This window comes from Alosa alosa, chromosome 3, assembly GCF_017589495.1.
Source record: "Alosa alosa isolate M-15738 ecotype Scorff River chromosome 3, AALO_Geno_1.1, whole genome shotgun sequence".
Taxonomy (NCBI): Eukaryota; Metazoa; Chordata; class Actinopteri; order Clupeiformes; family Clupeidae; genus Alosa; species Alosa alosa.
The window spans coordinates 4548877-4620965 of NC_063191.1; the positions used below are offsets into that span (position 1 = coordinate 4548877).

The 72089-nt window shown below is 42.6% G+C and overlaps 2 protein-coding genes across 2 annotated transcripts in view; one reads left to right on the top strand and one right to left on the bottom strand.

The window, feature by feature from the left end:
- The window catches only part of LOC125291695 (GTPase IMAP family member 8-like), an 88599-nt gene extending 83886 nt beyond the window's left edge, over positions 1 to 4713 (top strand). The window contains 2 exon segments of the mRNA XM_048238531.1: positions 763 to 861; positions 4152 to 4713. Coding sequence (XP_048094488.1) covers positions 763 to 861; positions 4152 to 4297 — 245 coding nt within the window. The 3' untranslated portion in view covers positions 4298 to 4713.
- Positions 4714 to 18795: 14082 nt separating this feature from the next.
- LOC125292260 lies at positions 18796 to 55969 on the bottom strand. The gene is made up of 10 exons (XM_048239475.1): positions 55945 to 55969; positions 55578 to 55683; positions 55381 to 55524; positions 54927 to 55063; positions 53883 to 53897; positions 53594 to 53602; positions 52889 to 52900; positions 43780 to 43839; positions 42265 to 42372; positions 18796 to 18992 (listed from the first exon to the last, which is right to left on the bottom strand). The coding sequence occupies exons 1-10, from the start codon at positions 55967 to 55969 to the stop codon at positions 18796 to 18798; spliced, it is 813 nt and encodes a 270-aa protein (XP_048095432.1).
- Between the last annotated feature and the right edge of the window lie 16120 nt (positions 55970 to 72089).

Sequence of the window (72089 nt, forward strand, 5' to 3'; positions counted from 1 at the left end):
GCAAGAGAACTACAATGTTTTGCTGATTGGGTGAGAGGTTTTGCCATTTGTGTGTAGAGTTTTGCAAAAAAAAGCCATAGTTACAAAAAATGTGCTTAAGCAATCAGAAAAAAAAAACTGTAACTGTAACCCACCCTCTGAAGCCTTTCATGACACATAGAAAGTACTTTTTAATGAACTTGACGTGTTCTTAATTCTCTGATTCTAAAAATGTCATTTTTGAGTCATTAAAACTTAATACAAAGTGGTTTTGAGCCATTTTAAATCGCTGAGCTGCAGCATCGGGTGTTCGTAGACTGTGCGCTCCTCCCCCGTCTAGGCTACTGACAGCCAGGGCATATACATTTCTTCTACGGCTGCAAACGGGATTCACTCGCAGTTAACCAAATATTTCTTTATTAGGGAAGGGCAGGCATATTTCTGGCTATTAAATTATTTCTAAACCAGTCTGTTAAAGTCTGTGTAGGGTTTTCCAGACTCCATTTCTTTTTACGAGACACCCTGCTCACAAGAGCCATCTGCCGGTTGTTTGGGTTGTTGCAGCGTCGTTGCAGCGTCACTGGAGAAATACAAATTAAAGTCACGTGATCCCGTGTGATGTCACGTGTGAACCTCGAGGGAAGCTGGCCAATTTGAAGTAATGCCCACTGTAGCTCTCTGTTTTGTTTGAAAGTAAACATAAGTGACATTACCCAGCATCGCTTAGAGCACCTTTAAGAAAGTGAAACCTTCTCTGATGATTTCTGTTTTTTTTCCCGGGAGACTCAGACACCTGGTCTCTCAGCAGATCGATCACAGGATTACAGGAACTACAGGCAGCCCCTGTGAGGAAAGCTAAAAGCTCTGAGCTTCCGCTAAATAGTAAGTTCACAAGAATCTTTTAAATGGTCCTTGCAAGAAGGTTTAATGGAACCGTATGTAAGAAATGTATTTCAATTAATCATAAAATGGCCCTAATATGTCACTAGAAATAAGAAATCATGTTCATTTCAAATACTTATATCACTGACAACAGTAGTCCGGCCAGGATATTGTCATTTAAAAAGTGAAGTTGCAGCCCTCAACTGATGTTGTGTTTTGTCATGTCATTCTGTGTTTTGGCATGATCGCCACCCTCCACCTATCTACTAATCACGAAGTCAGTAGTGTTTTACGCATCCGGGTTGGCAACCTCGAGTCAGGGGGGAGGGGGAGGGGATACACCGCTCTACAGTAATTTGAAAGTGATTGCAGTACCAGTTTTGGCCACAATCTTACATATGGTTCCTTTAAAGGTCCCATGGCATGAAAATTTCACTTTATGAGGTTTTTTAACATTAATACGAGTTCACCTAGCCTGAGTATGGTCCCCCAGTGGCTAGAAATGGCAATAGGTGTGAACCAAGCCCTGGGTATCTTTCTCCGCTTTTCAGAAAATGACAGCTCAAATGGCCCAATCTGGAATTTTCCTCTTATGTTGTCATAAGGGGAAAGGTTGCATCCTCTTTCTCTGTTTTGCCCGCCCAGAGAATTTGCCCGGCCCGTGAGAAAAATTAGCTACGACCCACCTTGCAAGCCTCATACTGTTTTTTCGTCGAGACATCATGGCTTGCAAACGAATGAAGCAGTTGCTCAGTGTTTGGATGTAGAAATGAACACAAAGTCTTTTTTTTAGTTCCTTCATCTGAGCCTCTGAAGAACCAGTGGATTCCTTTTATTTTCTCTGGAAATGCGCTGACACAACTTCCAAAGTCTTATGTCTGCGCCAAACATTTCACCGATGGATCAGCACCAACTCTGTCTCTGTCCCCACCCCCACCTGTTTCTGTTTATTAGCCTTGTCACTGCCTCACCTGTTTCTTATGTTCATTACAAGACACTTTCTGACATGTTGTGACCCATTTTCTCCATCCAGATTTAGATAAGGCAAGGCACACCATAATATGTTTGCTTTTTCAACACATTTAAGAAATATTAGTTAGTGTCAAGAGCTATCTTTTTGCCATCAAGAGCTTATAATTTTGAAAATCCTTCAAATGTGGATTTACTATACATTGCAAACTCATTCAAAGTGCATTGAAACATCTTAGCTTTGCATGATAGTCTTGTCCATCAGGGTGACCAGCCTCATAGCCACACCCACACTCACAGTTATCATAGCCCCAACCAAACAATCATTACCCATAACCACCAGAACCAGTCAAGCTACATTTTAAGATTCAAATTGTTGTGTTATACTGATCTTTTAGATATTCTTAATCTAAATTATGTAATAAGATGTGAAGAGTTTGTGCATTGGCGCATGCTCTCATCACCCCTATGTAGAAGTTTAGAATACAATGGTAAGCTCTCTGAATATCAGTTGAAAGCTGCACAACGCTATGCTTATTAGTGTTTGCTGTCTTTGAATAATTTTGTGACGATCAGTCCTTCAATGTGGTGGACACTTGAGTGTATTGGAATTCTTTGTCTTACCACTGTTGTATTGTGTGAAATTCATATATTATCTGCAACATTTTCTGTATCATTATATAATAAGAAAGATCTCGCATTTGACTGATCTAGTGGCACTAAATGTCAATTCAAGGAACAAAATCTACTTTGTAAATCTCCTTTTGTGGCTTTGCAATTCATCTGCATGCATGTGTTTCACAACTCAGAAAAAAGTCACACTTTTGGTGAGGCTTCATAAATGGCACCTGGAGATTTTGTTTGATACCAACATTTTCCATTTTCTTGGCATTTGAACTTTCAGCTTCCAAACACTTTAAAATCATGAAAAATATGTTTTTTTTACAAAGTTCCAGTGATGAAGGAAATGCTTTTGCCTTGCCCTGTCTAATCTTAAAACAATATTTAATTGTAATCTGTACACATTGGCTTTGAATTTGCAAGGTACAAGTGAAAAAATAGCCAAGGCAGAAAGTGGCTCAATAAACATGACAGGGAACAGGTGAGACAATGATTACTCTAATAAGCAGATTCAGGTGAGGGGCGGAAACAAGGAGCCAAAACGCCAAATGTTGATTTGGCACGGAATGACCCCAATGTGATATCACTGACTGTAAACATTAGCAGTACTGTGGCCGCTAGCTGCTCAAGGCCACACCCCACCCTCCACCTTGCCCCTCCTCTCTCCTCCTCATTGGCATTTAAAGCTACAGACACAGAAATGGCACGTTCTAAGGAAAGCCCATTGTGGGAGTGGCTCATAGTGGCTCGGGAAAGAGCATGTCATGGGACCTTTAATAAGAATGTATATTTCCTGTATGTAAGTCATGATTGTAATCATACAACATATTAATTTCTACAGAATTATGTTGTAGAGATTGTATAAACTGCTGTTCCTAACACTGTGTTATTGCATGTAACAAATCCATAGTATAAGTGGGACAAATGAAGTGAACAAATGGTTATGGTTATGAGACTTTGCAGACGCCTTTGTCCAAAGCAACACACAAATACAAAAAAAACAACATAATATTTAAAATATAACAGGGAACAGATTAGAATGTTGGTCAAACTATAATAAGGAGAATAGCAATAATAAACAATGTCAATTCAATGAATAGCTTAATAAAAAGCAATGAAAATGAGGGGAAAAGCAATAATAAACAATAGTGTCCATTCAATCAAATATAAAAAACAATGACATGGTAAGACTATATTAAGGAGAATATAAATAATAAACAATAATGTCAAATTAATCAACAGCCTAATGGAAATAAAACAAAATTATACAGACCATAACACATAAGAAGCACTTAAAGAACTAAGTGCCTGTTGAACAGGAATGTCTTTAGACCCCTCTTAAACGACCCAAAACTACCACAGGAACGGAGAACACTGGGCATCTCATTCCACCAGCATGGAACCACTAAGGAAAAGAGTCTTGAATTAGACCTAGTGTTTATGACTGGTCGACATAACAGACGCTCATCAGAGGACCGCAGTGGGAGGTTGAGGATGTATGCCTTGATTATTGAATTAAAATAACTAGGAGCAGATCCAGTCAGTGTCCTATGGGCCAAAGTAAGTGAACAGGGGGTTCCTGTTCGCACAGCATTTCCAAGATTGTATTATGTGCCTGTTATATTTCTTATTTATCCTTAGATATTTCACTATGTCATTATTTGCATTATTCATTCACATAATTTTGTCTTGATTTTTAGTGAGTGGCGGCCACTGGTCAGTTTCAAGTTCTGCATATGGCTCCTCTGGATCTATAACAGGACCCATGACCACTACCCAAGGATCAATGAGCTCCATAGCTTCTTCTGGAATTGGGTCTCTGAGTTCTAGAGCAGGTTCTGTTTAAAGCTTAGACTCCAGAGGATTCAAGTTCCCAAACCTTTCTAAAGTGAATACCCTTGGAGACCTTCCTGAGGCCCAGGAGGAATCAAACTCCAGACTTACAAAGGAGAAGAAGCCATAATTTTCAAATCAAAATAGTTGTACATTGCACTGTTGCTGCTGTTATTTGTTTTCTGGACAACGATTTTCTGGTCTACCCACGACTACTAGCTACTTTGTGGTAAACTTATGGCCAGTCCCTCCAGGAATTCGCAATATTGCGATCGCAACAATTAACGAAAATTCAGCAAATGCCTGTGGATTCTGGGCGACCTTGCAATTTTGTCCAAACGCCGCAACTGTTTAATACTGCATATTGTTATGTATATTGAAATATGTCCCACATTATATGAAATTAAATATTCAGGCCTGATAACGGTTCTCGTGATCTCACGTGCAAATTTCTTTTGTGTTTCCCATACACTACAAATGTGTTTCCCACACTGGCAACGCAAAACATAGCCAGTCATAGAGTGCAACTTTATGAAGCCAGTGACCACCAAACTTGTCGATAAAGGTACAAAGAAGAAATGGCACTGGGCTTGGTTAGAGGAGGTGGGAAGAGAAAAAAACTCCGGCAACCAGAAGCATGTTTTTGCGCAAGGAAAATATGTGGAACTAGAGGGGAAAAAAGTGCTGCCATGGCACGATTTAGACCCTAGTCATCAAGCAGTGTGCTTATTATTGTGATGGCTTGTGTTTACTGTTTGATACGAAAACACCATTTTTACGAAGGTGTGAAGAGTTAAGCAAGGTGTGTTTTCCTATTTGTGTGTAGAATTTTGCAAAAATAGCCATAGTTACAAAAAATGCGCTGAAGCAATCTGAAAAAACTGTAATATACAAGTGTGATACGGACAAAAAAATAGATCTACTTCATAGGTGTGCAAATAACATACAGACAATTGGAAATTCAACCAAGCAGTGGAATAATTCAGTATAATAAAGAATATAATGTCGATACAAGCTTAAACCTGTGCACAGTAGTTGTTGGGTAATATTTAGCATTATTGAGATTAAGTATGAAGCAAATCCAAGATAGTCAGGCGGGAGGCATCTGTTGATTGGGCACAGAATGACCCTGGTAACAGTTAATGAGTGGGACGTGGGTGATTGAGCAGCAGCTCATAAATATGTAGCACACTCTGAAAGGGACTGAAACAGAGGGTAATAGAGGTAGGTAAGAATCTTTTCCTACAAGCTATTTCCAGCAAAAAACTTTAGAAACATGTTTTCTGGAACTCATAGACCTATTTTAACTTGTTGGAAATTAGTCATAATATGGGCACTTTAAGGAGGGGGGACACATGGCATAGTGGGTCGCCCGGGTGAGGGTGTTTGATGTAAGACCCGAAACACCCTATGACTATCTGTGACAATGTGTCCAGGTTGCACCACAAGATGTAATTCAAGTACATTTGGCTGACACATTTTTTAACCAAAGCGACTAACAACATGGAAAATAGTTTAACCCTCTAGGCGCCACTGTCGAGTTTACTCGACAAGATGCGGTACTGAATAAAACGGCCGATTTAGTCAAATAGGGTGTCATATTTAGCTTCGACATCCACTCCACTAGGTGGCAGACATGTCATCGTCATCCCCGAGTCGAAAAAGGTCATGGTTTAAACAAAACTTTTTTGAGCTACAGCGCGTGAATCAGTCGTGCAATACGGAGCTAGTGTAACGTGTGAGCTACTTAGTCAGAGCGATATTGTCAATGTTAGCAGTATTTGCATTAGATTATCGTCTAATGGCATCAAAAAAGTTTACCTGAAATGAAGTGTTGGGTCTTCTATTCAGCGGACCCTGATTCTGAAGGGGAATATCTGCCTTCAGGAAATGACGGTGATTCGTTTAGTGAGGGCTTCAGATCGTCCCTGCCTTCAATGATGCAGCTGGACAAAGTGAGAGTTTACTCCATAGTTTAGCTTACACCAAGCACAAGCGTTGAATCGTTTGCCCAATGTCACTGGTGGGAATAATGTTTCCACGGTTCGAGTGTTCATCGGAAGTTAGCAGGGGGTGTTAGTGGTGTGGCGAACAAGGCTGGAGGTAGCCTAATAGCGCTTAGCTTCTGTCTTTTGCCTCTCCCAATCACATGGCGACAGTAACGTGGTGGAGCCTTTGTCTAATCCGACTGGGTATGTTGAGGCAGGTGAAGTGCTCATAGGAGAGTTAGGGGAAACGTGAGTGGCAGTGTGGGGAGTCGCAATGAAATGACAGTAGGCCTAGTCCCAGCTGCGCAATTCTCTCCCACTGCGGCGCCTTGTAGGCAGATCTGGCCATGCTGCTCGCATGGTAGAGGTGGTGACACGCTCTCTCTCTCTCCCTCTCCCACACACACACACACACACACATTAGGTCATGCATAGTCTATCACAAGATGATGGGAATGCCGGCCCTGTATGGATAGGTATGGATGGATTGTGTGTCATCTGAATAATCTATATGTGCCCCATACATGGAATCAGAGTGCCTACTGTATGTAGTGAATGGAAAATCTCTACAGCAAAGGCCAGTCTACCGCTACATGCATTTGGTTTGTTTGGCCATTTATTAGTAATGATTTACACAGTTTGTTCACTACTTACTATTTACCTGAGCATTCAGTATTGTGCAATATAGCATACAGAAGGTGAGGGACATTTTGGGGGAAAAGTGGTGCATTTTATCATTCAAACATGGCGACTTTTTTTTTCACTAGTAAATTCTATAATCCAAGATGGCCGCCACCATATGACGTCATAATATGCAAATTAGATATAAACATTTAATCTCTACATAAACTTTGGGTCATCCTTAATATTTCTCTAATTTACAGAAAGTCTCTATCTCTTATCACTTTTAAGATATAGCCTTTTGAAATGAAGATGTCAAAATTGATCGTTTCGGAAAAAAACCTCTGGCGCCTAAAGGGTTAAGCTTTTTAAACTAATTCTCTCAACAATTCTAGGACAATTTACAATGGTAGAGTACAATAATAATATCGGCAGAGTCTATATCTAGATAATAATATCTAGAGTCAGGCTGCCATTGACAGTACCTTTGGCCTAGCTATGAAAGGACACATTTTTGCCAATGCCTATCTCACAACATTTTTCAAAGTGAAACAAATTTTTGCCCGTTGGAGAGAGGGGGGTCGCAAGACTTGGCCAATTTTTGGGGGGATGCCAGACAAAACGTCCGCTGGGGTAAAGTATCTATTTACAATTTGATAACTGCAGCAACAGCAACATCTAGTGGTCAGGTAGAGTATGTTACAGAGAACTGTGTTGAATTATACACACACACACACACACACACACACACACACACACAGCACTTCAACCATGTAGGGCCCTATCATGACATTCTAAAGTGCATCATCACTCGTCAAAAGTCTATTCAAATTTAGTAGGATGTCCAGTTCACATTGGGAGGGTTTTAGTTTCAAGCAAACGGGAGCGCATGGCGCCAACAAGGTGTTCCTAGGTTTTTAATCAGTCATATGGGTGTGTTTTTGGGCGTAACATCATTTTAAACCAATGAGAATGACATCTGTCATTCACTTTAAGGGCATCTGTCATTCACTTTAAGGGCAACGCGCGATATGTCAAATAAATGCATCGGTATTTTGGCATTCAACGGAGCATTTGAAGGAGGCTGCTTCTTGAGACCGTATGGAATAGTCATTCTTAAACCATGCTTTACTAAAACCTAGCATAGCCTTCACACATTTGCACTTTCGTCTATTATTTGAACTCATTGGCAAAGTGAAACGAACTTCACCAAGGAGTCAGTCAACGACAAGACAGTTACATGCAGTTACTTTCACTATTGACTGACAATGGGTTACCACCGAAAACATAGGCTGGAAAAAACAACACTTACCCTAATCTTGCTCAAATGACAGAATAAAACAACATTTATCCTGCAGAGGAGTTGCTTATATCTCATGACATTCGCGTCTTCAGCTGTACTCCACATAATGCACTCTCGCCTCTCCTAATCACTTTTAACCGCCATTACCAATTTGCAAATGATGGTGAATAACTACCCATCATGAGATGTACAGTATTTCGTAATATCTTTATTCTAATTATGTTTCCCATTGTAATCGTGCAATTTGTAATGCTTTGCATGGACGGCGCTGGTGTGCGCTCATGAATGAGAAAAGGATGGTCGTTACCTGCCAATATGACTGTTGACATGCGCTCTTAAAATAGCATATGAACAACTCGCCATTGACTTCTGACCAGGTTTAGGTGGTCAGAAGGTTGTTAATTGCCACACCCCTGGACGCAATGCTTAAAAAATAAATGTGTAAAATACCAAATTAAACTTTCCGTGGGTGAAAAACGAACTTTACGCCATGCGCAAAATACAGCCCGTAGCCTTTAAGCCCATAAAGATGGACTCAACATGAATGCAGTGTGACAAAGTACATTGCTCTTTTTCATACATCACCACCTAACGCCCCCGCCTGACGCCTCCTTGCCTGTGCCTGCTGAGGCGTCCACGACTCTGGCAGCCTTGACAGGGACATCAAGGAGGTGGTCATCCCCAAGCCCACACCCCCTCAACACCAGTGCAACACTCACCTCCATCATCACAGGCTATCGTACCCCCACCATCACTGGATATTGCACCCCTCCCCCACACGGCGATCACGAACAATGAGGCGACAACGACCTCAGTCAACAGCCATCAGACACACAGATCCCAGATGGGTGTGGACGCTCACCTGGTAACCTGGATCACAGATTACCTGACGGAGCGACCACAGTTCGTCAGACTGAAGAACTGTCTCTCTGACACTGTGATCAGCAGCACCGAGGCCACAGGGAACTGTGCTCTCCAGTCCTGTTCACCTTGTACACATCTGACTTCTGCTACAACACTGAGTCATGCCACATGCAGAAGTTTTCTGACGATACTGCAATTGTGGGGTGTATCGGGAACGGGCAGGAGGAGGAGTACAGGAGCCTGGTGGAGGACTTTGTGCAATGGTGCAAACTCAATCATCTCCAACTCAACACTTCAAAGACCAAGGAGATGGTGGTGGATTTCCGCAGGTCTAAGCCCAATCTGCTACCAGTCTCCATTGATGGGGTCAATGTGGAGGTGGTAAGCACCTACAAGTACATGGGTCTCCACCTGGACAATAAACTGGACTGTAGAGTGCGTCAGCCAAAACTGACGCACTCTACATGAAAGGGCAGAGCAGGCTGTACTTCCTGAGGAGGCTGTGCTCCTTCAATGTGTGCAGCAAGCTCCTTAGGATGTTCTACCAGTCTGTTGTTGCCAGCGTCCTCTTTTATGCAGTGGTATGTTTGGTATGTTGGGGAGGAAGCACAAAGAAGAAGGATGCGGGGCGACTTGACAGGCTGGTAAGGAAAGCTGGCTCTGTAGTGGGAGCTGAACTGGAATGCATCACTTCACTATCTGACAAAAGGACCCTGAACAAACTGATCAACATCTTGGACAATGAGTGTCATCCACTCCACAGCACAATTGTTAAGCAGAAGAGCCTGATCAGCTGGAGACTTCGCTCACTGCCTTGCACAACAGACAGACTGAGGAAGTCATTCATCCCCAGGGCCATTGAACTGTTCAATGCATCACTTAAGACAGCGTTTCTCAAACTGTGGGTCGTGACCCACTACTGGGTCGCGGAGACATGCCAGGTGGGGCACGAACTGACATGAAAAACAGGAGTTTTTTTTATTTATTTTTTATCTGTAGCCTGGGCCCAGGTAGCACCCGATGCGCAATGGACGAACTGTGTTATTCACAGGGAAGCGCTCGTGTCAAGGCAGCTTAGTTAGTCCCGACCTACATGAGATTTTGAACGTTGTTATGAGAGTGGTGAATTTCATCAAAACCCGCCCTTAATAGCTGCCGTCTATTCTCCTCGCTTTTTGCGAAGAGATGGTAGCTGACCAAAAGGCTGTACTGTTTCACAGCGAGGCAAGGTGGCTTTCCCCGAGGTAAAGTGCTGTCGCTGCGGTTTGAGCTCGAAGTCGCCTCTTCTTGGAGGAAGAGCGATGTTTGAATCTGCAAGCACGCTCACTAATGAACATTTCTTGACGAAGCTGGCCTATCTTAGCTTATATATTTGATATATCTTAGCGATACATTTGAGTTAAATGTCCAGTTACAAGGCAAAGACAAGCACCTACCTCACCTAGCAAATAAGATTACTGCATTCACCAAAAAAAACTTGAGTATGGGACAGGCCTCGATGCGACAGTATTATGCCTTTGAGATTTCTGCTTGAAATCGCTGAAACGCCTGATTGGGAGGCACTCTTGTGATCCCATGTATTAAACAGTAGGCCTACATCACATCCCTGCAAAGTTTATTTCAAAAATATTTCCCAACCAGCAGTGCTCAGTATGACTGGATTATGGATCCATTTAATGCAGCATGTTGGCATTTCATTGACTATATTGTACAATGCTGTATAATGGCCTATGCTTCCTAATATGTTGCTGGAAAATAGAAATATGTGTGTTATGTATTTATTTATTATTATATCTGCAGCACCAGCTGATTTTAACTCTGTTGTCATTATTTCAATACATTTGACAATTTTAAGCTTGACCTACCACTTTCTTAGAGCGATGAGGGACAGGTGGGGCTCGAGAATGCCCCCTCAAAGTGGGGAATGAAAGAAAAAGTTTGAGAACCACTGATCGAAGTTTGTTAACTACCACAGTCACGAAGTTGGGTCAGCGATAGTCTGTCATTTTTAAAAAGTGGGTCCCCAGAAAAAAAGTTTGAGAAACACTGACTTAAGGGAAGAGGAGAAATAGACTTCTCCGCATAGTCTGTCTGCCTCTTCACCACGTCCATGTCTTGAACTGTCTGTCCACTAGCCACTTTACCATTGTCTTCTGCCTCACTGTTTGCATGCTATATTAGTACATATGCACAACCCCTCCCTCCATGCCACAGACAAACTGTGACCACACTTATACCTTTTCTTAATATAGTTATTTATATATAGATATATAGACTTTATTCTTGCACTGTTGCACTGTTTGACTTACTCATTTGCACCATCACCATGACACTCATTCACAAAAGAGCACCTTTACCTTACCTTATGCACAGAGGACCACAGGCTCAGTCCCTGCTTCAGTCATTGCAAGCGCACCTGATTGATTAATCACCCACTATGTGGATAATGTTTTTTAGAATTGATTTAGATTATTTAGTATAGTTTTATATGTGTATAGGTGGTTAGCACCTACAAGTATCTGGGTCTCCACCTTGACAATAAACTATTTAGTTTTATTTAGTATAATTTGTATTTTAGTATATTTAGTATATTCTTATATATCTTCTACAGTCCTTATTGGTTAGTTGTGTTTTTTATATTATATACTTTTAATTACTTTTTCTGCTGTTAGTGAATGTGTGTGTGTATGTTGTCTGTATGCTACTGTGACCTTGAATTTCCCCTAGGGATCAATAAAGTATCTATCTATCTACAAAACTTTGATAAGCGTGAACCAGAAATACATCATGAGCTAAATGTATGATCTGCTTGGTGAAGTTCCACAGAGGTTCCCTCTTGGCACTGCTGGGCATGACTCCGTGAGATTGAAATGATGAGCTTTACAATGCCATGGTGTGAGGCCTGATGCTGCTGAACAGAGGCAGTTTATTCACACGTGTGCAGCACTCATCAAAGGAAAAGGGTCCACAGCATTCTGTATAGTATTACAGTTTTTTCTGATTGCTTAAGCACATTTTTTGTAACTATGGCTTTTTTTGCAAAACTCTACACACAAATGGCAAAACCTCTCACCCAATCAGCAAAACATTGTAGTTCTCTTGCAAAAGCTAACACACCTTGCTTAACTCTTCACACCTTTGTAGAAATGGTGTTTTCGTATCTAACAGTAAACACAAGCCATCACAATAGTAAGCACACAATGTGCCAACACACTGATTAGAGGGAGAGCAGATAGCTAAGAAACGTTCAGAAAAAGTCCTGTTGGCAAATTTGAGGAAAAGTCGGTAATGGGGCTATTTCACACAATTTGAGGGTGTTGAATTCAAATATTTTGTTTACCAAGCTCAATTTTGAGTTTTAAGCTTGCTAATTAGCATAATTTGCACAATTCACATACTTTTTGGTTTTGCCATCAGATATCATAGGAATTGCAAAAAATAAGGCATTATATACTCAATATACTCTTTATGTAATAGATATGTTGTAGGACAGGACAAGAATTACCCAAATGACCCTCAAGTAGCAAGTGAAAATAAGCTAAAATTAAAATATAAATAATAATAATAAATAATAGCTAAAATTCAGTATGATGTTTAGAAGCAAAATAGATTCCTTGATAATAAATTGATAGAATAGTAGGTGACTGCTCATTTTTCTGTAGAAAGTGTCACTAACTATTATGAACAGTTGTCAGTCTTAACAGAGGATTTACACTGTATTTTTCTTTTACTGTAAAGGCGACTGTGCTTGCCTAGTTAAAACATCTCACTCACTCTTTCCTTTCATTAAAATTCCAGCCATGCAAAGAAATGGAAGAGTGTGCCGGTTTGAGGGTTGCTGAAGAGTGCTATGGAGATTGCATTATTTGCAAAAAAATTAGACAAGATATCCTTTATAGTGCAACAAAATCGGTCAATGTGGTCAATGTGGAGGTGGTTAGCACCTACAAGTATCTGGGTCTCCACCTTGACAATAAACTGGACTGGTCAGCCAACACTGATGCACTCTACAAGAAAGGGCAGAGCAGGCTGTACTTCCTGAGGAGGCTGCGGTCCTTCAATGTGTGCAGTAAGCTCCTCAGGATGTTCTACCAGTCTGTTGTTGCCAGCGTCCTCTTCTATGCAGTAGTATGCTGGGGTGGAAGCTTGGCCTGGAAGAAGGATGTGGGGCGAATTGACAGGCTGGTAAGGAAAGCTGGCTCTGTAGTGGGAGCTGAACTGGAGTGTATCACTTCACTATCTGACAAAAGGACCCTGAACAAACTGATCAACATCTTGGACAATGAGTGTCACCCACTCCACAGCACTATTGTTAAACAGAAGAGCCTGATCAGCTGGAGACTTCGCTCACTGCCTTGCACAACTGACAGACTGAGAAAGTCGTTTGTCCCCAGGGCCATTGAACTGTTCAATGCCTCACTTAAGGGAAGAGGAGAGATAGACTTCTCTGAATAGTCTGTCTGCCTCTTCATCCCTCCATGTTTGGTACTGTCTGTCCACTAGCCACTTGTACCACTGTCTTTATGCCTCACTGTTTGCGCAGTTATATTAGCACATTAGCACACATATGCATAACCCCCCTCCATGCCACAGCTTGAACTGTGGCCACACTTATACATTTTCTTAAATAGTTAAATATATAGATATATAGACTTTACTTTTACTTTATTTTCTGCATTGTTGCACTGTTGACTTTACTCGTTTGCACTATCACCATTGCACTACCACCATGACACTTATTCACACAGAGCACCTTAGAGCACCTTACCATACCTTACTATGCACAGAGAATCACAGGCTCAGTCCCTGCCTCAGTCATTGCAAAGCCTCTGATTTATTAATCACCACTATGTGGATACTGTTTTAGAATTGATTTAGATTAAGTGTTAGTATAATTTGTAATTTTGTTATTTGTATTTTAGTATATTTTTACATATTGTATTAAGTGTTTGTATAATTTGTATTTTAGTATATTTAGCATATTCTTTATCTTCTACTGTCCTTACTGCTTAGTTGTGTTTTTATATCATATACTTTAATTACTCTTCTGCTGTTAAAGAATGTGTTTGTGTTGTATGTATGCTGCTGAGACCTTGAATTTCCCCTGGGGATCAATAAAGTATCTATCTATCTATCTATCTATCTAAAAAGAAACATTCTCCAGTGCATCATTACTGCATATGATGCTGAAAGGGAAGTGGACCTAGGACAAACCCTCAGCTATGAACTGATTAATGTCCCTGTACTGTAGCTATTGCAGATAGCGATGGTTATTTGTGAAGTGGAAATAAGTCCTTACTCACAGGGCCGGCCCGAGGCATAAGCGAACTAAGCGGCTGCTTGGGGCCCCTAATCGAAGTTTCTTTTTTTTTTTTTTTACATAATAAATAACGAAACAATTGTGACATCAATGAATTAATAAATGAAACAATTAATAATTCAAAACAAGAAAATTCTGATTTCATGATCAATATGCCTGCCTAGCTCTACTGTGTCTGCCAGCCTTTGAGTCACGCAGCGATAAACTAGACACCTCGGTGCATAGACAATCGTAGCAGACACTGCATCAAGTTCAAAAAATCGAAGAGACGGTAATGTTAAGAAAAGTCACAAAAAGGACGATCCCTCTGGTGCTGAAAACAGAAAGAAGAAAATGACAGAGGAGGAGAAAAACGAGCAAGATACAGGTATGTTTGCATGATTATTTACAGCATGTTTTGTGCTTGAGGTAGCTAGCTAGCTGTCATGATCTAATATAAGCCATCACCAGAGCTAAATCCCCGCCATCAACAGAGAAATGTCTCCCATTAATATACATTTATCTAGGTGTATTTTAGATGTCAAGGATATTGGGATTGTTTTGGATGTTCAATCAAGCATGTACCCTAGCCATAGGTGGGCTTATGTTGTAAATTAAAGTTAGCTAGCTGACTGAAGTGGACATTAGCACTACAGTAGCTACATGAAAACGTAGCTGAAGGCAAATTTACCACAGAGGGATTGTTTCTGATTTCGCACCTGAAAGTGTTGATAGTTTATTACTGTTCTATAATATGTGACATAGTGGTAAGTCTGATAGCAACAGGCTAAGCCCAGGCTCCCAGTCCCAACCCACTGACTAGCCGACTCTGGGCATCGGGTAACGCTCCATCTTCATAGGCAAAGATGGAACAGTATGTGCGCTCTGCTCTAAGATCTTTGGAGAGAGATGGTAGTGTTTGAGAAAATATACCATGTTGGGTGGGGAGACTTCTGTGATGGAAATAAAATTACATTTGATTAAGATAGTGGCAAGTGATGTAGCGGTGCTACCCTAATATTTAGGCTGCAGTAGATCACCATGTTAAACGTTCACCACTGCAATTAAGTATACTTTTGATTATGCCTCATTTGCCATCAGAATATGAATTGTTACATGTGGAATTGCTTGTTGATGAGTGTAAGTAATGATAGCAAAATAAACTCATTCTGCTCGATCAACTATGCACTTATGCAATATATTTTTTTTTTCAGAGACACTGTTGAAGTACTTTGGAGCACATCTCTACAACTACCTAACTCTACCTCATCAAGTGTCTGCCTCCATGGCTGATATGACACAGAAGGTGAGGTTTTCTTGATGGCAAATGGTTACATAGCCTGTTAATATGACATGACACATTTAACATAGTTTTTGTTTTATTTATTTATGTATTTATTTAATCATTGCAGGGACATTTTATTTTTGATTATTAATGTTTGTCTATTTTGTTTTTTTTTAGTTGAAGATTGCTCATTTAATGCACATTTGCGGATTTGTTCTGCAAATCTGTTGAAAAAACAGGTCATTAAACGGATGTACTTGTTTACAACAAATACAAATGCTGTTGTATTTTTATTATTTGTCAATTCAACTTCAGTAAACCACCCTTAGTGCTTCACTTTGAATATGAATGTTTCAAATAAATCTGTGATTTTAGTACCCTCTAAGATTAAAAGGTGACAGGGTTGGTGTAAATAACAACTAATACATTGGTTTACCAAGCACATGAGGCCAGAAGTCTACAGCGGAGCCCCAAAACATTTTTGGCATGTGAGCATGGATGGATTACTGAATGAGCCTACCGAGTCCTTATGCATGCATCTGTGTCCAGGGGGACAGTAGTTCATAATCAGTCACTGTATTAATACATAACCTCACTGTATTAATTTATAATATGACATTATAGTGTGAAGTTGTCAATTATCGCCAAGCACAGGTGACTCCGCGTTGTGGGAGGGGGCCCCCAAATCTAGTTATGTCTTTAGGACACCCATCTGACTGCAGCACATTTAAGAAGTATGCAGGAAAGTTTGTAAGAAACCTTTGTATTGTTATTTGGTATTTGTTATGTGGTAGCATGATGTTGACTATCAAAGAAATAGACCTAATGTAGGAATGCACACAGATATTGCAACAGATACCCTCAGGCCAATCCAAACTTTTCTCATCTGTTGTTCCTCGTTGGTGGAACGCACTGCCAGTTCCTACAAGGGCAGGATCATCCCTCCATTTTCAAAAAACTCCTGAAGACCCAGCTCTTTAGAGAACATCTCCTCTCATAGCACCACTTACAACAAGTTTTGCTGATGCTAGCACTTACCACCCATCTTGAACTGACACTCAACTGTTTAAAAACAGCACTCACTGATGCACTTATTCTTACTGTACTCTACCATTTTTAAATTGTCCTAAAATTGTTGAGAGAATTGCTTTAAAACTTAATGTTGTTAGTCACTTTGGTTAAAAATGCGTCAGCCAAATGTAATGTAATGTAATGTAATCTAATAATGGTGTAGGCCTATCTGATTAAGACCCACAGAGTGGTTGAAACGTACTTATTAAATTACACTGGGAGCAAAGAAGCCTATCTTCACTTTTTTCCCTTTGCAACTGTCAAAGAAATCCAATAAACACAGGAAGGCCTAGGGTATCCTACATCAGATGGCCTAAAGACTAGGCTCTTCTGCATAGCATTAAGTGATTTGCATGCAGTAATTTGAACACTGACCTTGATCTAGCCTACTTTGGCTATTTAAAGGTAATTTATTGCCAAAACATCACACAATATAAATGAGCTATAACAAACAATAAAGGACTTAATCACACACAATTATGTAGGAAGTTTAGAAGTTTAAAACCCAGAATTGACCAAAGGGGCACCAAATTCAACACAAATGACTCAATACACTTGGAGGAGGCCTGCGTCCTTTCTTTTCCAGATATTTTAGGATTTGGAGATCGTTTCAGTATCGAGTATCAATATATTTATGGCAGGTATTGTATCAAAGTCATAATTTTGGTATCGTGATAACACTATGCCAGAGCTACTCTGTTTTCTAGATGTCGAGGATCGCAGGCCATCTACCACCAACAAGTGATGCTGCTCAATGGCATATTAGAAAAGCACATTATCAAGCTCTAGTATGGAGGCAAGTACACATACCAAATCCAGTGTTACTAGAAGTAAAATGTTTTTTACTTGACGGTTGTTGCTGACGGTAGATGCAGTTCTGCATTATTATTCCTATCTACATTCATATGTACTGTAGGAGATATTCTGAGTTGAAGGTTATCTGTGCAATTTGTTATTGTGATGAAATGCATTAAACACCACGAGTGACTCACCATGTTAGCAATAAAAATATGGTTGAGTTTTGATTAGAATTTCCGAATTTATTACATGTTAACTGTAATCATGTTCCCATTAAATATGTTAACAAACTATAGTATGGCTTCTTTAATGCTCAAACATGTATTTAGAGAACACTTTTATTTGGTTTTAGTGATTACTTTTGAAATCAACCCAATTTAGGGAAAAATAAGCAAAAATAATCGCTATTTTATGTTAAAATGCTGATTATGCGGCTTAGAACTCAGAATTAAGCTTGGTAAACAAAATATTCAGAATCAGCACCCTCAAATTAGGAAGGGTGAGTAAGAAGGGTGGTTTACCAACTTTTCCTCGAATTTGCCGTCAGAAGTTCTCTTCTGTGAAGCTGCTCTTCCTCTAGATGGTATGAATAAAAAACACATCTGGCTTTTGCTTTCTCTGTGCACAAGGTAGATTATGTCAGTTTGAGGTCATACTTTTGTCATAGTTTTGTAAACATACAGGGATCCCAACTTCAAGTATTACTGTTTATTTACACACATCAAAACAAACACAAGTGTGTTTTTTCAAGTCAAAACACAAAATAGCATTTCTGTCAGGTCCATTAAGTCAAGAACAACACAGGCAATACAATTCTTTAGGAAATTTTATTGAATATATTACAAATTAAATTTGGCGGTATGGCTCTGTTCAGAGGGGTCCCCAGACCTTTCATGAACACCATGAAAGAGCAGTGAGCCTGGGGACAGCAGCAGCATTAGGGGCGCTCACACAGTTTAACACTGAGCGAGCTAACTATTCCCCCCAAACAGACCATACCTGGCAATCCTCTTGTGACCTATCAACACAAGATGATGGAATTAAGTAGCCTTTAAGCACAGGGGAGCAGGTCAGGAAACAGAGCAGGGAGCAGAGCATATAGGTCAGGAAACAGAGCAGGGAGCAGAGCACATAGGTCAGGAAACAGAGCAGGGAGCAGAGCACATAGGGCAAGAAGCAGATCAGGGAGCAGAGCTCATAGCTTTCTGAGCGTTGAGAATGGCGCGAACGTCAGGACAAAGGTAACGTTCATATGCAGTAGACGTCCATCGGCCCATGGCTTTTAGGGTTGAAACAGGAGCAGATGCAGCCGTGAGTTCATGCCCCTATCTTGCCAGAGAATGGGCTGTATAGCGGTCTGGAGGCAGTCCACAGAATTGGCAGAGGAGGTGTAGATGAGATGCAAACCAGGCTCTGGGCATTGGTTTCCCCTCCTGAGCGACAAACAGCGGCTCCTGCGGACCAGCACGAGGACGGCTCCTCAAGTAGGTCAGCATGGATGATAGAGGACAAAAGACAGTATTAGACTCTGATATATAAACAACTACACCTTCACTATTTCTATCTGATTTGGAGTGTTTGAGAAACAAGGTGAAATGGTGATCATTAATCGAAACATCAGAAATGGTGAGATCGTGATTTGGGTCAAAGAAACCTGCGTGAAGAAGAGATTTCGCCACCCCTTAGGAACCCAAAGAAAGCTGTGAGAATGACTGTCTCTAACATTTGATCTGTGTAAGGCCCAAAACACCCTTCCCTCAAGCGTGATATAATTGTATTAACTAAAGGTAATGTGAAAAGGAAGGCGTTTATCATTGCCTCCTCGAGGTGACTCCTTTTGAGGCGTTCAGCAGGAGGCGTATGGATGGGTTTTCCAGAATGCTGGTAACGGATGGATCCAGGCAGCGTAGATGGAATTGGATGCCAGCGACAGTACTTTTGATGGAAGAAGGCTGCATTTTTCGAGACTCAAAGCAATGGACTATAAATGCACTAACACAGGATATATTCACAGGCAGGCGGCTACAGATAAAGTAGCACAAAATGTGGTGAAATAAGACCAAGCTGAGAAGCTGAGTCGCGGCTTTTAATGTAGATTTAGACAGACCTCCACGCATGTACTGCGAAAGCAGCAACATTAAAGATTGCAGCGGATCATTTAATCTAAAATGGTTTGGCTGAGCAGGGGGCATTCCAGGCTTGACTAGGCTGCTTCTGGACACAGGCGATGGAATTTCTGTAATTTAAATCGAGAGAGGGTATCGGCCCACTTGATTATTTAAACCAGTGATATGAGCTGCGCGAAAGGTATAATTGCCCAAAATTGACAGCCATGTAAGACGTCTCATGAATCTATTAATGATTGGAATAGATGGCGCATCTTGTTAATGATGTTAACAGTTGCCTCGTTATCAGAAAACAGAATTTGTTTCCCTAGCCCAATGTTTACCCCAGAGAATGCAAGCTACAACAATAGGATACAACTCTAGTAGGGCTGTTGAGGATTCATTGGCAGGCAAGTTGACTGCGGCCAAGCGCTTGCAAACCATTCGTTATTGAAGAATGGTTTGCAAACCCTACGGAGGGCGCAGCATCCGTTACACAGATTGAGCACTGGAGACGATTCCAGAAAATCATTATGAAAAAATGAAATGCCATTCCAATTATCCAAGAGCAAAGACCAACATTTTAGCTCTGATCTACATCCTGTGTCTAAAGAAACAACGTCATTGAGATCTTTAACTGATTTGGATAAGTCAAGAAGCCTGGGTATGAATGACCTGCCTTGAGGAATAACTCTCATCGCGAAATTAAGATGGCCTAGAAGAGAGAGCAGTTCCCTTTTGGAGAATGACTTTGAATCTTGAGCTGCATGCATAACCTGTCTTATGCGGGATAATTTCTCGAGGGGAAGCGAGGCTTGCATTAGGTCGGAATTCAGGGTGATGCCCAGAAACTCTAGAACCTTAATTGGGACCTAGGGTCTTTTCCTCTGAGAGAGGAACACCCAAATCCGAAAAAGTTAAGCTTGAGTGCGAGATGGAAAAATCTGACTTGGCTGATGGGAAGTCTACCAGAAGAAAATCATCTGAAAAGATGAAGTCTCGAACGGTAATTTGTCGTTGAGGAGAATCCAGCACAAGGCTTCGGATAAGGTATCGAAAATTTTTGGACTACTACAACAGCCAAAAGTGAGTCTAACCGAGAAATAGGTTTTGCCTCTCCATTTAACGCCAAACAGATGCCACTGAGAAGGATGCAATGGCATCACTTTATATCCATTAGCAAGCCAAGCTCCTCGTCCTGCCTTTTTGATGAACTTGATAGCATGGCATAAACGGTTGCTACAGAATAGGAGAAAGGGGCTAAAGGAATGAGGCTATTGATGCTATCAGCTGAATTGTTATGGGGGAGCCGAAAGGTCAATGATCAATCGTTTTTTACCTGAACATTTCCGAGTGGCGATCCCTATGGGGTTTATCCTACAAACTGGGAAAGGAGATTCCTACGGTCCGATCATAAAACCTTTTTTGACTTCCTTCTCCAACAGGGCATCCACTATCTCAGGCTCCTTTGACGCAGACAACAGGTTTTACAGCTGAATGACACGGCAGGAAATGCAACAGACCAGCAAAGAAACCTTGAACAAGACCAGTCAATAAATAATGCCACGAAACAGCGGTTAGGATGCTTTTCAATGCCCGACCCAGCTTAGGGACGTTGACAGGCGTTGATGGTTTTATTTCTTTCGCTCTTTCATGAAGCGAGTTCTCCTCGGACACACCGACTTGGGGTGGGCATCCCTGCAGTAGCTACAGGCGTGAAGATATTTACAGTTATACAGTGGGTCCCAGTTAGAAATTGACACTTCATTCACGATCATGGTGAATGGTGAAATGTAAAGTACAACTGCAGCGGCAGGGGCAGCATAGTCCGCTAATGGAGTTCCACGGTCGAACCAGGCGGCGATTAACAGCAAGGGCTGTGATTGGCCGAGTTTTCAGTCGCGTTTCTCTGTGTTTTAGCAGCCCCTGCAACATGCTAGTCCACTGTAGCCTAAGCCTTGTACATAATGTTAAACATAGTTTTGGATTCAGTGGCAAGATTTCTTGATTGTACAGTGTCTGTCTCTCAGTAATGTTTTAAAATGAAGCTTCGTCAGCTGGCAGTAGGCTACTTTGTCGGTAGTCATGAGAAGTTAAACTTGCTAACAGAACATAAATATGCTGCCCAGAAACCTTGTGAATAGTTCTGATTTTTTTTACTACACTAACGAGGTTGAAATATAGACTTTGCCTACAGCATCTCCTTAACAGTAATGTTAACAAAATGACAGCATTCATATGACAAAAGAAAAAGCGAATTCGGTCACTCAAGACTGTGCCACAGCAACCAGTGTAGGCTACAGTCCTACCCAATAGGCCTACTTCGAAGCAGATAGCGTTGTCTGACCGGTCGAGTGGGTTAATGCAGTGTTTCTCAAACTTTTTTTCAGATGGAGGACCACTTAACCAATAAAAATGCATGGACCACCTAGCTAAAAAAATAGATTAGACCTACTTCAACAGTATATCAGCACAATAGGCCTACTCACTGAACCACCTTGCTTATTGTATTTTCACTTTGCTTATTGTGTCAGAGGATTCATATGATTTAAACTGGCATATCTTACATAGACAGTGTTGCAGAACTGTTTGGATTTACATACAAGTTGGTTCAATATTGCAAACAACTCATCTATATCATATTTTACCTGCTTTCATGGAACACTTGGGATAACTACGGACCACCAGTGGTCCCGGACCACACTTTGAGAAACACTGGGTTAATGCACGTATTTCCAGAACAGGTCTGCAACTTTCAGGCAGTTCTGAGTTCGAATCTAGGCAGGAGCAGAGCCATATAAAGGCCTAGGGCGTATTGTTATCATTTTTGCAAGGTGTTGCTCCTGGCAATACTTGTTTATAAGGCGTTTGGTGATTAATTGATAGCTGTTTTGGGACACGTTAAGCGTTCTTTATAATGGCGCGTTCGGGAGTAAAAGCGACTGTTCACAGCTGTTACAACTGTAGGCTACAATGATTGCAATACAAAAATATCGCGGCGTGTTAGTTTAGTTAGTTTTGTGATGTTTTGCACTTTTGCCTCATGTGTTTTCAGGTTTGAGGGCTTTTTGGCAAGATTGACCTTGGTTAGACTCTGCATATGTTATTTCTCCGTATGGAAAATAAAGTAAATTTTCGACACACGTCTGTTATTAGTTCAATTGCTTTGACTAACGTTTCGATGTTAGTTAGTCAAAAACATCGACACATCGAAATGTTAGTCAAAGTTTAATAATGTTCTGCACCTTTACTAAAGAATAAAGAAAATTAAGAAGACATCTGAGCTGCACCGCGTCTCTCCTCTCTAAAATATCTGTCCTGGCCTGGTTGCAACGGATTGTGGGCCAAACGACAGAAGCGCGGAGAACCCTCCTTTGTCTACCAAAAAGTGTTACTTTGTGCCCAGCTCCCCACTGCTTGTGAAAGAAGGGGATGGGGAGGGGGCTTAACGTGAAAAAGCTTAATGTCACAAAAACGGCAAACGAGTCGTTTTAGGGTACAGGCCTTCATAATGGTAGGCTACAGGAAGTGGGGGGAGGGTATGGGATGACCAGAGCCGTCATCTATCGTCTTTCCAGGCACACAGCTCATTATATAGCCTATCGACTGCCTTAACAGATAGGCTTTGCTCTTGGTTTGGCCTTACAGCGAACTCAATGCTATTGTTGCTTGCAGTTTGTTAAATAAAGCGATGCAGATTACATTATTTATTTCTGATTAATTCGTCTTTTGATGTATTTTGCAACATTTGCTTGTTAGGCTGGGTTACTGTCAATGTCCTGTACAGGTCAATGTTCAACAATTGCTGGTGTAGGCCTAGGCTATTAATCAATTAGGGACTGTTTGTTATTTATTTATTTAAGGGGCTACCGGAGGAGTTTTGGGAGCGTTAGTCAAAAAGACGCGTGACCCTCCCTCGCCAGCAAGAATTTTTCTATGACCCTCCAAAGTGATTGAGAAAAAGCGCGACCCTCCCCAGTCCCAACAATTTATTGATGCCTTAGGCTACTGGGTCAATTTGGGAGCTTGCATGCTCGACTCCTTCCTTTTGAAATGCCTTGAAAGGCTGTCGTTTGCACAATTTCACAAATAATCACGGGACCGAAACAAACCTGTCAACTTTTCCCGGTTTATCAAGCATATTTTAACTTTTTCCTCGCTGTCTTAGGAGGAGCTGCAGGGCCGTCGCAAGGGATGCGAGGCCCCAGTCATGAACTTGACAGATGCAAGGCCCTTTTCACTTACGTGCATGAAATCATGCGATAGCTTACTTTACACATAGCCAAGGCTACCGTCGGTGTATTTTAATAGTAGCCTAGTCTAATAAGCTACACCAGCTTGCCTTTAAGAGGGGAAATTCAATTGTATAGCCTATAACATTAGCTGAGTCACATATTTTGCCATATGGTGTTTATCATAGGCTACATCACAAAACCAAATAGTGTAACAAAGGCGAACACTTTAACAGGGGGAATTAATTGGGCATGAATCATTGTGCTGAACGGTATTTGTCAATGAGCAGAAACACACACGACATTCAAACTATTGATAAGATGTACTGGTCTGTATATATAGGCTAACATTGGACAAATAAATGACACTGACTCGCCATATCCTGACTCAGGAAAAAAAAAACATTTTCTTGCTTTGCCGCAAACTCAGCAATGAAATCATAGGCCAGTTTGCAGGTAGCCTAACGTCTTTTTCATAGAAGGGAGAGCCCAGTCTCTCCTGTGACATGGAGGTGCGCCAAATAGTTTTAATAGCCTGTTCAACTTCGAAAAGCTTCGTTCACCCGATGCCAGTCACTGATCGCAATTTCAAAGTTCGGGAAGCTTCATCTTTTTAAGTTTTAAGTGCAGTGGCCCCTATCTGCCCCCTTTGGAATTATATCTCGAGCCTATTATAAGGTCCAGTGCGTTATGTCCTGGGATTCGGATGTGCTCAAAAAGAAAAGAAAAACACTTTTTATAGATGGTTATGAGGAGCAATGTGAGAGAGAAATTTGATGATCATTGATCGTTGTTTTGGGGCGTTAAGCCTTTTTTCATAGGCCAGTGAAGGAGATTGAAGAATGACCTTTTTTTTTATATACGAAAATATTTCTTAACTACAAAACTCAGTGTCATTCAGACTCAACCCTCTTGTTGTTTTATTATCTTTTCGTTGTCGTTTGAACGTTGGCAAGCAGGCATGTTCATGCGGTTGCAATTTAAGTGAAATTTCTACAGTAGGCCTACAACATGCTGTTAGGGCTGGGCTACTGTCAATGTACTTGTACAGGTAAATGTTCAACAATTGCTGGTGTACAGGTTATATAATCAATTAGCTAAATCATTTGTCCAGCTGTTTAAACATTTTTTCGCCTATAAGTTTTAATAGTTTTAGGAATTGTGCTATAAGAATCACAGTTGTGTTTAAGCATTCAGAAAAAACTGTAACAGGAAGGTGTTTATTCCAAAAAGTATTTTTCACAAGGCAAGGCAATTTGATTTATATAGCATATTTCATGCACAGGGGTCATGTGATTTACATAAACAAGAGCAAAGAGTACATAAAAGCATAAAAGTTTTGTCATATCTCCGGTTAGCATGTTATTTAGGTATAGAACAGCTAAACCAAAACGTGTCAGACAGTTTCTCAGCATGTTATTAATACTGTGACAAAACCTCTGTCCACCTTTGATTTTCTATGGACAAAAAACATCATTCCATTTCAATGAAGCTCACACAGATTTTCACGTTTTGATTTAGTTTTACGTCTGATTTAGTTATTTCTTTCATGTGACTGATGTGGCAATAGTGGATAGTGGCAACCTTAATTCTTTCTTCCCTTTTACCAAATATGATTACTCATACTTTTTTCTTTGTTCAGCTCAAGACAATTTTGAGACATCCAGTTTTTGATGTTGTCAATACACTGACAAAGAGATTCAAGGGGACCATAGTCATTAGGTAACAGAGCTAAGAAAAGTTGGGTGTTGTTGGCATTGGTATTAAATGATACAGTCACCCAATGATGATTGATCGCAGTGAAAACATTTGTTGAATATTGTGGTTATCCCCCCTCCTATTTTATTTGTTCTGCAAGCACCTAGAAAACTGAAATTTAGGGGAGCTGATTTGATGAGGGTAGTAGCACTGTTTGTTTGATCTGAACATGTCTCACTTAAAAGTAGAAATTTGAGGTAGTGTGTGCAGATAAGATCATTGATTAAAATTATTTTTTTGAAAAGAGATCTTAAATCCAGAAGAGCTAGTTTTACTCTAACTGCAGCGGAGGAGAACATTAAACTTATTCCTAAAACATTGGCTACCCGACGGTAAGAAAATCGTAAAGCCCTCAACTGAATTAAGAAAACATTAAGAAAACAATAACAAAGATGCATTCTAAGAACATGGATGTGTGAGGTTGGATTGCTTGTTTAAATAATAATAATATGATTACAGATTCAACAAACAACACAACAATAGAACAACACAGATTGGTTTAGTTAATTATGCACATATTAAAATATTCACCATAACTTGTAGCCTATATTCAATATATATTCATTGTCGTATAAAATATATTTACTAACTTCTCTGTTAAGTTTATACAAGATTAGCAGACACACAATAAGCAGACACACAATAATTATAGACTCATCCACCATTGTTTTGGTGTTCCAACATGTCCTCAAATATGTCACATAATCTTTCCCCATTTCTTACTCAGTAAGACAAAACCTCAGACTCAGATTTCTGTTAGACAGCACACAGAGTACATTATAATGAGATCATACCAGCCCCATCACATGGGCAGAGGCTAAAGGGAGCTTCCCCACTATACATTAGGATGGACATGCAGATCATGTCTTTATTGCGTCCGTCGGTCCAAGACCAATTATGGACGACTGCATGACGTGCAAACTAGGTCCGCTATTTGGACGTCTAACCATGACCCATTCGGATGTCAATAGGACTAGGTAACCTTTTTTGGACATTACACAGAGGTCCTGTGAATGTCAATACAATACAGTCTGCACCTGCAATTGTGAATGTCCAAAATACTGTACATATCTTTGCACAGTGAGTCATTAGATAGATAGATAGATAGATAGATAGATACTTTATTGATCCCCAGGGGAAATTCATTATGTAGACTCCAATTGAATTACAGAACAGAACATAATCCCAAGGACTTTGCCTTTAACAATAGTCCAGAATAAATCTGGGTAATAATGATTTTACAGACAGGAATATTTTAAAGGTGTCATAGAATAGATGAACTGTATGTTATCTTGTCCTGTGAGGATAACTAGTATGCAAATTTGGTCCATCAAAAACACTCAGATGTTATTTTACAAGCCCAATTGCAACCCTATAATTAGGCTGGAGAATTAAACGTTCCGTTTTAGCAGAATTATTGCCCCCATTATTGCTACTTGCACATCCACATGAATCTGTTTTGTGTGATTAAAACAATCTTTAAACAAGTCTTTCCCACCCTAGATTCCTTATCAGTAGGCTATTTGTCTTCATCAGGGCCTTATACAGCAGGTCTATTCCCCTCTAGTTCTTTTATCAGGACTTGATTTGTCTTCTTCAGAGCCCTATACAGCTGTTTTTTGCTTCCTGGGTGGTGCAATGGTCTATCAGACTCCTCATCTTCTCTTGCCTGGTCTTACAAGAGCGCACATTTTCATATGTCTCCCTGTGAAGCACGTCCCGTTCCAGCAGAAGGTCCAGCACTCCATCAACCGTGTTCACACCGTTAATCAAAGCAGCACGGTGTCTGTTTATGAAGTGCTTGTCTACTGTACAGGAGGAGAAATAGTTAAGAGAGCATGCATGACTGTGAAGTCCACAGGCATTCACTTTATTCACCCACAAATCAAAACAAGGCATAGGGGACACTAAGCAGACTGGATCATGTTAACATTACCAGCTCCTCACTGTTGCATGTTCTTCATCCAAACAAAGATTAACAGAGAAGTTAGTAAATATATTTTAAATCCTACCTTGGACAAACTCCACGTCCTGGACACAATTTCAGTGAAAACAGTCACTGATCTCCAGTGACATTGACCCTCTTTTACAAAACAAGCGATGTAAAACAGGTGGAGGACTGACGTGCAGTCATTTCCACACAAAGCATTTACCAATTTGAACATGAGCGGCGGCAATGTTTAAATCTCATGTCAAGTCTCAACTTGTGTACGCAAGTATTTCAGTATTTTGTGTATGCAAGTATTTCAATATTTCGGCATACAGTAATACAGTGCAGCAGTAAATCGACGGAGGTTTTGAAAGTTGAAAAGTTGAATTCATGAAATATCTTGGACTTAAGACTGTTTCTGCACATTCAGTAATGTAGCCCGTTATGTGGACACGTTTGGTGGCTTAAGATATGTGGAGAGAATTACTTTCGCTTCAGAAGGCGTAACAATCATAAATTAATTTCATTTGAATTCTTTTTTTTCAAAGGGCGAATTGCAGGTGTCGTATGGTTTTGTAATGGATGTATTTGTAGTATGATGCATTCTCTCCGCAAAAAAAAGTCTTTCACACTTTGATCCAGTCTGTTAGTTACTTGGTGATATCAGATCGTGCAGGTTTTCTGGCTTCAAAATTAACAAGGTTCAGATGGACTTGTGTGTGGACGTAAGTGTTAGACTCTCCTTAAATTGCATGCGTCGAACATTACATTTCATACTATTTATGTATTACATTAATACACGGGATTAACTTTAAAAAGCACGCTACCCACAAATCTGCCAAGAAATGGTCACAAACACAAGACAAATGGCCCATCCAACAGCAGTATATAGTATGTGGCATGTCATTGGGGTTATCAAGTGGGCATCGTCATTCACAGATGTTTCGTTAAGTTAGGCCCACGACACCTCATGAATGCTTAACAGCAAAACCAGCGTCCTGGAGACACTCCCCTCCATGCTGCCACCATATTACCACATTGAAATATCCAATACCCAAAATTCTTTTAACCAGCCTAGGCATGGTCTAGGTTGGCTAGGTTGGTCCGTCCCGTTGATGTGGACTGAACCATAACCATAAAAACCCTAGCCAACCACCATCAACCTAGGCACAGCCCATCACAAACACAAAACAAATGAGTCAGTTAGCTTACCTTAGCTTACGCCCCACGTTGCCACTATATTATCACAATAAACATCCAAATAAAACCAACCTAGGCATGGTCTAGTGTCACAAGGTCGGTTCGTTCGCCGCTCACGGGCCTCGAACCCGCCACCTTGACACACACACCGGCATGGGAGACGAACGCTCTAACCACTGAGCTAAAAGCCCAGGCTTCTAACTCAGCGGTTAGAAGCGTTCCTAAGGTTAGGGCTGTGAGGATTTACACGGGCAACTAGCACGCTAGCTCAGTCTGCCTCCGTTACACTAGGTTGGCTAGGTTGGTCCGTCCTGTTGATGCGGACTGAACCATAACCATAAAAACCCTAGCCAACCACCATCAACCTAGGCACAGTCCATCACAAATACAAAATCAAATGAGCCAGTTAGCTTACCTTAGCTTGCGCCGCAGGAAGGGTAACTTCTCCTTACCCACAACCATTCGCTTGCTCGTTCTGCTGCCAAGGATATGTTACTAACCACCTGCCTTAGACTTCGACCACAAATGCCCAATTCAGACAGCAAGCCAATAGCAGATCTGGCCACAAACCCTGGTGCACCGATTTCAATAGGCCTTAATCGTGCACTCCAACCTCGCTAGGCTGCCTCCTCTGCTATTTTTAGTGTATTTCGCTCTCTTCAGCTCATTGGCCTCTTCCACTCTGTCTTCCCAAGGAACAGTGAGTTCAATGAAGTAAACTATCTTCTCTGAATCCGACCACAGAATTAAGTCGGGTCTTAGTTTTGTACTCATTATATGTGGAGGTACCGCCATCTGCTGGCCAAGATCAACCTTTATTTCCCAGCCCGCTCCATTTTCCAACTGGCCGGTTTTACACCTGGCCTTTGCGGAACGAGGTTTATCCCCCTGACGTACAAAGTTAATTTGCCTAACCCCTTTACTAGCTGCTAATGAATTGACTTCTCTCCTTTTATCCTCAATTGCCACTGCCACACATGTTTACAGTGTATTATGTTTGGGAAGACCTAATGTTCTTCCTCAGTATTTGAGTCTCTCAATATTACAAGATTTCTGTACATCCAACTTGCTCTCACCATGAATGGCTCTCTAATACGTCAAAACACACACACACACACAAACACACACACACACACACACACATATCTGACTTTCTCCAACTTCAAAGTCAAAGTCAAAGTCAAAGTCAGCTTTATTGTCAATTTCTTCACATGTTCCCAGACATACAAAGAGGTCGAATTACGTTTCTCACTATCCCACGGTGAAGACAAGACATATTTTACCAATTTAGGTCCACAGACAAACATAACATTCAAGTAAACAAAAAAATGAAGTAAATAGATGTCAATAAGAGGGCACATATAATAATGAAAAAATAAAGAGCAGCAAAATGTGGTTGAAATTGTGCATAGACAGTCAATAAAAATACTAGTGCAAATTCAGGCCAATAAAGGCTTGGGGTAGTTCTGTTTGACCTAAAGTAAAGAAGAAAGTGGCATAGTGGTTGCAAGTTATATAAGAGCAGCAGCAGTGTTGTGTTTCTTTTGCACATCTCCATAGAACTTTTTATTTATTATTTTGATTTTCTCCTCCATCTACCCATGTCCTTGATTGCTAGCCTTTCTGCCCCCCATCCCCAACACACACACAAAAACACACACACTTACATCATCACTGTCATCACCTCACATACATACAGCACACTGCTTGCTACAGTAAGCCTCCTCTACTTGCTGCACCTGCCCCCTTACACAGCACATTGTCTTCAGGGACATCTCAACACACATCCTCTACATGCCCACAGCACACTTCCCCACCTACCCACACACACACACACACACACAGTCCGTCACTGCTCCACTCCCCTCCCGCCCACACACACATCTTCACTGTCATCACTCACATACATCATACATACAGTTACTCTGCTTGCAATAGTAAGTCCCTTCACCATACTTGCGGTACACTGCCCCCCTCCCTACATACACAGCACATTATTCATCAGGAAAAATCTCCAACACACATCCCCAACACTGCCCCCCCTCAGGGAGTATTATGCACTTCCATGTAGGTGAGTCTAGAATTCTGGGGCAGGAGCCTCTAAAATGTGCATATTATAGGGATGATATTTACACTGCCACATATACCAACACACATTCATTCTTACACTGGGTTGGGTGATATGAGCGTTTTCTGATTCACATGTGAGCCCTGTCAGAAGATGATTCCAGCACTCAGATCTGTGCTGGATTTTACGCTCGGTTGATAAATGAGGGCCATTGTATTGCAAGGAGGTGACTCCACGTCATTTGTGACTTCAAGCAAAAAAATAAAAAATGCTGTGTGACATTATACATTTCTATGGAGCCGGGGAGGTGACATACAAAAAAACTAGGTTTGCAAGATCTTGAGTTTGTTTTTGCGAGATCTTGCGTTTGTTTTGTGAGATCTCGAGTTTCTTTTGCGAGATCTTGACTTTCTTTAGCGAGATCTTGAGTTTGTGTTGCGAGATCTCACAAATCCATCAATGCATATGAGAACCACTAGAAATGTTCTGGAGAGCTTGAGCCACTGAAATTAGGTTGCAGTTCCTTATTTTGCCATCTGCGTTGGTCTGAGGTTCGTTCACACTGACTGGCTGAAGTCAACCCTAGTCAGGGTGCGATTTGTCGAAAAAAATCTGAGGAGGGCGATCATCGCTCCTACACATCACTCCGTCCTAAGCCTCAATTTCAATAGTGAATTTGATTTTAGAGGCTCTAAAAATAAGTTTCGTTTCCTTTTCTTTAACTTGTTAGCTGGATTCTCCAGTGCAGTGAACAAGCTTCTGCAGTGAGTCAAGACCAGAGTTAGCGTTACCACACCGCACAGTGATATAGTCTTTTGATTTTTAGACAGGGCCGGTCCTACGTTATTCTGGGCGGGGGGCAACTATCACCGACGCGTGACAATATAGCCCTAGGTATATACATAGCACAGGATACAGTATTTCTGTAATAAAATACAATACTATGCAGCACAATGCAGTTTGTGTCCAAAATACTGCATTCCCTGCATAAGGACTCTGTATTTTCTCCAAAACTTCGGTTTTCATACTCAGAAATCTGCAGTTTGACATGGCAATAATGCAGTTATTTTTTGTAGGGTCTGGTTGTGCTTGTCAGACGCAAAACGACAAGAGGACCACAAAGTATCACGTTCAAAAGTTTATTTAAGGGTTGGGGTTAAGGGGTTTCAGGGTTTCGAGGGTACAGGAGTTCCAAGAGTCTCGCGTGTGTGTTCCCCAGTAGCGAACAGCGATGGCAGGAGCTGGATGATCCGGGAAGTCCTGGGAAACACACACACAACAGCAATTGAAACAAACAGCAATTACAGTCAAGGACTAGGCGGTGACCGTGAAGAGGGGCCGGAAGGCAGGTCTGATTACGGGGCTGGAGAACACAGAAGTAGTCGGCGGGTCGGGATCACAGGCAAAGAGTCAGAGGCGTTTTCCAAAACAGGCGGAGTAACTGGTGCTGGTTGCAAACGATCTGACAAGTGTGGACTGAAAAGCAAGGCTTTATATACAGGGCATGATGAGTGGTGAATGCAGTGCAGCTGAGCAGGTAAACAGAGGTGAGGCAGAGCAAAAGCAGGAACAGGTGGAGGTCATCAGACTTCAATCAGGCGTGTTACCAGGCAGAGAGCTCATGACAGAACCCCTAAAGGGGCGGCCCCAGAAGTCCCAAGAGTGACACCACGTCGGGAGGGCGGAGGGGGAGCCGGTGGAGGGCTAGAAATTCCTCCGAGCGGTCAGTGAACATCCTCATACTCGGGAGGGGAGCTGGAGGGTAAGTGGACAGAAGCGGGACAGGTGCAGAGACAGGGTCAGGGTCAGGCACAGGACAGGGAAGCCGGGCCGGGCAGGACGGTTAAGGACCCCTCTGGGGCCCCCTACGATTGCAGGTTGATCAGGATGCAGGCGGTGGAAGTCGGCGATGAGTGTCCGTCCACAATCCGACTGGCTGGCACCCAGGTTCTCTCCTCAGGTCCATAGCCCTCCCCAGTCGGCAGGATACTGGAGGCCCCTACCTCTGCCGTCTGGACCCGAAGCAGGCGTCGAACAGTGTACACCAGCCCACCGTCCAACGAGGCGAGGAGGAGGAGGAGGAAGCGCATCGGGACCAGCGGGCTTTCATCGCGTCGGCTTGATTTTTTGGGAACATGGAAAGTAGGGTGCACCCTCATGGAGGTTTGGCAACTGGAGCCGGACTGCGGGTTGGGCTGATGACCCTCTGGATAGGGAACGGGCCGAGGGAATCAGGGTGCCAGTTCTGGCGATTCCACCATGAGTGGGAGATCCTTGGCTGACAGCCACACCTTCTGGCCAACCAACAGGGCGGGTGCGGCGATCTTCGGCCGGTTAGCCCCAGTGGCATAGCTGACAGCTGACTTGAGTGGCGTGGCACGAGCTTGTGACCAGGTGCACGGGCAACGGGCGGGCATAGGCGAGGCAGGCGGGCAGGACACATCTCCTTCCTGGCTGGGGGGAACAGGGGGGGCTGGTAGCCATACACACACTGGAAAGGTGACATACCAGTGGCAGACCAGGTGAGGGAGTTGTGAGCATACTCTATCCACATCAGCTGTTGTGCCCAAGCCTGGGGTTTTGGCGAAACCATGCACCCAGGCCTTCTCCAGCTCCTGGTTTGCCCGGGGATTGACCATTGGACTGGGGGGTGGAACCCAGAGGGTGAGACTCACTGTGGCCCCTAGAAAGACGGCAGAACTCCTTCCAGAATGTAGAGGTGAATTGGGACCTCGGTCAGAGACAACATCCCTGGGCAGCCCGTGTAGGCGGAAGACATGATCAAGAACAGCCTGGGCAGTCTCTCTGGCAGATGGCAGTTTAGGGAGGGGAATGAAGTGTGCCATCTTGCTGAACCGGTCAACCACAGTGAGAATGACCGTCATCCCACCTGATGGTGGGAGGCCAGTTACAAAGTCCAAGGAGATGTGGACCAGGGTCGGTGGGGGCACAGGCAAGGGCTGGAGTAAACCAGCCGGGGGGGAGTGGAGGACTTGTTCTGATTGCAGGTGGGGCAGGCACGGGCCAATTCTCGGACATCCATTCTCAAAGAAGACCACCAGAAGCGCTGGGCAAGGAGATGGCAGGTGCGGGTGGAGCCGGGTGGCAGGCAAGGGCGGGGAGTTGTGTCCCCACTGTATGACCCAGGACCTCAAATTCTCTGGGACGAAAGAGACCGTCTGGGCATGCACTGGGACTGGGATGGTCACGGAGGGCCTCTTGAATTTCCTCCCCGATATCCCAGGTCAGGGCAGCTCCGACGAGGGATCGGGCAGAAGTGATGCAGGTTCCTGGGAAGGGCGTCATCCTTATGAAACTGACGGAGAGAGAGCGTCCGGCTTGGTGTTCCGAGAACCTGGGCGGTATGACAGGGTGAAGTTGAATCTGGTGAAAAACAAGGCCCAGCGGACTGTCTGGGGTTAAGACGTTTGGCATTGCGGATGTATTCAAGGTTTTGTGGATCGGTCCAGACCAGGAATGGAACGGTGGACCCCTCCAGCCAGTGGCGCCCTCCTCCAGGGCAAGCTTGACAGCCAACAGCTCACGGTTTCCAACATCATAATTGCTCTGCAGGTGAAAGCCGGCGAGAAAAATGCACAGGGGGTGCAACTTGTTGTCCTCCTCTGCCCGTTGAGAGAGTATGGCCCCCGACTCCCACGCCTGAGGCATCCACCTCGACAAATCTAACTGCCGGGTCTGAATCCGGCATCTGGAGGATGGGGGCAGTGGTGAACCGGGCCTTGAGGGTATGAAAGGCTGTGTTGGCCTCTGGGGTCCAGAAAAAGGGTGTTTGATGCTGGTCAGAGCTGTGAGGGGAGCGGCGACGAGCTGTAGTTCGGGATGAATTTCGGTAGAAATTAGCAAAACCGAGGAATTGCTGCAACTTCTTCCTATTCCCGAACTGACCAGGAGGTAACTGCCGAGACCTTTATGGGGTCCATCTGGATATTGCCTTCAGCGTGATGTATCCCAGGAATGACACAGTCTGAGCATGGAACTCGCATTTCTCCGCTTTGACAAAAAGAGAGTTCTCCAGGAGCCCCGCGAAGAACCAGCTGGACATGACGGGTGTAATTGGACAGAGTTCTGAGAAAATTAAGATGTCGTCCAGGTACACGAAGACTAATTTATTCAGCATGTCCCGCAGCACATCATTCACCAGCGCCTGGAATACGCTGGGGGCGTTGGTGAGGCCAAATGGCATTACCAGGTACTCATAATGGCGGTGTGGGTGGGTTTGAATGCAGTCTTCCACTCGTCACCCTCCCTTACTCGGGACTAGGTGGTAAGCATTTCTAAGGTCCAGTTTGGTGAAAATAGTGGATCCCTGGAGCAACTCAAAAGCAGAGGTGAGTAAAGGCAGAGGGTACCTGTTCTTCACTGTGACATCATTCAGACCTTGATAATCAATGCAGGGGCTTAAGAGAACCATCTTTCTTTCCCACAAAGAAGAACCCGCACCAGCAGGAGAGGAAGACGGGCGGATGAGTCCAGCTGCCAGGGAGTCCCTGATGTAATCCTCCATAGTTTTCTTTCAGGAGGGGGATAGTGAGTAGAGGTGACCTTTGGGTGGAGCAGTCCCAGGAGGAGATCAATGGCACAGTCGTGCGGACGGTGTGGGGGGCAGAGATGTGGCTTTGGTCTTGTTGAACACCTCTCGGAGGCCATGGTAATATTCAGGACATTAGAAATGTCGGGGCAGTGCTACAGGGGGTACTGAGCGGGGGGCAGCGAGCAGCATGCAAACAGGTCAGGTGGCAGGCATTTCCCCACTCTTTCACAGTTCCGAGGCCCAATCGAGGTGAGGATTGTGGAGACGGAGCCAAGGGTAGCCCAGGATTAGGGGTTGGCCTGGAGAGCTGAGCAGGTGGAAGCGGATGGTCTCTCGGTGGTTTCCTGACACCATCATTGAGATGGGGGCTGTGATGCTGGTAACTGTGCCACTGCGTGACCGCCCAGGGCCCGGGCTGGAACAGGAGTGGACAAGCGATGGCTTTCCAAGCCCAGCTGACGAGCAAGTCCTGTGTCAATAATGTTTGCTTCTGCCAGAGTCCACCAGGGCTGCCAGGGTGTGGGTGGAATCAGACAGGTGAAGACAGACTTGGATGAGGGGTTTCACGGCTGATGGAGGGCTGAATGTTCATTGAGCTCATCCGATTCCTCCTACATCTGGTGAGCTCCGGCTTTTGCTGGACAGGTGGCGACTGATGACCATCACCACCACAGTACAGGCACAAGTTGGAGGTGATCGTCGCTGGCTCTGCAGGGGTTAGGGAGGCGGCCCGATCTCCATCGGTTCAGACTGGTCCGCTGGCTAGATGGTGTGGCAGGTGCGGACAGAAGGGTAGTTGGGACACTCCGTGTGCTGGTGGATGGACTCTGGCTCTCTCTCACGGGCCGGCCTGGATCCTGCGGTCGATGCGACAGCCAGAGCAATGGCTTCATCAAGAGTGGGGGGGTTGATCATGGGAAACCAGCTCGTCCTTTATGTAGTCCGGCCAGGCTGTGGAGGAAGGCATCCACCAATGCTTCCATGTTCCAGGAGCTCCGACTTGCCACAGTTCGAAAGTCAATGGAGTAATCCGCAACAGTCCTTCTGCCTTGGCGAATACTCATCAGGTCCGAGATGCCTCGGCTGTTGTGGATTCCAAATCAATACCTTGAGCATCTCCTCTGCTTGTAGGTTGAAGGTTGCACATGCTGGGGTCTGGCGGCTCAAACTCCGCCGTTCCCAGAGTCCGAGCTCGCCCCGTCAGGTGAGTGATCACGTAACCGACCCTCGCCCTTCAGTGGCAAAAGTCCTGGGTTGCAGGGTAAACTGGACACGGCAGCTCGTCAGGAACGCCCGTACCTGGGTTGGGTTAGCCGCTGAACCGCTCTGGATTGCCGATCCTGGGTTCTGGGGCTCCGGCAGCCACGGCAGCAGTGGACTGGGCAGGAGACTCGGTGCTGGGCGGTGAGCAGGCTGGCTGGGGCTGGGCGGTGGGAGCAGGCAGAGGAGAAAGGTTGGTGAGAAGTTGAATGATCATTGCAAGTTGTTGCTGTTGCTGCTGGAACTGCTGGCGCTGTTGGTAGCGGGCTTGAAGTAGGGAGGCAATGTCAGCAGTGTTGCGGTTTACCTCTCTCTCTGTCTCTTCCAGGCGTTGCATGGCGGTGGGTGGTTCTGGTTAGCCGGTTTCCATGCTGGAGTTCGACCGTGGCGCTGGGTCCATGTTTGGTCAGATCGTGCTGTCAGACACCAAAACAGGATGAGGACCACAAAAGCGTCCACGTTCAAAAGTTTATTTAAGGGTTGGGGGTTAAGGGGTTTCAGGGTTCGAGGGGTACAGGAGTTCCAAGAGTCTGCGCGTGTGTTCCCCCAGTAGCCGAACAGCGATGGCAGGAGCTGGATGATCCGGGAAGTCCTGGGGGAAACACACACACAACAGCAATTTATACTTATACTTAGGGCCTACTAACTTGTCTGTCACTAGCTTGACTCAAGAGGAGACGGGGGAGGAGGCCTTCATTAATTTGTGGGGCCCTATGCAACTAGCGTAGTGTGCGTATAGGGAGAACTGGCCCTGATAATGTCACACAACAGTCTTTGGGCACTTTTTGTTTTTGTTTGAAGTCAAACGTAACAAGGACACGGGATAATCCAATGTATAACATCGTATAATTGACAGATCTCACATGACCTCACACCATCGTGCCTTTTACATCTTTGCTTCCCCAATGCAATGTTATAAATTGATTATTAGCTACAAGGTCAACTGAAGGCGGAATAAGTTCATTTTTTTCCCTTCGACCTTGTTTGGTTTACAAATTGCCATCAAGTTTTTTCTTCTTTCAGAACATGTATGCCTTATAGGAAAACAATAATTGTGTTGGTCTCAAACTAACATTGTGTCCCGCCTGGTGGTGTGATTGTACAGGCATAAGATAGGCTCCATATACATACTCACCAGAGTGATCTTGTCTTTCGTTTTTCTGCTTCACCTCTTCCAATTCCCTCTCCAACTTTCTGAGTCTGTCCAGTGCCGGCCCGAGCCTTTTGGGGGCCCTAAGCAGAATTTGATTTGGGGGCCCCCTCCCACAACGCGGAGTCACCTGTGCTTGGCGATAATTGACAACTTCACACTATAATGTCATATTATAAATTAATACAGTGAGGTTATGTATTAATACAGTGACTGATTATGAACTACTGTCCCCCTGGACACAGATGCATAAGGACTTCGTAGGCTCATTCAGTAATCCATCCTTGCTCACATGCCAAAAAATGATTTGGGGCTCATAGACTTCTGGCCTCATGTGCTTGGTAAACCAATGTATTAGTTGTTATTTACACCAACCCTGTCACCTTTTAATCTTAGAGGGTACTAAAATCACAGATTTATTTGAAACATTCATATTCAAAGTGAAGCACTAAGGGTGGTTTACTGAAGTTGAATTGACAAATAACAAAATACAACAGCATTTGTATTTGTTGTAAACAAGTACATCCGTTTAATGACCTGTTTTTTCAACAGATTTGCAGAACAAATCCGCAAATGTGCATTAAATGAGCAATCTTCAACTACAAAAAAAACAAAATAGACAAACATTAATAATCAAAAATAAAATGTCCCTGCAATGATTAAATAAATACATAAATAAATAAAACAAAAACTATGTTAAATGTGTCATGTCATATTAACAGGCTATGTAACCATTTGCCATCAAGAAAACCTCACCTTCTGTGTCATATCAGCCATGGAGGCAGACACTTGATGAGGTAGAGTTAGGTAGTTGTAGAGATGTGCTCCAAAGTACTTCAACAGTGTCTCTGAAAAAAAATATATATTGCATAAGTGCATAGTTGATCGAGCAGAATGAGTTTATTTTGCTATCATTACTTACACTCATCAACAAGCAATTCCACATGTAACAATTCATATTCTGTTGGCAAATGAGGCATAATCAACCTAGATAAATATATATTAATGGGAGACATTTCTCTGTTGATGGCGGGGATTTAGCTCTGGTGATGGCTTATATTAGATCATGACAGCTAGCTAGCTACCTCAAGCACAAAACATACTGTAAATAATCATGCAAACATACCTGTATCTTGCTCGTTTTTCTCCTCCTCTGTCATTTTCTTCTATCTGTTTTCAGCACCAGAGGGATACGTCCTTTTTTGTGACTTTTCTTAACATTACCGTCTCTTCCGATTTTTGAACTTGATAGTGTCTGCACAAATTGTCTATGCACCCGAGGTGTCTAGTTTATGCGCGTGACTCAAAGGCTGGCAGACACAGTAGAGGTAGGCAGGCATATTGATCATGAAATCAGAATTTTCTTTGTTTTGAATTATTAATTGTTTCATTTATTCATTCATTGATGTCACTTGTTTACGTTATTTATTTATTTAAAAAAAAAAAAAGAAACTCGATTGGGGGCCCCATGGTGCAGCCGCTTAGTTCGCTTATGCCTCGGGCCGGCCCTGAGTCTGTCCTCTTGCTTTGCATCTGTATGCAAGTGAGATACAAGAAAGCAAATATTGCATGAACTAATATATTTATCACATTACTGTGTGTGTGGTTGTGTGTGTACTGTATGTGTGTGTGTGTGTGTGCGTTTGTGTATGTGACGCCGGTGATCCACTAGCATGCGATGCGAACTCCGCAACGCAGTATCCTTATTCATTATTATGAGAAGCGAATTCCGCACCCGCATAGGATTCTGGGTATGCGGTGCGACGAGAGCTGTGGCTGCGGCGCGTCAAAAAGTTCAGCAATCCCCAACTTTATGCAAATGAATCCGTCCATCGCGAGGCAAGTATCCAATAGCAGAGCAATACGCAGGGGAGGTCCATCATTATGTACCCTAAAGAAAACCTAATTTTCCGGTAGTGTGGTTACCGCCAACGTACAGAAACATGGCAGACGAAAAATTAACGGAGTGTCTATTTACACCCCTGGTACGAATAGCCTTGGCCACACAGCTGAGCTATTCACACCTGTGACATAACAACAAAAAGACGTCGCTCACATGCACAAAAAACATGGTGGACATTTGTTTTTTCGTCAGCAGAAAGTGAAGAATTATGAAAGGTTTCGGCACTAATATCTGTTCAGATTAAGTTTTAGATTGAAAAGTTGTGTTTTATTTTCATACTCTTGGTTCAGTGAACACATACAACCATCAGTTTGTTAGTTAACAGAAATTTTGTGAATATGACGTTCAGGCCTATAAACTATAAGGTTACCCGCAAACACTATTTACTTGTGGAAAAGGATAGTGCAGTGGTCACAGACATGGGATGATACGCGGGAGACTAGGGTTGGATTTCCGTGTGATGTGTTTAGGCTGAGTGAGTATGCATGTATACCAACGTCACTGGAGAGAATGCGTGCAATTTGAACAAGTAATCGGTTCTCAAATAGATGTTTTGATTGCAATAATTAGCTAGTTCATGCACCAGGGTGTAAATAGCATACAGTACTATATACACCAGGGTACGAATAGCATCCACTTCTAACTATACATTAATGCAAACAGCATGCCTTACTCAGAGTCTCTATTACACAGCTGAGCTATTCACACCCTGTTTTTTTTATTATTATTACATTGTGTGATCAATATGCCAGAATAAATCACAGGGGTGCAAATATACACTGATATTTGTACCAGACGGGGTATTACTAGAACACATTGCTGTGTGCACCGGGATACGAATAGAATTCACTTCTAATTGCACAAGGGTACGAATAGCATACATTGCTAATTGTACCAGGGGTGCAAATAGCCTTACCCAAAAATGAATCATAGCAGTGTGTACTTCTCCGTGTTTGTATGATGTGTTACTAGAATCATACAGAGACAACTTCATACGAAATGAAGCGTGGAGGAAAGTTGGAGAGATAGTTAATATAGATGGTTGGTTGTTTACTAAGCTACCTGCTCTTGCCCTGCCGTTTCCACCCATCTACAAAAGGGAACGCCCATCAAAGCGTCTTCATGGAGGGTAGCATTGCGATTTGGGGAGTTTGCATCGCATGCTAGTGGATCATACCTTGATAAGTGCATTGACCCCAACCTGAACTTTGAGTCACATATCATGTGACTAGACTTGCCTTTTATAATGTGGGAGCTATAGCTACATAACAGTGCAGCATTTTCTCATCCAAACAAACACAGAGAAATTACATTACATGTACATGCTTTTATTTCTAGCAGTATTGATTACTGTAACACACCCTTTTCTGATCTGTCAAAGAAAACTAAATAAATTCAGTTAATTAAGAACCGCTGTTGCGTTCCGTCTAAGACCAGTGGGAGAGTCCATCACACCTGTCTCCTGTCACCTGTTCATAAATTCAATCTGAAAATAGAATAACGCTCTGAAATTCGAAAAAGACAAGCGTTTTAACTCCCTGTGAATTTACGAATGGTTATTTGGGGTCACTACAGCACTTGTGAAACAGGGTTTATGGGTCAGTCGGAACACTAATGCAAGAGCTTATTGACAGGGTGAGCAATTATTTTAACCTACTAAATATTTTTTTCAAGCAACAGTTAGCTTGTAATGTCAACTTGAAAACATTCTAGCACTAGCCTGCTATGGTGTTACAATATATTCTTGTTAGTATAACACTCTCTCAACCTACTGTGTATTAATTACTGATAATTTATCAATATAATGTGTACTATTTTATTTTCATTGTGTGTGATGCCAATGAAACACTCTTTCGGACACAGGATCAATAATTAAACATTGGAGTTAGGACCTAGCTACTTCCGGACTCCTAACAGTTACAGGAAATTACTTCCTTATGAATTGTCTCGCTTTATCAACCGTCTCTGACAGAACTGATAAAAGGAAGATGAGGCGGGGAGGTCATCTCACGACTGCAGCTGACACTCTTTCAATTGCATTTTCAATTGTTCTTAAGAGTGTATTGCGGGATGATAGTGGGTAGGGGCATATCGGACGCAGCTAATCGTGGTTTCTCCTACTCCTGGTGGTAGGTGGCAGTGTTTAGCAGATGTTGGGTAATGTCACTTCTGTTGACGTTCAAACAAAACAGAGAGCTAGCTCGCTACTCCCTCCCCCTCCCTCCTGCCCATGTTGGCACAAGTTTATTTGCCATTTTGAGAACATGCCTCACAGGAAAACAATAATTGTGTTGGTCTCAAACTACCATTGTGTCCTGCCTGGCGGCCCGATTCTCCAAGCATAAGATAAGGCCCATATACATACTCTGCCCTACTCACCAGCGTGTACATACTCTACCCTACTCACCAGCTTGTACATACTCTACCCTACTCACCAGCGTGTACATACTCTACCCTACTCACCAGCTTGTGCATACTCTACTCACCAGCGTGTACATTCTCTACCCTACTCACCAGCGTGTACATACTCTACCCTACTTACCAGCTTGTGCATACTCTACTCACCAGCGTGTACATACTCTACCCTACTCACCAGCTTGATGTTCTCTGTCATTCTTCAGCATCAACTCATCCAATTCCATCTCCAGAATTCTGAGTGTGTCCTCTAGTTGTTTGTTATCTTCCTCTTGCTTGTTTGCACCTGTGTATAAGTGAGATACAATAAAGTAAATAGTGCATTAACTAATGTAAAAAATAATAACAAAAATAGTAACACATTTAGTTGTGTTGCATTTTTATTTAATCTGCCGACATTTTGGACTGGTGCTCTTAACATTTTCAGTAAGAAGCACCTGTGGTATGAGTGGAAAAAAGTTACTGTGGAAAAGTTAGTAATGAAAGCTTGCAAAATGTCTCTCACATGACCTGGTAATGAAAGCCCTCAGCATTGTCTCTCTCACATGATCTAGTAATGAAAGCCCTCACCAGAGTGTTCTCTCACGTCCAGTGGGTGCTTAATTTGTTCCATTGTAACACCTTTACATGCCACTCAAGAGGCAGCCATGCTCCTAGTTAACTGGAAACTCAAGCATTCAGGGGGGCACACCTGATGCGTTGTATGTTGGAATAATGTCTTTTTCCCGCCAATGGGAGGGCCTTTGCAGCCAGTTGCCTGCAGTCGGACGGACTGAGGTCAGCACCCTGGACTGGTAGAAGAGGTCTGGATGTATCACCCGTAGTGAACTGCTTGCATACAGGGTTCACTAACAGGGCTGTTAAGTAACTCACTCACTTGACTGAAGTCAGAGTGAGGAAGAGGGCCATTTTCAATGAAAATTATTTGCGTTCAATCTTGAAGGGCGCACTGGAGAGAGCTTGGGTGGCACAGTCCAACTCCCGGAGGCTGGCTGATGTGTCCTCAGTCTGGGGCGGTGGAGTGGCATGTTCTACCTCATTTTCTCTGTCAGATGCAATGAGGGATATGGTATCATGACCTAATTTGAAGGGGTCTGGGGATAGGCCACCTCTTTTAAAACCCAGGGCTCCAGCCAATCAAATCTGCAGAAATGAGGAGGAAGTCCCGCTTCTAGCAGTCGTGTGGACCGGAGAAGAATGGAAACAGGACAAGTGTAATATAACGCAACGCTGCCTAGTATAGGGTAAGAATGGAAACAGGACGAGTATAACGCTGCCTAGTATAGGGTAAGGCATGCAAAACATTTCACAAGATTGGCGATTTGGAGATTGGTTCAGATCGATGGTTGGTTAATGTGGGTTCCTCCCACTGAGCAAAAAGTGTCCCATTTTGGGTGTTATATACACGTCAGGAGAAGATATTTGAAAGACGTAATTGTTGAACATCCAGAAAACGTCCTCAGAGTAGCCAGAATGAAAGTTTTTAATATGTCTTTTCTGGACATATTACACACACACACATGGGCATTGTGCCCATACAATTAGGGCAGGCACATACCCAAAAATATGGTTTGCACAATGCCCCTGCACGCCCACACACACACACACACAGACATGTGCACACATACACACACACACACACACACACACACACTGTTTACCACGATCTCCACCAATCATCTCTGCCACTCACCCAGAGACTGGACAGATTCCTCCATGTTCTTCCTCTCTTCAGCAGTGATCTTCTTTAGCGCTGTAATACCAGAGAAGAGATATAAGATCAAGAGCATCATGAACAGATCTGGAACACACACACACACACCACAGTTAACAACATTACTTCTCCCCTTCGTCACACACACACACACACACACACGTCCACAGGTACACAGTAACACACACACCACCAGACGCGGCTCGTTCACTTGGGCAGGAGGGGCAGAGCCCTACTAAAGATTCATCCACTAGAAAAGTAGATCCACAAAATATTTTTTTTAAATAAAATGTTGTTTGTTTATTATTGTAATCAGTGGCAACGTACTCAATCATGTTACATTTTTGTATGATTTGCAAAGACATTTCGAAAAGATCGCAAAGATCTCGTTAATCATATCCGTAGTTGTTGTAGGCCTACTGTAACGTTACATTTTATTTCTGGTAGGGCAGTGACGTCACTGCCCTGAAGAAATTGAACAGCGCCTGCTGTTTGTCTATGTAAATCTGTCGACCGATAATAGTCTGAGCGAATTAGCCTAGAAAAGGGTCAAAGGTGGAAGTAAATACAGCAAAAGCATATTTGGTATCATTTGAATCATAATTTTCTGTAGATTAAGAATTTGTGGTACCTCTGTTTAGATTTGTACTGAAAAAATATATAGGCTTTGAATGGAGCATGGCACAATGAGTTTTGGGCCAAAAACGTATGTTATCTTGATATTAGCTGATATCTCTTAAGCCAATTGAAAGATATTCATCAAACTTGGTCTACTTACCCACTACAAGTTGTCAAAGAACTGGCAAGACAATTTAGGTCTTGAGGTCAAAGGTCAAGGTTACAAGGGGTCACTAGGGGTGGGCGATATGGACAAAAAATAATATCTCGATATTTTTTGCGATTTTGACGATAACGATAATTAGTCGATATCCTTTAAAAAATTGTTTTTGTTCAAGTCTGAGTTACTTTACAGCTCAATATTTATGAATAGCATCATTACAATAATAACCAATAACCTAACCTGTGACTTTTAACCAAATCAACCAATGCATTGTCACTCTGACACATTTCCAATTCTGCCCCCTTACTTGTGTGTGTGGCAAAATGACATGGTCTAGCCAGCTACATTAGAGAAGATGAATAGGCCTAACAGTTTCCCCCAAGAGAAAGTCTGAAGCTGAGGTTCCTTTCAAACCTTTACATAGGATTCATTTGTGAAACTAAAAGCAGACCAACAGAGTAGCCTACATCTCAGTTATTTCCTTCTATGTTTTGTTTTAGAGCAATCCGTAGGCTAGCATTCCAAGTAACAGAATAAGAAACTAATGCCTTGGCTTATGGCTAATGTATAGAAATCCCAAAGAGATGCTAGCGGTTAGCATAATGCGGTAAGCATTAGATATTTAGGCGAACTTCAGTCCATTTACAAAAAAGTTACATGAGGGATAGTTATTTGTTTACAAACTGACTATTAAAATACTCAAAGGCTACTGTTTTCTCTCCATATAATACCATGTAGGAAAAAACGCGTGACTGTCTCATCAATGCTACTTGAACAATAAGTAGCGCGCAAATCCCAAGTAGGCTACTCACCGCTGCAAAAATAAACATTAGGCTGCGTGGGACAACGTTGTGACCAGAGAATGTCTAATAAGGGGAGAACCTTCACTCGGGCAGCTTCGGTGTCGCACTGCATCTAGGGGCGCCAAGGCGGCAGTCAGAATGAATGGAAGTCTATGGGGCTGTACCCCCATAATCCACTTTTCTCGGGATATAATTTCTTTTCAAGTAATTTGAATATTGTATTGAAAGGGGAGGTAAAGACAATACACTTGGTTGAGTATTATATTTTTTTAAGTCACTTAATTGTTCTAAAAGCCTTTCAAACATGTCAATGACGTCGTTCATTAGCATGATCATAGCATAGCATAGCATCAATGCTAGCGTGTTATGGGCAACAACCCCAACCTGTAAGAAAGCGAAAGGACATGACTCGGATTATTTCACTTTTGATTGATAATCCATATCCATTTCGAAAAATAAAATAAAATCTGAGGGTTTCAGTTGTTAAATAGGGTGAAAACAATACATGTAGCCATGTAGCTCCATAGGACCCCATGTATTTTGGACTCATGCCCTAAGCCATCTAGGGTGAACTCTGGTGAACTGCAGCCAAATTCGGTTTATATGGGATTAATAGAGAATGGGGAGGCTCTCCATAGGCGGGCTCTGGTTGTGACCCACTAGTGATCCGTTGACACTTGCTCTGCTGCACTTCTCCCCATGGCCTACCTCCTGGGAATGTATGGAAGTCTTCAGTCGCGTGATTTATTGTTTTTTCCCCATAAGTAATTTAAATACTTTCGATAATGTCGAATTTGCACATCGTTAAAACATAATCCGCGATATTATGCATGAGCGATATATATATAGCCCACCCCTAGGGTCACTAAAATAACTCACATGCAGTATTTGGTTCATATCTCCAAAGCAGACTGTTGGATCTTCATTAACTCTAGTACATTTATTGTCTATACAAGTTAGATGAACTTAGGACTCAGGGCCATGCGTCAAAGTCAAAGATTAAGGTCAGTTTCATCCCCTGACATACAAGATTATAGATGGTGGAGACATGCTAATCAACATGCCATGTTCAATTCAATTACTGTAAATATAGTGATTTCTTTTTTTTATATTGCACAACATAGACTTGTTTTTTGACATGAGGAGTCCCTATCTACAGCACAATGAGTTTAATACCCCTTCTTTGTGTATAAGAATCAAGAATCTGATTGCAATTACTAGGCAAATGTGCTTAGTACATACAGTAACAGTGAAATACTTCCACTAGCATAGTCTTGACCTGACCAATATCTCTTTCAATATTGCCCTTGCAGTCCTTTCCACATTACAAGCAGTGCTACTTCCAGCTGTAAATTATAGCTTTCTCTGCTGTTGTGACTTTCCATCATGTTAGTATGACTGTTAACTAATGGCCTTGTATTTTTCCCTTCATGGACAAGGTGTTGGCAATTTCTGTGACCCTGAAGACTAGCATTGTCTTCCAGTTTTGATGTAAGTAATGTGGCATGTCCGTTATTATCTGTTCAGTTGAAGTTAGGGGTGGGCAAAAAATAATATCTAAATATTTTGGAAGATTTTGACGGTAGATATCAATAATATAATTAAATACGAATTTGTCAATCTCTTAAAAAATGGGATTTAATTGTAGGAGTTACAAGCCACCTTATAATTTCTTACAAAGCACATTAAGGGACACAAAGTATTAAGATAGCAGTTCATTTTCTAAACTTTGTTTCTGAAAGATGAGACTGTTGTAAGAAGCAATATTTTCCCCTTGGATGAACATCAGTATTTAGTTGTGCTCAGTACTGTCTTGATTCATTATTTTCCATTTCACTGCAATGGAGGATGAGACAGCACTTGAAGAGGAACCTGGCATATGCGCAGGTGCAGTGCAAAAAGTTAGTCTGGAGCCCTGCTGTTTGCATTTTTAAAACAGCAAATTATTTAGATTTCCTCTGATTTCAGAGTATAACGAACCTGATTTTTCAGGATAATTAATTAATTACACATGTCAAATAAAGCCGGCTGATATCTGATAAACGGGTCCGTACCACACACAATAAGCGGACCCGTATTGCATACGATAAGCAGATCTGGAACACGTCAGTAACACAGACTATCATACGGAACTGGGCCAGTCTTGGCCCTTATTGGCACCTGATCCGTCAAACGGATCCAGACCAGTTTGGACCCGATGTGTTTGGGCCGGATCAGGTCCATTATGCGGAATCCGTGCCGGACGTTGTGGTAGGTGTGGCCCAGTTCCGTCCCAGTGTATGCTTGCTATCTGGGTTTATATAAAACACTGCAGTCTTTTTGTTTCTATTTCTATTGTCTTTTTCTCAGCCTCTGTTCTCAGACTATCTGCAATCAACTGACATTTTTTGCAACAAATGTTTTTTTTACAAAAAACAAACATTCTAAAACAAAAAGAATCAGAAAGAAAAATTGAATCACACTTATCAAAGTGAATATACTAAATAAATCAAAAATGTTGCAACAAAACAAAAAAAACTACTACTACTGGATAAATTGCTATTGGCAGGCAACGGGGAGAATATCACCTTTTGTGCCATATCCACCCTTGATCCACCCCACTTCAAAGTCTCTGCCCCTTTCATTGCTTGCAAAAGACACCTGCAGGTATGTGGTGGGTGGTTTTAGAAATGGGGAGTAAAGGGGCAAATACAGATACACGGTGCTCAATGCACAAGTGCACACTTGAACAGGCACACAGTAACTATCCTGAAGTCTATTTGTAGTGCTAAGCCTCAGATTGATTGGTGTTCAGTTTTTTCTGTAAGTGTTTTCAGGTATGTGTGCGGGTTTTACCAACAACCAGATGTGCTTCCATTTTGAATTCAAGTTTTTTCTCAATGATAACAGGAGATTTCACCTTTGAACAAAAAAATTGCAGATTGTGTGCAGTGTTTGGCAATAAGTGTGTTGCAGAATTCCAAACAATGTACAAAGCAGAGAATGTGTTTAAACTATGGTTCACTAGTTCGCCCGTCGGCATGATTGCTATACTTAGTGTATAAGCTAAGCGCGTGTTTGGCATTGTAGCTGGCCGTGGTTATGGAATGCCTGAAGTGGAGATCGTGATAGAGTGATGGCCACTTGCACCCCCCAGTGTAAGGAGAATGCATAACTGGGCTATCAGTGAAATGGAGGAGTAAGGGGAGGAGGAGGGATAATTTTGCGAGCGCCACAGCGTGTGACGTATGGATAAGGAGGCCGGCTTAAATGCCCTGGCGTCGGAAGACAGGTGAGTTAATTGCTGTCAATCTTCCCTAAGGGCTCCTCCCAAACTTTGTTTAGAAAACATCATTTACACAGTGTTTAAAGTATGTTGTAAGAAGTTTCGTTATTGAGGCTTTGGACATTTTTATTTTTAAAGGCTAGTTATTTCATGGATCCAGGATACTATGCATCCTGATAAAGTTCCCTTGGCCTTTGGAATTAAAATAGCCCCATATCATCACATACCCTTTACCATACCTAGAGATTGGCATGATGATTATTCAGTTAACTTATTAGCTGGTTTGATGCTCATTGAGCTCAATGCAAATCAATGCAAAGCATGGATTCAAAAACGTATGAGCCCAACTGTATGCATATATATATGTGTTTGTGTGTGTGTGTGTGTTTGTATGTGTGTCTGTGTGTTTGTCTTTATATCACAAAGAATGTATGACTGTGTGCGTGTGTTTGTGCCTGTGTGTGTGTGTGTGTGTGTGTGTGTGTGTATGTACAGTGGGCATCGCTTTCACATGACCACTTCAGTCATCAGCAAGATACGAAGCTGCGTGAAGCTTTAGTACCACTTTCAGCCACTGTACATGCAGCTCTGCCCGTCGCCCCTTCTGAAAAAAAGGAGGCTACCATTAAACATAATTGTTGCCGGGTAATCCCAGCCCTGAATTCAATAACAAAATAAATCATGCATAATTAAACATTACACCTCGATTTGGAAGCTTGGGTATGGCTTAAGACAGGCTTGACTACGGTGGTAAAAATCGAAATTTGCTGTCTACATTATTGTCAGTGTTGGGGTAACGCAACTCGCCAAATCAAATTGGTGTGATACAATTGAGCCAGTGAAATAACTGTTCAGAATTAATCCTAGCCTTGTGTAGGCTTCTGCAGAAAACAATGTTGTTGCCGAGCACTTAATTTATTACAGATTTAATAATTATCTGGCTTAATGCTTTTAACAGGCTACACAATAGAGGCTTAGACAACTATGAAAGACCCACATTTTGGTTTCAGAAATTAATTTGCCCTACTTCTTGACTGTAATGTAGTCAATTAACGTTTGGATATGTCATTTTTATTTTCTCAAATAATAAACAAATACATCTGCTTTATGCCGCAGAATTACATTCATATTTGGAACTACAGTCCAATACCTAAACTACTAGTGTTTCCCAAAACCATAGTAGTACCACCTGGCAAACCACTATCGTAAAGTTGTGTAGTTACAACTACACCTCTCTCGATCTGTGGTAGAATGCTAGTAGAAGACAGTTCTGGATCTTTCATGTCAAAGACGCCACTGACGCAGTTATTTGTTTGCAAATTAATAACATACCATATATTTAGGTTTCTAATTTATATTTATTTTAACCACAAACATCCATTTTAAAATGCCCAAGGCAGAAAATACATAAATTAAAAGTCAATTTGCAGCCATGTACGTGCCGCGTAAGTAAAAGTCATACACCTGCAGATAATAATAAGGTGGTAGTATCTTTTGTGAGTCAGTTGAGAATATGTAGCCTTTGATTTTCATGGGGGGGGAGTCCTTGTTAGTTTCGCAAAACCAGGCCAAGAAGGCTGATTCTGATTTTGATAATATGATTCGCACAAAGATAACAGGTAAACAACAATGTGAACATTGTTGTCAAATCTTTAACCCAGATTGAACTCTTGGACAGGGGCTGATAACTGCTGCGGTTTGCTGTCATCTGCCAGCCTTAACGCTAATGCACCACAGAAGTATTGCAGGTGCCCGTTCACGTACTATGTAAATGCGACAGTTTTGAAACATTCAGTCACAATCGACCAGTTAAACCGAACAATGCATCCTGTTAGTAAAAAGCTAACCTCCGTGGTTGTAATGGGAAGCGCACACCAGATCAGCTTGTAGGCCATTAGCAATCTGTTTATTTTATTTTATGAAGCCTATACAGTAGATCACCCTGTCACATTCTCACTTTCGGCAGACAGATGCAATAGCCATTGTCCAGTAGTGAGTATAAAGCAATTAAGATAGTAGCCTACAAAAGTGCTATACTATCAAAAAAATTCGTTTAAAGCGAATAGCATTTTGCAACTTGACAAAACACTGGATTCAATATCGTAGGCACAGGAGAAAACTTGTACATCCATTGGCCCGTGGGAGATCCGCATGCCAGCTGCCTCCTTCAGTGCTATGACTCCTGTTGATGACTTTGTCCAGATGGTCTATGTATTTATTGCAACGTTCAGCTATTGAGTTTGTTTAGCAAAAAACTCTATTGCAGATATCAAATCTTTTGTTCATGGGTTTGGCTCACAGCAGAGGCTTAGACAACCATGACCCACATTTGGTTCATATTAATTTGCCCTACTTATTGACTGCAATGTAGTCAATTGACTGGGCTTGACAGGTTATTTTTATTTTCTGTACAATAAACAAATACATCTGCTTTATAAATTAATGACTTGGCCAGCCTATAGAAGTACATTTTGGAGAGAATAGAGAATGTCATGCAGGAAGAATCTGTAAGCTATTTGGCGGCTGGTTACCAGCAAACAATGTTTAATGCATTAACTCAAGACGCCAAACAATACAAACAGAAAAGGATGCAGCAGGCAGCAAATGTAAGATGAGCATTTCCGTGGAAGAACAAAATGCTGAATGAAGCCCAAGAATATGAAGGCATATCATTTTGAGTTGTTATTTTTTTTGAAGACAGTAAAATGGACGGGCTATATAGGCCTAGTTTGCAGAAGGAGACATAAAGCGTTAGCATGCCACACACTATCCACAGCTGTGGTAGTTAGGTAGGAGGATTACTGTTTATTTATATAAATTCTTCAACAGAAGACCTGCCTCGAATGCAGCTTGCCCAAAAAAAAGGCCTGTGGTTTTACGCAGCCTACAGTAAATAGGTCTTGAGTGAGTTAGAGTCCTCTCGCTTTCTTTTCAAAACCACCGCCAAGGTGGAAAGTTGGATTCGTTAGGGGCAAAGGGCCGGATTAACAATTCATAGACGCCCAGGGAACAAATGTCTGATGCCCCCAGCCAACGGAATGGGCGGTCAGTTGTAGGCCTATAGGAAGATTTCTATTGCCATTTGCGGCACGATGGCATCTGTGAGGCCAAGCCACCCAAGTAGCCCGCTTGTTTGCAACCAACATTACACGAATATTTATACGTAGGCCATTGAAATATTTCAACACGGAATATCAGTGCCGGGTGAATTATGAAAAATCCAAAGTAGCCTTATGGCTGAAAGCCGTTTGGGATCCCCCCTGTCACAATAACCATACAAAAGTTAAAAACAGATGACAAATCACCGACATAATGCACCAATAATATAGCCTAGATATTCCACCATATCTGAATACATTATTTATTTTAGAGGGACATTCTGTGCCCTAGTCCACTGTAGGCTACGACTATTAACACCTTCCACCTAACCCCGTGAGTGGGGGTATTATAATCGTGAAAGAGCACCATTGGAGTAGCCTATCGCGGGGCCAGCCTAAAATCGTTCGATTGTTGTGTGCCTTCTGGTTTCTCCACTACTGGTTTTCACGTGCGTGCATCGCTGCAGCAGTTGTCAGACATTCACAAACAAGTTGGTGTTTTAGGAAGTTTGAAGTCGCTTTTTCATACACTTAGTGCTCAACTACATTGCAAGCACTCGGGACCAAAAGACAAAAAGACATGTAAAAAATATATGTTTTTGAAAACTAGCATTAAACTGGATTGATCCCGCAAAAGCAACACATGCGCACAAACTTGTGACCATCAAACCGTTTATCGCCTGTAACTCCGTGATAACAGGGGCCGTAACAGGAAGGCATTTGTTGGAGCAACGGAGGTTAATATGCTCTATATTTTGTCCAAATGATGTCTGTCTATCATCGTTGCACTCAGAAAAACCAGAATGTTTACTGTAATTTGTCCCATGCGTTTCTTCGGGTTGCAAACCGGATTCTCGCAGCTAAAGTCTGTAGTGAAGTCTGTGTAGTTTTTTCAGGCTCCATTTTTTTTCACAGGCACCCTGCTCACTTGAGACATCTGCCGTTGTTTGGGTTGTTGCAGCCGTTTGCATCACTGGAAAAATACAAATTAAAGTCGCAGCGGATACACATTGATCTCCGCCACGCAGGGACCGCTGAGGGAAACTGTGTTTGGCAATTCTGCCCACTGTATGTATGTATGTGTGTGAGTGTCTGTGTGTGTGCGTGTTACCAAACATTCCAACTCCTCTCTGGTACTTACTAGATATAACACCTAAAGAAACCAGAACCAGAACCAGACATGAGATCATTAATGAGGCCCAATGGATGCAGATATCACATTACATGAGGACATACTGTAAGAATACTCTGCCTGTGTGTGTCTGTGTGTGTGTGTGAGAGAGAGAGAGAGAGAGAGAGAGAGAGAGAGAGAGAGAGAGAGACTTGAATAACTTGAATTTCCCCTTGGGGATCAATAAAGTATCTATCTATCTATCTATCTATCTATCTATCTATAAACTATTGTCCGTAAGTTGTTGTAGTTTGGAAATCACATAAAACTTTGTCGGGAAAACACAAACATTTTAATGCATAAGATTGCCAGTGAATTTTGAGATTTTGTAAGCCTTTTTTTTACAATGGAACAAATGGCAGGACTTTTACTTTCTGAAGCTACTATGAAGGATTATGCATAAACCATTAGTACTATGGTTAGGAGCATGGTGATCATCATCACCATAGGGTACCATGGTAAAACCATAGTTACTGCATTAAAACCATAGTGAATTTCCGTAAGGGATAGGGACCAGAAGCAGAGATGAGATCATTAATGAGGCCCAATGGACACAGACATCACATTACATGAGGACATACAGAAAGAATACTGTGCCTGTGTGTGTGTGTATGTGTGTGTGACCCCCTCCTTCCTAAAGAAACCCAAACACTCCAACTTCTCTCTGGTACTTACCTCCTCCACCTAAAGAAACCAGAAGCAGAGATGAAATCATTGATGAGGCCCCATGGACACAGACATGTAAATGTAAATCAGGTTTCTCAGCCAAGTATACTTGCGTATACAAGGAATTTGGTCTGTGCATTTATCCCATCCGTGATACTTTGTGTGTGTGTGTGAGAGAGAGAGACAGATAGAGAGAGAGAGAGAGAGAGACTACACTGTGTGTGTGTGTCATGATGAATATGGGATCCCCCTCCCTCCTAAAGAAACCCAAACATTCCAATTCCTCTCTGGTACTTACCTAAACCAGCTGAACCTAAAGAAACCAGAAGTAGAGATGAGATCATTAATGAGGCCCAATGAACACAGACATTACATTACGAACGTAGCGTTCACTAGTTCACATTCCGTAATTTGCAAACAGATATACTAGCATAATAGAAAAGCATGTTTGGCGAAGTCTCTGGCCAGGGTCCTGAAGTGATTTGCAGGATCATGCAGGAGTCAACTGCGCAGGCAGGAGTCGTGCAGGATTCCGCAATACACCTCCTTATTCTTGAACTATGGAAGACGGGAGGCGTAAGGGGAGGTGGTGGGTTGCAAGCGGAGTGACGCCGATGCTGCAACTTCGGCAGGTAGAGACAGACTGCGAATAAATAACCTGTCTGATTGAAGGAGGCGAATAAATAACCTGTCTGATTGAAGGAGGCGAATAAATAACCTGTCTGATTGAAGGAGGGGTGGCCAATTCCGTCATGCTCCTCCCGAACTTCCGTTTGTTACAAACGCCATTTATCAGTGCCATGGCCAACCAGCAGAAACCGCACGTTATGACACTTATGTCAACGTCGTATTAATCAAACTTCATCAGGTAAACAGCGCCTTTCTCTGCCCCTCTACCACAATTTACGAACGTTAACAACTGAACAACATACTTTAATCACAAGTGCAGTTGAATGAACTGATGACAACATTAAAAGGAATCAAACGACATTTAGTGATCATGATCTAATACAGTACATGATGTCAACAAACAGGCAGATAATGAAGAGCAGTAGGTCTACTCAAACTAGGCCTACTTGTGCACGTAGGCTATGGAAGATTTGTCAAATCTAGCAAGTAGTGGATGACGTGAAAGTGTAAGTAAGTAAGTGTAAGTAAGACATTCGAAAGGCCAGCGAAAGTTAAGGTTTCTTTTGATATAGTACAAAGACGCAAAACTGGTGTTCCGCATTTAACACCTGATTTTACAAGGTGGACATATTTAGGCACAAAATAGACGTGTGTTTTTATGGGCAGTTTTAGTATACAGAGGAATACCTCAGTGTGGCCTGTTTGTACATACCTCGCCATTTTTTTATGCACACGTTGCGAAACAACATCTGTGTGTGTGTCACAGCAGCCGCACCTCGTTCCTCTGTTCCGGCTTCAGTCCCTGGATCTACTCCAGTCCGGGTTCCAGCTCCAGCTCCAAATGCAGGCCTAGTCCGTTCAGCCTCACCTGAGTTTTAGTAGCACTCACCTGTTTCTAGTTTGCTCGTTATGTTTGTATTTAAGTCCTTCTCCTCTCAGTTGTCTTTGTGTGACACACACACACACACACACACACACACACACACACACACACACACACACACACACACACACACACACACACACACACACACACACACACACACACACACACACACACACACACACACACACACACTTCCATTACCCTAAAATGCTTACTAACTTGTCTTTCTGTCTTTCTTGCTGTTACACACACACACTCAGCAGAGAAACAGAAGACTTACGTCTGATTCCCAACCCTGGTGTCCTCTGATGACCTGACTCCTTTATATTCCCCTCTGCTCCTCCTCAGTGTGAGAGACACGTCTCCTCTCTGCAGCTGCTGGGGGTCCACACTCACTCTGCCCTCATACTGTAGCCCCTCCCCTCTATCACATGACCATTCTTATACAGGTAGATACAGTCTGTCTCCCTAAACCACCTGATCTCCATGGCAACAGCACTGGTTTCAGGAGAGAGGTGACAGCGCAGTGTGACATCACCCTCATTATACTCCACAACATGATCAGGGGTGACCAGTTTAAAACCTGCAGGGGGAAACAGTGTTAAAGATATTCATACACACACACACTTACATTGCCATAAAATGCTCACTATGTCTGTCTTTCTCTCTTTCTTGCTTACACACTCTTACTCTCTCTCTCTCACTCTCTCTCACACACACACTTCCATTACCCTAAAATGCTCACTATGTCTATCTTTCTCTTTATCTTTCTTTTTGTCTGTCTGTACTCATTCACACAAACACACACACAAACACACACATGCACACCACAGATATTGCTTACCTTTGTCTGTGCCCCCAGTTGCCATTGTGCCTGTAATGAAAACAGATCACTGTGTCATGTTCTCCAACATCATTAGTCTCCAGGGTAGTTCTAATTGTACAGTCACCAGTTTGCTCTATACAGTGTAATTGTAAAGTCATATGCCGTTTATACAGTGGTATGTATGGTGCATCAACTTAAGACCTATTTCTGTTCAAAGTAGGTCTTACCTCACGGTCTAGTGCTTCAGCTGTAAGAGTGAAGTTATGTTTCCTCTGCTACTTAGAGTCTCAAACACACCAAACACACACAGGCTGTTTCTCCTGCAGACTGGACACTGCTGCTGTAGGCTTCACACACACTGTGACTCCGTGACAGGAGAACAGGATCCCTGAGTGTTTCAGCGTCAACAGGAGAACTCCTCTTCAGAGAGATACGGAGGCCATTTTCTCTCCCAGTAACAGTCGGTCTGACATGTCGTCCAACAGAACCAAGCTTTCTATAGTCAGATCATGACGGGCATTCTCTGACCAAAGAGTAAAGTCCAAGCTCAGGTGTTTATGGTCTTTGTGTTTAATGATTAACCTCCACACCTGAAGACTAAAGACCCTTACGTTTCCTTACTGCAGTAATCCACTGCTGTAGTTGGAGAGAGTAAAGGAGAAGAGCTGTGTGGTTTGTGGTCAATATTTGGGCACTGCTAGAGAATGTAGAGGAGGAGGAGATAGGGGCAAGGAGGTGAGAAGGAATACCTACACACAGGCACGAAAGAGGCAGGAGGAGACGAGTCCCCGAGGGTTCCAGAAAAGATCCAGCTCAGGGGGTGGGCGCATTGCAGACGTACGTGCTGAGCATCCTGATCGGCACGGTGATGGAGGTGGGCTTCATCGTGGTGGTGCAGTACTCATGTAATGCCATGTTCCTGAAGGAGGAGGCCAAGCGCACTTTAATGCCCCCTGTAAAGAACATGGTGGACTGCTACATGTCACAGCCCACTGAGAAGAACATCTTCATTGTGTTCATGCTGGCCTGCAAGACACATGGTGGACTGCTACATGTCACGGCCCACTGAGAAGAACATCTTTATCATGTTCATGCTCACATAAACTTTCCGAGCCACAGAGAGACGATTCAGCTGAGATGGGATCATCAGCATCAATGTTAGATGTTAGCATTAGGTGTTAACATTAGCATTAGCTGTTAGCATGGGTTCCATTAGCATCTAGCCCCGCTATTGGAAGGTTAGTAGCAGCTCTCTCTTTGTAGATACTGAGATACAGTTGAGAATAATAACATGATGTAGATGCACAACATATGGTAGCTTTATGACTCCATGTTTATGTCTCTAAGTTTGTTTATTTGTTTGTTGTTTTGTTTCTGTAGTGTTATTGGTGTGGTGGAAATATCAGACAAGCACACTATTCAAGAACATGGCGACAGCCCGCATCTTTACTTCACGTTCAACAATACACTACATTTTACATCCTTATACATCACATGTATAACCATTCCAGCCAATCAGAGGCATTCACCATTAGACTATATAACTTGAACAGGTAGCTGCTCATGCTACATCCCCCCCTTAGAATAGCACCTATTGCGTAACCAACAACTGCATAACCAATTCAGTACAACAGTACCATAACAAATAGTTGAATACAGGTACTCATGAATGACCGAACCCAACAACGCCCAGTGTAACTCAACATTATAAGTAATTACTAAAATGATTCACACCATCCAGACTAATGCAAGACCCTTATGAAAGCACATAGTCTTGAGATGAGCAGGTGGTTTGATGCTCCCACCTGGTCTGGTGTGGGCGGCATGTTGTGCATTGCTAGACTGTACTTGAGGACCCTCTCCCAGACCCACTTCTAGCGGAGATTCTGTGATGTCCTCCCTAGCTTCACTCTCATCACCATCATGAGGGCTGGAGTGATCATGATCAGGGCAGGGGTGCTCTGTCTGGCCAAAGGTGTCTCCTGTTCCCAAGGAGTAGCAAGCTTCAGGAGGATGTGGGATGACATCATAAGACCGTGGTTCCTTTCTGATGTTCACCACTATTGCTGGACTCCACTTGTCATTTATGTCAAGGTTGGTGTGCCATCCTGTGTCTATTTTCTGTGGCCTGTGGTGTAATATGGATCCAATAAAAATCATCACTATCAGTGTCTGTTTCAATCGGCGCCACTACTCTCCCTGACTTGCACATTGCAGAAAAATGGTTCTTTTTTCCAAACGTGTTGCAATATGCATTGTATGCAGGGCATCTTCTTGGCCGATGTTGTCGCCCGCATTTGCTACATAACTGAGTGTGTTCTTTGATGGGTGTTTTGCGCTTTGTCCATGTATGTGGTTTGGAGTCCTTGCTCCTGATAATATCCACTTGCTCTGTTGAGCTGCTGGAAGCCATTGCAAGAGCCTGTGCACTACTTCCTTTGCTCGACATAGATCTACAGCTTTAGTCAGGGACAATTCAGGGATGGACAGCAGTTTATCACATAGAGCAGTGTCAGTCACGCTAAACACTATTTTATCCCTTAGCATGAGATCTGCTGAGCCTCCAAATTCACAATTGCGAACTCTTGCTTTTAGTTCAGTTACAAATTTGTCCATTCCTGCTTGTGCATTGTATGTATAAGTAAGTATAAGTATATATACTCTTTTGATCCCGTGAGGGAAATTTGGTCTCTGCATTTATCCCAATCCGTGAATTAGTGAAACACACTCAGCACACAGTGAGGTGAAGCACACACTAATCCCGGCACAGTGAGCTGCCTGCAACAACAGCGGCGCTCGGGGAGCAGTGAGGGGTTAGGTGCCTTGCTCAAGTTCAGCAGCCGTGTTACTGGTCGGGTTCGAACCGCAACCCTCCGTTACAAGTCCGGGCACTAACCAGTAGGCCACGGCTGCCCAGAACTGTGTGTGCCCAGAACTAATGACGCTCATAAACAGTGTTTTTTCGTTACTCACAGTACTTTTGGAAGGCGGCTAACACATCAGAAAGTGTCGTTCGCATCACCATACTCAATCGTACGCATGTTATAGACTTCTAGCCCATCCTCTCCGATACAGTGCAAAAAGACAGCAATTTTCCTTGCCTCTGCCTTATCACTGAGTCCTGACGCCTCGAGGTAAACTTTGAGTCGCTGCTCCCATTTTGGCCAATTCTCAGCCAGGTTGCCAGTGAAGGACAGTGGCGTCGGTTGTGTGAACAACTCCATGGTCTTGCGTTACACTAGTATCTGTATTTAACGGTCTCTCGCCTTTGCTATGCTTCAGTTTGTTGAAGGCAGCCACTTCTGACACCATGTAGTGTTATTGGCGTGGTGGAAATATCAGACCAGCACACTATTCAAGAACAAGGCGACAGCCCGCTTCTTTACTTCACGTTCAACAATACACTACATTTTACATCCTTGTACGTCACACGTATAACCATTCCAGCCAATCAGAGGCATTCACCATTAACTTTAACAGCTGCTCATGCCACAGTTTCCTATCAAGCTAACAATTTAGTTTTTGGTTCCCGAACGTTCCCTGAATGTTAGTTTTTGAGTAGGTTTTGGTTCCCATGGAAAGTTTGCTGAACGTTCTTGGTTATATAAAACGTTCCCCTAACGTTATCTAAACGTTGCAACCTTTAGAGAACCTTCCCCTAACGTTCCCTAACCGTTGCAACCTTTAGAGACCTTCCCCTAACGCAGTGTTTTTCAACCTTTTTTGTGCCACGGCACACTTTTGACACTTAAAATGTCCCACGGCACACTAACATCCTGTGTGAAGAAAAAATAAACATACCATAGCCTAAAATTTCAAATAATACACAGATATGGCCTTATTATGGCTTCTATGCAAGACCTGCTCAATAAAACAAACGCCCTCTTTTTTATTTGTAGGTGACTATATCTAATTTATTTGTTGTTATGAACTGGATATGTGATGATTCTGTGAATACTGGATATGGGGCCCCCGTTGTACAATGCCTGCATACCACAAATAGTGCAATCATACAATCAATGAGAGCATGTGGTTATAAATTCTTTGAACAGTTGCTTTTCTGGACCAGTGAGTGACATTTGGGTAATTTTCTGCGGCACACCTGATGATCTCTCCCGATACACAGTGGTTGAAAAACACTGCCCTAACGTCCCCTAACCGTTGCAACCTTTAGGGAACGTTCCCATAACGCCCGTTTACGGACAGGACAAGACTTCAATCGATCACCTGAAAGCAGAGGTGCTGTCTTCGCCCTACTGGCGTGGGGGTAGGCCTACGTGTAAGGGTTGGATTCCAATCTATGATTGAACCAGAGCCTGTCTGATTGAACTGATTGTCGGATTGAAGTGAAATGTGAAATGATGAAAGTAGTGAATTTTCTTAGTTGTCAAAAGTGTTCTATTGATAGATTCTTGTTTAAAGTTGTTTCACCTAATACGGTAAAACAAAGCACAAAAGTATTTTTTTTATTTATTTAGTAAGAAAATGCTATAACCTTTAGGGAACGTTCCCTAACCGTTATTTTTTGGTTTGGTTTGAACCAGAGCTAATGAGCGGAGCTGAGCGGTGCAAATCTTCAAACATCCTCCTGCTCCAGTGAAATCGCTCCACGTTCGCTCCAGAGGGAGATATAATCTAAAAGCCGAATTGTCACCTTATAAAACTTAAATCCCAAAGAACTACGAACAACGGCAATGTCACTCATAGAACATGTATTGTAAAAGAGTCTAATGCAACACCGACAGTGCAACAACGAACAAGCTTGGCAACGTCAATACATAGGCCTATAAGCCTAAAACTAAAGGGTTCAGTGGAATTAATTGCCTAAATAATACAGGTTTAGCATCCAAGTTTTACTTCAGCCTTACTTAAAGCATAGGCTATTCAAATTGCTCACATTTTTCTTTGCTCTCCGTTGCACACTCATGTTTCCGCAAAATGTGTCTTCTTAATGGAAAATTCCGGTATTTAGCACTTTGAGTCCCTTTTTGGTTTGTTTTGGATGAACTAGAGTGGTGGACACCGAAATCTTGACGATTGGTCCTGTCTCGACTTTTCTGACTCGTTTTGAATCGCCTTTGACTTCTCAGAGTGGCTGCAAACAGGCATACTGTAGGCTGTAGTACACATAAGTATAACTAAAGGGATCAGTGGGATTAATTGCCTAAAGAATACAGGCTTAGCATCTAAGCTTTACTTTCATCCTTCTACTTCATATGAAGCATATTCAAATTGCTCACGTTTTTCTTTGCTCTCCTAAACACACTCTCATGTTTCCGTGAAATGCGTCCTCTTAGATTCCAAAATAAATCTTTACTCACTGAAACAGTGTCACCACATGGTCTACATTGTATCTAGTTGTTTTGTAGGAATAATACACTTGTATGACTTATCAGTTTCCTTTCTAAAATATTTAGCAAACTCCGACCCCATCAACGAACTTACAAATTTAACTGTCTTGGGTTTATTAGGAAGACATGAATTCTGGGTGGATTTGGACATGCCTCTCACCAGAATTTAAAATAAATCTACTTAATAATAATAAACCAACTTAAGCATAAAATGTTTAAAATAAATGGTGCATATTTTGCAGGAAAATGAATGTCTCCTTGTTCATGCCCTTTAGTCAATGGTTAGGCTACTAATCAATTCTTAGTTTACTTTTGAGTATTATAATTGCCACCCACTGACCTTTATTGGTATGACTGTAGTATATCTGTAGTCTCAATATGCTATACAAGCAATAAGTATGCAGGTAAGTCAGTGACTAGTTAAAAGTTCAGGCTCAGGATTTTTTTCTACTATCACCCCTGTATTTATCTCTATGGCTCTGCTGCCTGTGAGTGTCTGTAGGTCAGCATAGTCCATATTAAGACGTTAAGACTGCTCCTCTAAACAATTCCCAATCTAGCTTAGTCTGTAGGCCTAACTGTTGATTTTTAACTGGGGTGATATTAAATCATGAATATGAAAACTGACATATTTTTATGGTCTCGGTCTCGACTCGGACTTGCTTCCTCAAAGACTCAGTCTTGACTCGGACTCGACTGTATTTGAAAACCAACAGACTCAGTCTCGACCCTTCAAAGACTCGGTCTTGTCGGACTCGGCATAGGTGGTCTCGTCCCCATCACTACCGTTTATCCAAGCACTTTGGTTTCATACCCGATTTTTACGTACCCAAGCAAGAATACTTCCCTTTTAAATCCAATCCTGCTTATATTTTAAGCAAAGTCATACTGAAAACATGATTCTACTTTAAACAAACACTTCAAACATGATTAAACTTTAAGCAAAGTTACACTTCAAACATGATTACCTCCATATAAAACATAACACCTCCATACAAAGACATTTTCATTTTCATAGCGTGAACATTGAAGAAACACTCTCCAAAATAGTGTAAAAATAAAACCAGCAAGGCATAGCAAAGCATAGCACAGCAAAAGTAAGCAAGATGCACTTTTAGTCAGAACATGAACATTTTGATGTGTTTGGTTGAACTCCTTTACCATATCTTGTTATCCTTTAATTCAGACACTTATTTATTCAATCACAGTATAGTATACAAAACACATTTCAATCCCTTTTTTCAAGGCTTCTTGGATGTGTTTCTTTATCTATCTATCTATCCTATAAAAATAAAACACTTGAATTTCCCCCTGGGGATTAATACATAGACCAAAAAAAAGAGATATAAGAAAAAGAGGGAAAAAATATATATATAAAGAAAGAAAAATAAAAATAAATAAATAAAGAAAGAAAACTGGCTTTGATACAGTTATCATGGTGTTGGCTTGTCTTACAGAGGTAATCTTTCCTTTATTTTAACCTCCTCAAAGCAGCTTTTATCCATTATTAAAAAAAAAAAAGTCAGGGTTCCATCCAACTAAAGTGGAAGAGAGCCCATTTTTCTCAAATAACCTTTCATTTTTGGCAATCTTATGGGTTACCTTTTCCATCCTGTACACATCCTCTACCATCGCTAACCATTTATTTACATTGGGTGGTTCAACCTTTTTCCAGCTTCTTGTTATTTGTTTTGATTCTCAAAATCCAGAAAAGATAACACTGCCCTTTTCCCAAGATTGGGGTTGTATACCCAGAAGTATATTGTAACGTTTGAAGGTTTCAGGACGCCAAGAGTTGTTCAGAGCAAGCTTTATTGGCTGAGAACGAGGGCAGGTTTAGACACAGATCACAATGCACACAGGGCAGGTCAAGAAGACACACACACTACACCAACAGGGGAGGTCCAGCCCCCCACACAAAAAGGAACACACATGATGGGAAACTAAAAGGGAAACATGTTACACTAAAGACACTAACTTTACACTTATAACTTAAGAGAATAACGACATAAACCCCTAAATGTTCGCTCTCGTATCCCAGCATGCCTTTGGCAGAGAACACATAACACTGTCTTTCTCTTGGCGACGCTTACATAGCTCCCCAACAAGCCGTTGCCGCCCCTCGCCGGCAATGACCACGGTGCCACCTGCTGGCGTCGGGCGCGTGCCGCCACCAGTCCGATCGCGACAGTACCGCCAAATCACGGGGGTGCACACGCGCGGGAGCTCACTCAGCAAGGCGCCACGCGCTGCTAGCAATCCAGTTCCGAGGCGCGCAGCCACGCGTGGCCAACCCGCCCGCCACCACTCCCCTTCAGCAGCCCTCAGTGCACTTTTCTCGGCCCGTCTCACGGCATCCTCCTCTCTGGCGGAGCCCTAGGTGGCCTTTTTTCAACCGCCGACACTGTACCAAGCATGCCAGGGTTCGAGGGGGGCCAGATGAAGCTGCACCAACGCCACTCCGGGCCGTCCGAGTCGCCGACCAGGACAGACAGGCACCGACTCCGCAGCAACGGACCGCGCTGAGCTCTCCCGCTGCAGCTACCGCCTTCGCGTCCCTCCTCGGTGTTGCCATCTCGCGAGCCGCCCTGCTCCTGCCCGGCCCGTTCCACTCCTTCCGGCCTCGGGCGAAGGCACGACCCGAGATGGTCATGCTAACTAACTCCACACAACAAACTTTTTTTTTTTTTTCTAAAGGCCGCCAACAGGCCAACTAGAACGGCCCACACAGCACGGTGCCTCTCACACGCACTCCAAAAGTTTTAAAGTTCAGAGTTCAGAGGGCCTTTCGTCGAAGCTGCCCCCACCGTCGTGAGTTAAAACGCCCTCAGCGGCTCCACCAACCGCCCATCGTCCTAGGGAACCTTCTTCCTCGCCAGCACTCACCTGCTCTGCTCACACGCTGCTCGCCCGTGGAGTCGGGCGCTCAGGCCAGCGTCGTTTTTTTCTCCGCTAACGCCTCTTCAGACCCCTCTTCCGCAAGATCTCCTCCCATGGCAGCAGGTCAGGCGACGGGGTCCTCCTCCTCGGCAAGCCTTGGTGCGAGCCTTTAGAGCCTTATAAGGGCTGGCGGGAGCTCGAACGGCCCCCACCCCGGGGTCAGGTCGCCTGCCCTCAGGATAACTCCCGGGGCAGGGGCAGCTCCGCCACATGTTCCTGCAATGGAGGCATCCATCACTTTACTTCTGACACCACTGTAACTTTTGAAGGTTTCAGAACGCCAAGAGTTGTTCAGAGCAAGCTTTATTGGCTGAGAACGAGGGCAGGGACCCAGACACAGATCACAATGCACACAGGGCAGGTCAAGAAGACACACACACTACACCAACAGGGGAGGTCCAGCCCCCCACACAAAAAGGAACACACATGATGGGAAACATGTTACACTAAAGACACTAACTTTACACTTATAACTTAAGAGAATAACGACATAAACCCCCCAAATGTTCGCTCTCGTATCCCAGCATGCCTTTCGTGGGAGAACGCTACCACTGTCTTTCTGCGCCGACGCTACAATATTATGACACTCTATAGACACCAAGTAAAGAATATATGTATTAAGTCAGCGTTGGTTGTCCCACACTCCCTCCAGCAACTGGAGCTAGTTTGAGTGAACTTATCTATCCATCTTCTAATTCCACTTATTCATCAATATTATTTAACAGTTGTCGTTTTAGGGCTGTCAAAATTAAGGTGTTAGTATCTGGCACTGATAAGGCTACACACATAGGGTGTGGAATCTGAGAAGTAGATCAAATCCAAGGGACAGGTATGTCACTTCAATTATGTATCCAATCAGAACAACACATATTGAATTCCATATTAATATAAATTTAAATGGAGACACTATATAAATCTGTAAACCATCAGGGATATTTCATTATCATGGTATCAGGAAGTAATGAGAGTATCCTTTCAGAAAGGGGAACATTTCTCCCAGGATTTGTATATATCGTCATATACACATTTACTCTACCATTAAGAGACCATTAAAATTAGACAAAACATGAGTTTGTAATCATTTCTCATTCATAAAATTAAATTTACCTAAAAGTGGAATTTAGGTGTGTCCTCCTGTATTTAGGAGGAGAGAGAGGGAGAGGGAACACAGCAGGGTGATTGGAAGCCAGACACCAACCCAGGTAACATGCCCATATGGGGCCCACATGGGTTTTACTTGGGTTAGATGGGCTTCGACTGGGCATGGGCTCAGAGTGCTGGGACCCAAATGGGCAACCCAAATGAATATGCATGGGCTGTAAATGGGCTTACCAAACTTGGGTTCCATGTCATATGTTTTCCTCCACAATGAATGCTTCTGCATAGTGTGGAACAACATATTAGAAATGTTCATGTCAAGACTTCATCTTGAAGTCTTTAATCTCAAAATGATCTTGAGATTTTTTATCATGTTACAATAACTACATCTGAATACATACTCTCAGTACATGCTTCCACCCGGGCAGATTACTGTAGGCTCCAGATGAGATAAACCTGAGTTACCCTTGTGGGCCCTACACGACACCCGTAAAGTGACCATAATCTGCCCATCAGGGCTAACCCAACTAGCGCCACCATGGAACCCGAGGACAAAATTAGCATGGCCCCAGCTAGGTAGCCCAGATGGGGCACATTTGTCAACCCACAACCGACCGACACGGTTCCCAGATGGGTGTGTTACCTGGGAAATGGCTAATCAATCAATTGCTTCCCACTTCAATCATACAGTACCCTCCAGAATTATTGGCACCTTGGGTAAAGTTGACTAAAAACAGCTATAAAAAAATCATCTTTTGATGATTCATTGTATTCACAATGAAAACAATAAGGAAAAATCCACCCTTGAAGGGAAGAAAAATGTATTCTGAGAAAATCTCATGAAGAAATAAATATTTTTTAACAAAAACACATTGCTCACAATTATTGGCACCCCTAGAAAAATCTTATATACAAAACCTAACAGAAGTATTTTCCTATCTAATTTCAACTTATTTAATACTTACTTAAAAAGGTATTAAAAGCAGGGGTGCCAATAATTGTGAGCAACATGTATTTGTTAAAAATATGTATTTCTTCATGAGATTTTCCTTTTTCTCAAAATAAATGTGCTTCTCTTCAAGGTTGGATTTTCCCTATTTTTTTATTGTGGGATAATACCTGTTTTTAATCAACTTTAGCATAGGTGCCAATAATTCTGGAGGGTACTGTATAAGGAAACAAAGGTACATTAATTACAAAAGTAAAAGTATAGGCTATCCCCTTTGGGCAATATCAATGTCTTCCTGTATCAGGGAAGTTTTGTGAGAATTATTCATCTCTCCTCCTCCTCTACTCCATCCTACTCTTCTAGACAAGCCTAAGATGCTTTCTTTCTTTCCCTCCCTCTCTGTCTATCAGTGTTTCCTGTAACAGCAGATGTCTCTGATCTCTCTTCTCTTCTCTTCTCCATCTCTAAGCTCTGAGCTCTGCGCTTATCGACCTCCTCTACCAGATGACTCTACCAGATGAGTCTCTGGACAGTCTCCAAAAGTCCTTCCATCTGTCTGTCTTTCAACTCTATCTGTCTGTCTTTCAACTCTATCTGTCTGTTCTTCTCCTCCACCTGCCTGTTCTTCTCCTCCATCTGCCTGTTTTTCTCCTCCATCTGTCTGTTGAACTCTCCCTCCATCTTCTCCTTGCTGATGCTGATGTTTCTCTGTAGTTCAGGCAGGATGATCTTCATGAGGTTTCTCTCTGCTTCAGCCCTGGCATCTCTCTCATAACTCTCTCTCATCTCCTCCATCTCCTCTCTGTGTCTCTCCTCCATCTCTCTCTTCTCTCTTTCTATCTTTTGTGTTACTTTACTTAGCTTTTGCTCAATTTCTTCCCTAAGGGCAGTCTGACTCTCTAACTCTCTCTCCATCTCTCTCTTCTTCTCCTCATCCCTCTCTTCTTTCACCGTTCTCTCTAGTTCTGTTGTTTTCTCATTTAATACTCTAATTTCTCCTTCATGCTGCTGGATCTCCCCCTCCATCTTCTTCAGAGACTCCTGCACATTTTTATCATGTTCCTCTCTTCTCTCTCTCTCCTCCCTCAGTTTCCTCTCCTCCACCTCTCGTTCTTTCTGCATCCTTCTCTCTATCTCTCTGAGTTGTTGAGTAAACTAATGTTACAGTTCAGCTAACTAATATGACGTTTTGGTCGGTGTGAGCGAGCGGACTTTCAGTTGAGGGTAATTAACCCTTTAGGCGCCAGAGGTTTTTTTCCGAAACGATACATTTTGACATCTTCATTTCAAAAGGCTATATCTTAAAAGTGATAAGAGATAGAGACTTTCTGTAAATTAGAGAAATATTAAGGATGACCCAAAGTTTATGTAGAGATTAAATGTTTATATCTAATTTGCATATTATGACGTCATATGGTGGCGGCCATCTTGGATTATAGAATTTTCATGAAAAGTCGCATGTTTGAATGATAAAATGCACCACTTCTTTCCCCCCAAAATGTCCCTCACGTTCTGTATGCTATATTGCACAATACTGAATGCTCAGGTAAATAGTAAGTAGTGAACAAACTATGTAAATCATTACTAATAAATGGCAGAAACAAACCAAATGCATGTAGCGGTAGACTGGCCTTTTGCTGTAGAGATTTTCCATTTACTACATACAGTAGGCACTCTGATTCCATGTATGGGGCACATATATATTATTCAGATGACACACAAACACAAGTAGACAAGACCTGTTTAGTTCAAAAGCTAATTTGCCACGGCAAGGCACAGATCAGGAGTGAGATGACGAGACAAGACGAGACAATGTTAGTATTTTTTTTCTTTTTGTTGTTTTTGTTGATGTTTTTGAGTTGGGCCATTTTCATTATTCATGGCCAAACCCTTAATCTTTCTAGATTACCAGGGTCTGGATTTTCCAGGCTAGATTAATACTTAATTTTCACCACAACAGCAAGAGCAGAGATGCAGCAAAGTCTTACACACACACAATCATACCCATGCAAACATGCACACACACACACACACACACACACACACACACACACACACACACACACATACACACACACTAAGGAAAAGTAGCCTACTGCCCTTACCACATATTTTGATTACAGCCAAGACAACATTCAGTGTCTGCCAAGAGTATAAATTAAATACATCATATTTCGTTGGACTTGATAATGATGGATAGATGTAGCAATTTTAGAATTTAATGTGCAATTGCTGAACCTTTTAAAACATAGACAGCCTAGTGTCTTTCAAACATCAGTAAAATCAACCATTACTGGACCTACATACACACATCCACTGTGAATGAGACGTACCATTACTGGACCTACATACACACATCCACTGTGAATGAGACGTACCATTACTGGACCTACATACACACATCCACTGTGAATGAGACGTACCATTACTGGACCTACATACACACATCCACTGTGAATGAGACGTACCATTACTGGACCTACATACACACATCCACTGTGAATGAGGTGTACCATTACTGGACCTACTGTACATACACACATCCACTGTGAATGAGGTATGATATTTGAGTATTACAAAAACCTGGTACTAGAGCAGCTGTGGCCTACTGGTTAGCACTTCGGACTTGTAACCGGACGGTTGCCGGTTTGAACCCCGACCACCAGTAGGAACGGCTGAAGTGCCCTTGAGCAAGGCACCTAACCCTTCACTGCTCCCTGAGCGCCGCTGTAGCAGGCAGCTCACTGTGTCGGGATTAGTGTGTGCTTCACTTCACTGTGTGCTGAGTGTGTTTCACTAATTCACGGATTGGGATAAATGCAGAGACCAAATTTCCCTCACGGGATCAAAAGAGTATTAATACTACTATAACTGGGTAACGCACCGAAGGGCGCAAGTCCCTGTTGTTTTTGTAAGGATTATTATTATTGGGGGCCAAGCAGCGAAGCTGCGAAGGCACCCATTGTGTTTCTATCTTTATTATTAAGCAGCCGCAGCTGCTGCAAAGGCACCCATTGTGATTCTATGATTTCTTATTATTATACTTTCTTCCGCCATGGAAGTCAATGGCAGCCCATAGAACCGTCTGGTAAAAAGTTGTGAAATTTGGCACACTTAGGGTACAGTACCATGATTAATGTCACCAAGTTTCATGATGGCAACTCAAGCACTCTAGCGCCACCAACAGGCCAAAGTTGGATGTGCGTTCACGCACGTAACTTTTGACCCGTATGGCCGATTGTCAAAAATGTGGTATCGTTGGAATCCTTGGACCAAGCCGAGTTCAACGCACCCTATGACGTCATTTTCCGCCATGATGGATTTTCCGCCATATTGGATTTTATCGAAAGTGAAACTAAAGTTTCACGCCTCACATAGTTTTGTCCGATTTTAACGAAACTTAATACATATGATCTTCAGACCAATCCGCACAAAGTTATCGATTTTTGTCTTCGAACTAAAACCGTTCGCCTGTAACAAACAATCAAATATGCGCGGCGCCGCCAAACAGGAAGTGAGCTCATATCTCAGCAACCCTTTCATCTGTCATAACCAAACTTAGTACATGGACTTATATCCCCATCTGTAGAGCACTCAAAAAATCTGGTGACCTTTGACCTCTAGGGGCGCTGTAATTAGCGAAAATGCATTTTGGCCTGTAGCTGTTGATGTGTTTGGAATTAAAACATACTAGTGGTGTCTGGTAGTACTTTTGATGTCCTTAGGCTGACCCAGGCCAACTTGTGATGTCAACATAATTGATTCGGCCGCCATATTGAATTTAATCAAAAACACGAAAAAGTTTTCACTGGTCACAAATTTTATCTGATTTTCACTAAAATTGGCTCAGACCATCCTCAGACCTTGCCTTATCAGTGTTTAATTTTCTGGAGCGATTGACAGAAGCGTTCGCCTGTAACAGCCAATCAAATTTGCGGTGAAGCCGCCAAACAGGAAGTGAGCTCATATCTCAGCAACGCTTTCATGTATCAAAACCAAACTTAGTACATGGTCCTCAGGACCCACCAGGAGGACGCTCAAGAAATTTGGTGACCTTTGACCTCTAGGGCGCTCTGGAATTAGCAAAAATGTATTTTGGCCTGTAGTTGCTGTATTATTCTGCAATGGAGGTCAATGGCAGCCCATAGAACCGTCTGGTTCATCCTGATGATGCACAAATAATTTGGTGACCTTTGACCTCTATTGGGGCATTGGAAATCACAGCAAGCATGATCATATCTCAATCGATCTTTTATTTTTGATGTGAAACTGTTGACAGCGAAGTTCCATCCAGTTAATTCTAATGCGTCGCGTAAGGGTGGGGGCGGGGGGGACGGGCAGGGGCGACATGGCGGTGGGGTTGGCTGGGTGAGGGGCGGCAACACTCAGCCCTGGTTCAGCCACACAAAATCAGTTATGTTTTGATGTGAAACTTGACCTTGTAACTCAGCCAATCTTGGGTTGTTTGACATGGAACTTGTTGTGACTGCTTAATGCTATATGCCTGATGCCACGGGCATTGAGTTGCATGGCAAATCTGGACTTCTGGACTGCTGAACTGCCTGCTTGGCCCCTCATTGCTGCTTGCAGCTATATTTGGGGCCAAGCAGCGAAAGCTAAGGCACCCATTGTGATTCTATGATTTCTTATTATTATACTTTCTTCCGCCATGGAAGTCAATGGCAGCCCATAGAACCGTCTGGTAAAAGTTGTGAAATTTGGCACACTTATTAGGGACAGTACCATGATTAATGTCACCAAGTTTCATGATGGCAACTCAAGCACTCTAGCGCCACCAACAGGCCAAAGTTGGATGCGCGTTCACGCACGTAACTTTTGACCCGTATGGCCGATTGTCAAAAATGTGGTATCGTTGGAATCCTTGGACCAAGCCGAGTTCAACGCACCCTATGACGTCATTTTCCGCCATGATGGATTTTCCGCCATATTGGATTTTATCGAAAGTGAAACTAAAGTTTCCGCGCCTCACATAGTTTGTCCGATTTTAACGAAACTTAATACATATGATCTTCAGACCAATCCGCACAAAAAGTTATCGATTTTGTCTTCGAACTAAAACCGTTCGCCCGTAACAACCAATCCGAAATATCGCGGCTAAGCCGCCAAACAGGAAGTGAGCTCATATCTCAGCAACCCTTTCATCTGTCATAACCAAACTTAGTACATGGACTTATATCCCCATCTGTAGAGCACTCAAAAAATTTGGTGACCTTTGACCTCTAGGGGGCGCTGTAATTAGCGAAAATGCATTTTGGCCTGTAGCTGTAGATGTGTTTGGAATTAAAACAAACTAGTGGTGTCTGGTAGTACTTTTGGATGTCCTTAGGCTGACCCAGGCCAACTTGTGATGTCAACATAATTGATTCGGCCGCCATATTGAATTTAATCAAAAACACGTAAAAGTTTTCACTGGTCACAAATTTTATCTGATTTTCACTAAAATTGGCTTAGACCATCCTCAGACCTTGCCTTATCAGTGTTTAATTTTCTTGAACGATTGACAGAAGCGTTCGCCTGTAACAGCCAATCGAAATTTGCGGCGAAGCCGCCAAACAGGAAGTGAGCTCATATCTCAGCAACGCTTTCATGTATCAAAACCAAACTTAGTACATGGTCCTCAGGACCCACCAGGAGGACGCTCAAGAAATTTGGTGACCTTTGACCTCTAGGGGCTCTGGAATTGGCAAAATGTATTTTGGCCTGTAGTTGCTGTATTATTCTGCAATGGAGGTCAATGGCAGCCCATAGAACTGTCTGGTTCATCCTGATGATGCACAAATAATTTGGTGACCTTTGACCTCTAT

Bases quoted from the DNA above. Each gene is read 5' to 3' on its own strand.
- LOC125292260 (XM_048239475.1), bottom strand. From the start codon at position 55,969: ATGGCAACTGGGGGCACAGACAAAG. The intron at 55,684-55,944 runs GTAAGCAATATC...TTCCCCCTGCAG, and splicing joins AACTGGGGGCACAGACAAAG to GTTTTAAACTGGTCACCCCT. The intron at 42,373-43,779 runs GTGAGTGGCAGA...ACTTATACACAG, and splicing joins GGAATCTGTCCAGTCTCTGG to GTGCAAACAAGCAAGAGGAA.